This window comes from Dipodomys merriami, unplaced genomic scaffold (genome assembly GCF_024711535.1).
Source record: "Dipodomys merriami isolate MVZ:Mamm:240054 unplaced genomic scaffold, mDipMer1.0.p SCAF_4, whole genome shotgun sequence".
NCBI lineage: Eukaryota > Metazoa > Chordata > Mammalia > Rodentia > Heteromyidae > Dipodomys > Dipodomys merriami.
The window spans coordinates 45,678,247-45,750,335 of NW_027205603.1; the positions used below are offsets into that span (position 1 = coordinate 45,678,247).

A 72,089-nucleotide genomic window follows, 5' to 3' on the forward strand; every position below is an offset into this window, starting at 1 on the left:
CACTGAATAATTTATTGGAGTAATTCTGAGTAATGTCTAGTAATTTATTGGAAATAGGAATCTCACAGAACTTTCTGCCCAAGCTGGCTTCGAACCTTGATCCTCAGCTCTCAGCCTCTTGAGTAGGATTACAGGCGTGAAGTGGGGTCCTCATCTATCAGGCAATCTCAAATTCAATCTTGTCATCTAGGAAACCCCTTTCTTGGTTATCATCAAAGTTTAATGAGCCAAAGGAGCAAATTCTAGATACTACATCCTGGAAACTAATGGGGACTTCTGGAGAAAATAAAAAGAAAGGTCTTTCTTCATCCAGGCCAGAGTCGCCTTTTGTCTTTCCAAGACTGGGGATGAGGTGGTGCGCACCCCCACTCCCCCATTCCTCACCCCGAGCTCCCTGGCCCGCTCCTTTTCTGCAATAGTTTAACCCATTTAGCCCCATCCAATGGGGCTAGAAGGAACTTTGAAAACTCGAGGCCGAACGGGGAGAGAGGAGTTTGAGGGAACTCCCTCCGCACACCTCTCCCAGGTCTGCGAAGCTCCAAAGCCCGCCCACAAAGCCCAGCGCCCAGCCTAGGAGAAGCGGGGAAGCGGGGAAGCGGAGAAGCGGGGCGGGCTGCTCCAGGACTCGGGCTGGCTTGGGGCCAGTACTGGGTGGAGGTGGAGGTGGGGTGGGCGAGGAGGGGCGCTCGGGTCACGTGCGCCCAGGGACCGCAATAAATGGCAGCGCGCGCCGGGGAGCCGGGGAGGAAGCGCCCGGCGCCTGGCTCTGCGCGCGGAGACGGTACCCAGCAGGAGCGCGAGGTCGCCGCCGAGCCCAGCACGCGTCCCCGCCCCTCGCTCCAGCTCGTTCGGCTTGGAGACGTCCCGGCGCCCACCCCGGCAAACTAGCGAGGCAGGCCCCCTTTCCGCGCCTCCTCCACGATCGAAGTTGCCTGCCACTTCTGGCCGGTTTGAAAGGAGCCGAGGAGGCAGAGGATCGCCATCCTCTGCGATCTGCGTCCTCCTAGCTCAGGGACCACCGCGTGCCGAAAGCCTTCCGGATCCCGGCTGTGTGCGAGGGGTGTGTGTGTGTGTGTGTGTGGAGGCTGCGGGAGGCTGCAGGGGAGGCCGGCGGTCCCGCTGCGCAGCGCTCTCCGGGCGGAGCCCACGCTGGAGGAGGTAAGAGCATGCCTGGAACGCAGCGCCCGGTCAGGCTGCCACCCTCCCACGAGCTGGCTCACTGCTTTTTACAATTCTACGTAAAGGGGAAGGGGGGGGGGGATGCCGAGAATGGCTGGGATCTGGAGAGTGGGTGGGCTCCTAAAAGCTGCAGCCAGAGTTCCTGGCTTTGGTCTCCGCCCTAGGGCGCGAGCTCCCTCTCGTTTGGGGTAACTTGAAGGCGGTGCGCTGGCGGCGTCTGCGCGCTGGCAGGATGGGGAGGGGGGGCGAGAGGGGGTCCTCTGCTGTGACCTGGGGTTGCCTGGGGGGTGTAGCGGGGGAGTTGCGGGGGAGGAGAACTACTGGCCTTCTCGCGTGCTGGCCACAGGTTAGACACAAACTCACAGAAAAACGTTAGTTTTTGACCCAGACCTGGGCAAGAGGCGCTTCTCCTAGGGATCGAAAGGTTGACCTTTGCAGGATGCCTGGGCCCTCTTCCCGGTCCCCTGTGTGAAGAGAGTTTTGTACTTGGCAACATTCAACGCTCCCCATTCCCCCTCCCAACCACACACACACACACACACACACACACACACACACACACACACACACACACACACACACTTTCAGAATGCTGTGGACATTTTGAGCGTCTGTGAACCAGAAGTGAGACTCACACACACACACACACACACACACACACACACACACACACACACACACACACACACACACACACTCTTTCAGAATGCTGTGGACATTTTGAGCGTCTGTGAACCAGAAGTGAGACTCAAGGAAGAAATAAATGCTAGCAACAACAATACTTTTCAAACATTGTAGAGAACCACGGACCCCTGGATGGAAACAAAATATCAGAGGGGGACGAGATCCCTGGAGCAAACTGTAATTTATGGGTAGCCATTTATAATTTTTGTAATTCGACAGTTCACCTCTCTGGCTACTTTCGCCATTTATTTTTGACCTCAGGAGTATCTTGGAAAGTAGAGTTGTCTGTTTTGTGGGAAATACATTATGAATCCTCTGAAATTATTCTTATTTTTTAAAGTTCATGGGTTAGGGATCAGTTACTTGGAAACGTGGATTTTCATTTATTGGCGTTATGGGGAGTAATGCGGGCAAGCTTCTTTTGTAGCTCCCGTTTTGCTTCTGTTATTAGAGAATTCTGTCTGCTAATAGTTTCATCCTAATCACGTGACATGTCGTTGTAGCCAAAAAGAGTGGAAGAGCCTGTACTGGAGATTGTCCCAGGGAAATCCTGAGGTCATTCATTATGAAGTGTACCGCGCGGGAGTGGCTCAGAGTAACCACAGTGCTATTCATGGCTCGAGCAATTCCAGCCATGGTGCTTCCTAATGCCACTTTGTTGGAGCAACTTTTGGAAAAATACATGAATGAGGATGGTGAGTGGTGGACGGCCAAGCAAAGAGGGAAAAGGGCCATCACAGACAATGACATGCAGAGCATCTTGGATCTTCATAATAAATTACGGAGTCAGGTGTATCCAACAGCTTCTAATATGGAGTATATGGTAAGGATGGTTATCGAGTGGTATATACAAAAACAATTGTGTATGCTTTCAGCCGCCGTAATTACATTTCTGCATGCTGTTCTTTAATCCTTTACCATTTATCCTGTATGAAATTTAAAACAAAACGAAGATTTTCTTCCAGGGTATCTTTCTCCACACCTTCTTTTGTGTTCCTTTTGTTTCTAAGAGCTCTTGTTCCTCGAAAGTATTCTACACCCTGTCTTTATTGGCCTGGGTATATACTTCTGATTAGCTAGAGTGTTGGTTTTATTCTAAAAAAAATTACTTAGAACACTTATGTCCTAATACTTAAGTGACAAATGGTGGCTCTGGAAAATTCAGTGAATAGGAGTTTGGAGAAGCTTTTTGGATTTCTCTACTGAGCCTTTCTTACGAAGACATAAATGACATTGTGAAACATATGTTTCTGTGGTTGCTTTATATTATGTCTTGACAATGGATCCCTTTCACCCGTATTTATTACTTGTGAGTTTTAAAGTATAATGCTGGTCCTGGGGAAAAGATTGTATTTACAAAGCATTTGATTTATTCTTATTAATCTTCCATTTACTCAGCATGAATTAGTAAGTCTGAGAAACCGTATTACTTCCACTAATTAGGATTGTACTAGCTGACCCTGATAATAAATAGTAGCTGATGAAAGCAAAGCTTTTTTAATGAACATCACAAATGATATTTCTCCTCTGGATATGTTGCCAGGTACAATTTCTTTTAATGCATTTCACTTTTTTTTCCTTTCTGGCATTTACATTTATAAATATATTTCTATTTGTAAATGCAAAAATGTAATCATGCATTTAAGTAACTTTCAAGGAACATGGGATCATTCTAATTTTCTGTCGCTATTATAAAATACTTCATTTTATGAATTTTACCTCTAAGAAGACAGTAGCCAAGCGAACTCTTCAGAGAAATGGGGCCCCAGATTGTCTGGATTCAGATCTAGCACTTATTGGTCTATCTGTGTGAGGCTGGGCACTGATCTATTTCTATGTATTTCACATCCTTGCTTCCAGAGAGTTGTGAGGGTTAGATGAAGATGAAATAATCTGTATGAAGTTTAGCTTCTCAGCAGACAAATTCCAAGCCTCAATAAATGATAGCAAGATATATATATATATATATATATACATATGGCTATATGTATATATATATATAACATAACGATTTTGTCTCTTCATACTGTTTAATATTTAAAGAAATCACTAATTCTTTTCAAAATCCTATGCACATATCATATATTTCTCCTTATGTATCTTAAATGTTTGTCTAAAGTAAAAAAAATCAATAACTTCTTCATTTATGAATACACAGAGCTATTTTTGTCGATTTTACAAGCTAGTCTCATCCTAAGCTTAATCCATGTGGATAAGGTATTCAGTTGCTTTTTATTTAAAATAGGAAGAGCTTGAGAGGTCAAATCCATGAAAGGAAATCTGAGGATAGTTGTGTGTGAGTTAAGTAACATGTGATCTCTTTGCACATTTGACTTCAAAAAAATGAAATAAAATAATAACTGCCTATTGTATGATGTCTGGCCCAGGATGTTTATATGGGTTTCTTTTTAGTTTTATTGGCTTCTTTCTCTCCTTGAAATGTAGATTCAGAAACTAGCCAGAGTTTGTGTTGTGTTGCCTTTAGATACTATTAGCACTGGAACTTGGTCTTGGCTCCTAACAAGGCTTCAGATCAGCTTAGTAGCTCACTGTAATATTGGAAGTTTCTTTTAATGTTATTGTGTTTTATTGTGAGGGTGATGTACAGAGGGGTTACAGTTATATAAGTAAGGTAATGAGTACATTTCTTGTTGAACATTGTCACCCTCTTCTCATTTTCTCCCAGTTTCCCTCCCTTCCATTCCCCTCCCCTTCCCCAAGTTGTAAAGTTCATTCCAACATAGTGTCTTGTGAGTATCACTGTTACATTGGTTCACTTTTTGTCCTTTGTCTCACCATTCGTTATTCCACTGTTACATTGGTTCACTTTTTGTCCTTTGTCTCACCATTCGTTATTCCCTTTCCCCAAGATATGCAAGATATGTTTTTTTTTTTCCTTTGGTTTATCCCCTGTTGTCACTGTTTTTGATTTTGGTACTCTGTGTCTTGTATATATGTTTATCTAATTTGGGGAAGAGAAGTTTCTTTTTTAATGCTATCTATTGGAAATACTGTTGAGCTGTGTAGTTTACAGCAATGTAGGTACAGACAATCTACATGTTTTAAAATACAATTGAATTGGGGCTGGGAAGGTGGCTCAGTGGTAGAGTGCTTGCCTTGCATGCATGAGGCCCTGGGTTCAATTCCTCAGCACCACATAAGCAGAAAAGGCTAGAAGTAGTGCTGTGGCTCAAGTGGTAGAGCACTTGCCTTGAGCTGAAGAGCTGAGGGACAGCGCCTAGACACAGAGTTCAGACCCCACAACTAAAAAAAACAAAACAAAGCAAAACAAAAAACAACAATTGAATGAAAATTATTTAACCTATATATATTCTGAGAAAATAGAATTAAAAATGGGCTCGAGCTGATTTTTGTTTTTGTTTTTGTTTTTTTTGGTCTGGTCGTGGGGCCTGAACAGGGCCTGGGCCCTGTCCTTCAGCTCTTCAGCTCAAGCTCTACTACTTGAGCCACAGTGTCACTTCTGGCTTTTTTTGTTCTGCTTATGTGGTGCTAAGGAATTGAACTCAGGGCCTCATGCATGCTAGGCAAGCGCACTACCACTGAGCCACCTTCCCAGCCCGTTTTGTTGTTGTTGTTGTTGTTGCTCTTGATATATATTTTTTATTGTAAGGATACTGTACAGATGGGTTACAGTTACATGAACAAAGTAATAAGTCCATTTCCTATCGAGAATTGTTACCCCATCCTTTATTTTTTCCCTACCATCCCTTTCCTCCCTACTTCCCCAAATCTTCTCTGCCCCCCCAAAAAAGTTGTAAAGTTCATTTTCAACATAGTGTCTTGTACATCTCATTGTTACAATGGGTCATCCTGTATCCTTATTTCAGCATTTTATTATTTCCCTTCCCCTCCCCAAATTAGAAAAATGTATATGCAAGATACAGGACACCAGAATGACAACAAGGGTTGTATAAGCACATTAAAAAGAACAGCAACAAAGATAAAACCTCTTGTGTCCCTATCTTTAGGTTCATTTCTATATTTTTAAATTTGCAAGGTTCCTTGAAAAATGTCACCACTTGTGGCCACATATAGCTTATATGTCATTCCACATGATACATTTCAATAACTAATTACCTTATTTGCAATTGGTGCTCATTCCAGTTCAAAGACAGCCACATTACATTCACATTTATTCTTGCTACATCTCCATTCCTGCTTATTTGTAACTTGCAGGGTTAAAATTTGACTCTAGGTAGTTGTGTGTTTTCTTGAAGAGCTATGTCTATTCTTACTGAGAAGAATAGATATCCTTGAAGATTTTCTAGTAAGCAAGGACACTTTTTTTTTTTTTTTTTGAGTATGTCTCTGCCTAATGCCAAGGGAGTGGAGCCTAGTGGAGTTTTCCTGATTGTGAGAGTTCATCACTGAGGACAATGAGGTGTGTGCTGCTTTTCCAAGGTGCTCAGGGCCATGCACCGCAGGAAGGAGGAGGGCACACATCAGTTGGAGCAAGAGGAGCAGATGTGTGTGGTAGACATGACAAGAATCATTACAGAGAACTAAAGATATAGCAGGGTAATGAAAACATACAATTGTGGCAGAATCAGAAAAGAAAAAAGTGAGTTGTTGATGAGAGGACCCAGTCATCTTAAGAAGACATACTGCCTCCTTTTAACTTGAGGTAAATTGAAACACTAGAACCTTTGGGCCATGCAGGAAGCTGTTGCTGAAAGAGGTGGTGGCATTTAGAGGAAAACACAGACTTTACATCTAGGTAGCAGCAACTTCCTATCTTATCTCTACTGCTTACTGGAATGTGAACTCTTTATATTGTGCAGGTATTGGGAATTGAACTCAGGTCCTCACACTTTTGCTTAGGTTTTTCTCCCTAGGCCTGCACATGACCACTTGAGTCCCATCTCTACTTCCCATGTTTTTGCTAGTTAGTTGGAGATAAGTTTCTTGGATTTGTCTGCCCAGACTGCTTCAAACAGTGATTCTCAGATCTGATCCTCCTGAGTAGCTAGGATTATAGGCAACCCTGTTGGGAGTGTGAACTCTTGACAGTTTGCTGTTATTCTGAATATTGTTTCTTTCATTGGTAAAATTGGTGGAAAAAATATAAACCCAGAAGTTAAGATGAGATAAGTCATTAAATATTGTTGAATAAGTCTGCTTTCTTTGAGACCCATTGTTGGTTTTTTTCCCATCCGTATGTTTTTGTTTCTAGAACACTTCTTGTAAGATTTTTCCCTTTTGCTTTTGGCTTTCTTCCTCCCTCCAGGGCTTTATCACTCTGACTTGTATGTCCATTGAGCAACTCTTTCTCTTATTCTTTCTCTGATTTCCTCCTGTCTGTGGGATCATCTCCATGTGTTTTCATTGGACAATAACATCAAGCAGAAGATGTCTATAAAGAAAACTATAACTTTATTCTTTTTCTCCTTCCTCACCTGCCTGCCTACCTGCTTTACTTCCTGGATTTTTTTTTTTTATCAGCAACTCTCATTGACATCTAATCAGTTCTCTCCAAGAAAAAAACTAGTAGGTGGGTACATCCTCAGGTACTGCCACAGTTTTCTTTTTTTGGGGGGGGTCCGGTCCTGGTGCCTGAACTCTGGACTTGGGCGCTGTCCCTCAGCTCTTCAGCTCAAGGCTAGCGCTCTACCACTTGAGCCACAGTGCCACTTCCGGCTTTTTTCTTTTTGCTTATGTGGTGCTGAGGAATCGAACCCAGGGCCTCATGCATGCAAGGCAAGCGCTCTACCACTGAGCCACCTTTCCAGCCTCCTGCCACAGATTTCTACACTCACAAACATAAATGTTACCACTTGATCAATTCTGTAGAGTTTGTCTCAGGAAAGGCTTCAGAATTGATCTCTATTTCAACCTCATCTTTGCTTTTTGTCTCACATATGTAATTACTGCTATCACTTCCCACTGAGCAGACTGTAATAATGAAAGAAAGAGAAATTGAAATAAAAACTTGAGTATAGGATATCATCAAAACCAGAGATATTGCTGTGGGAATTGAAAATGCTTGAGAAACAGGCATAAATGCATCAAATAATTACAAAGTTTTTTTCTGTTTATGTAAAATATTCATAGAATGCTAAAATATGTCCTATATGAAACATGTGAATGTACATTCATATGTTCTGAAATTTAAATAATGAACTAAATTAATGGGTATTTACTTCTTGTTATAACTATTTTTGGGGTATGGTGTTTGAACTCAAGACTTGTGCTTGCTATACAGGTGTTGTACTACTAAATCATGCCTCCCATTTTGTACACTGGTTATTTTATTCCTTTTTGCCTGGGCTCTAAGTGAACTGCGTGCTAATTCTCAATCCGCATATGAGAGATGCTATAGGAAAGTATTGGCACAACACGTTTCTAGATGTAAAACAAAACACATTTGAATACCAGGGGTGATGTACCAGCCAAAGACTCAGAGAGACTGGTGGTGGTACTACCAGTTTGTGGTATATGTTGAGGCGAATGATGGCTTGGCTCCAGTGTGTCACCTCTTTCTGTGAAATTGGAAAAGGGGTGTTTTAGGTTTATTTCCTCTGTTTCAGTATTACACATCATTCCAGAAACTGGACTGAGAAGCTTAGATTCTTCAACAGAGTGATGCCAGTTCAGATTTGCAAGAAGTGATCTTTAGCTTGTGAGTTGTTCCATTTCCTAGCTGGAGTCTATAAGTATCCATCATTTTTCCCGCATTTGTCTTCAACAGCATATATCCAAATTGCAGATGAGAGATCTTGGCTCCATCGTGTTTGCACATACCTTAGTGTTTACACATTATTGAATCAAAATGGCCCAGAAATTTATCGCAATTAAGGTTTTATTATAGCTCTTGAGTAGCAGTAGTTTTCTCTGTATATTGGTACTTGTCTAGTAGTTTTCAAAAATCACATATTTTAGCTTGTAAGTACAGTATTTATATGCACTTAAAGATATATGACATTTCTCTATTTATGAAATACCATCATCTAAACTTGTTACAATTTTTTAATTCTAAAGTTAAATGGCTTATTTAATATTCTTTTTATTGGTAGTATTTTTATTGGTAATCTATTTAATCTTCATGAGTTTTGTTTATTACTTAGATTTTTTCAGTTTCTTACAGTGTTATTTTACTTTAATAATGTTTAGACATAATGAATTTACAAATTGTTATATATAAATATCTTTATCTACAAAACATTTAAGATTATCAAAACTTGTTTTTTTTTTGTTTTTTGTTTTGCCAGTCCTGGGCTTGAACACTGATCCTGGGTGCTATGCCTTAGATCCTTTTGCTCAAGGCTAGTGCTGTACCATTTGAACCATAGCTCTACTTCAGGCTTTTTCTGTGATTAGTTAGAGGTAAGAGTCTCATGAACTTTCCTGCCCAGCCTGGCTTTGAACAGTGATCCTCAGATCATAGTAGCTAGGGTCCTGAGTAGCTAGGATTACTGGTGTGAGCCAATGGCTCTTGGCTGAATTTTTTAATAGTAAAGACATTGTTGACACTTTCCTGCATTTTCCCTTTTGGAAATTCCATTGTGAATGGTAGTGTGGTAGGAAGAAAATGACACTGCAGTCCAGTTCTGTTGAATTTAGTAATTACCCTGGAATAACTACCTGGAATTCTGAGAGATTAAGAATCCCTCCTTAAATGTAGGCAATTTATCTAGGACTTTACAGAGTCCTAGAAAGAGATGTCAACACAGCTGTCATTCACTCTATCATTAAGACATACCTTGGGAGGTTATATGCCAGGCATTGTCTGGGGCTCATCAGAGACCATTACACACATTCTTTGTTGCACTGAAAATATGAAGACTAGAAATGCAAATCAGCAAATTAACCCAGATGGGTGAATGAGAATGTGCCAAGAAGTGTAGAAATTGAGGTCACAGATTTAATTAGGAAGAGGAGATATAAGTAATTGTAAGACTTTCATTTTTACTTAGTGATAAAAAATTTACTTGAGAAGTTGAACAGAGGAGATGAGGTTCTGCTAGCTCAGGATTATTGTTACTTTGTTGAAATGGACTTTGGCTGGTGAAAATCAAGGCATGTATGTGGGAAGAGAGACCAAAATTGCAAGTATCCAATCAGTGGTGGATAGTCTAGCAGCAGTCGTGAAGGTGAGGAGAAGTGGCAAGAGTTTTGAATGACCTATTTATAATCATGAAATTAACTTGAAAATTTCAAGGACGTTTTGTGGCAAGACTATAACATTGACTTGACTGGCCAGTCCACTTGTAGACTTGGATTTCCTGAAGCTGCTGCAAGATCTAAATCTAGCAAGCCTTAGCGGCAAGGTGACAGTTTCATTCTAGTTAAAGTATCAGTGGAGAAGATTCTAACTCTTTTTTTACCTCCAGAATGGTTGCAGAGATGCCAGAATTGACCAGTTATTTAATATTTAGTGAAATCCCAGGAGATTAAAGTTCAAACCCACACCTTGCATATCAGGGTGGAAATACCTAGTTTGTCCCCTGGATCTGTCCTTTGCTCTCCAAACCTATGTCATTCTCTTCTTCAATAGAAGCTGAGAGAGAACTTTAACATAAGCTATAGAGCACAACATCTAGTTTTTGTCAAGATGATTATTGTATTATCATGTAATGTATTATTTATTTTATTTTGAGGTAGTACAGATTTTGGATGCAAGATATGTCTGCATAATTTTTTTACACTGAGGAACCCATTTTTTTAGGATAGCAAAGGATACAAACAGACAAGTTTTTGATAGGGAAAGATAGAGCTCAATTTGGGCATATTAAACTTTCATACATATCCAAGTGATTTTTCAGGTATGTATGTGGCAATTAGATTTCTGTTGTTAGCTGGGAATATAAATTTAGGATTCATCTAAATTTAAATGGTGAAATCTTGAGGAGATATGAGATCTTCACAGGAATGAGTATAAATAGAGATGGTTAAGGAGTATGCCCTAGGCTTTTTTTTTTTTGTCGGTCATGGGGCTTGAACTCTGGGCCTGGGCGCTGTCCCTCAGCTCTTCAGCTCAAGACAAGCACTCTACCACTTGAGCTACAGCACCACTTCTGGTTTTCTAGTGGTTTATTGGCGATAGGAGTCTCACGGTCTTTCCTGCCCGGGCTGGCTTTGAACTGCGATCCTCAGATCTCAGCCTTCTGAGTAGCTAGGATTACAGGCGTGAGCCACTGGTGCTGGGCTAGGTATTTTTTTTTTTTTTAATGAGAAATGGGATGGAGAATTAGGAAGAAATTCAGGAGAGAATGGAATTCAAAAGAAGGAAAAATAATTAACTCCATTTATAAAACTGTGTATAAAACTTGAGTGAAATAAGACTGTGACAGTTAAATTACATATTTAAAAATAATGAAGTTTGTGGAGATTTGACAAAAAAACTTTGGACATAATTAAAGTAGTCTAAAACAGATTAAAGGAAGGAAAAGATTGGAGATCTTCACTGATTTATTCATTAAACATGCAACATCTTCTTGGGTGGGGCGGGTAGTATTCATGTTAAAAAGTTAGAAGCTAGCTTTTAAAGTTAGCTTTAAATGAGGGAGGAGATAACAATGATGGACGAGAAATGTTCTCATTAGGGCTGGGAAGGTGGCTCAGTGGTAGAGTGCTTGCCTTGCATGCATGAGGCCCTGGGTTTGATTCCTCAGCACCACATAAACAGAAAAAAAAAAAGAAAAGAAATGTTCTCATTACTTTACGTATGTAACTATAACCCCTCTGACAATGAAATTAAAATTTAAAAAGTTTAAGGAGTTTCATGGAGGCCAGGATGACTAAGTGTCCTTCAATGGTAAAAGAAGTAAAAATATAACCGACAAATAAGCACAAGCTAGAACCTTACAGTGAAAAGAAATTTGGATTCTTTTGAGTGAAATAAAAAGCCACTGGACAACTTTTGTATGCACTGATATGCCCTTGTTTGTGGTGCCTTTGAATTAGTTTGAGGGCTGTGGCTGACAGCAGGTTGCCGAGTTAGAAAGCTGTCACAATATTTTTTTTGAGAAATAATGTGAGAGATAATGGTAGCTTGGGACTAAGGGACTGGTAAAAATGAAGAGGTATGGGTAGTTTGGGTGACTTCTTTGATAATATTGCTGAATCCTTTTGTTGACAACGCTAAAGAATATGGTGAAGACTTAGGAAGAATCTAGAATGTCCTTGGGTGTTTATAATCCTCTTAGCAGAGAACCATATGCTAAGTCAGGAAGAGGAGCAGGAGAAAGAAAGGATGAAATCAGTGCTGTCTTTTGAGGCAGTCTTAGTTTGAAGTGGCTTCCAATCCTCAGTTGCATTTACTGGCCATTGAAGAGGTTGGACTTCAAATAAAAGTGTAGAAACCATATAGCTATTAATAGGAGCTCTGCTAAATAATCAGATGAACATCATTCAAGGAGAAGATTTTTATGGACAGAGGTTAAATATCTTAGATTGAGTGCAGCTCTGTGTAGAGAGGCTGGGCAGAAAGGAGTAGCCAGAGCAAGAGGTATTTGAGGTTGGAAGAGAAGATAGAAGTCTTGTGTCCCAAAGCAGGGAGAAGAAAGATCAACAAAGAACTCTTACTTTTATAGTATTGCTAAACAGCTGAGATGAGGAAGAAAAGTCAACAATGGTAACCCTCATAAGAGAAATAGCAGTAGTGAGGTATGCCAGGAGGGGATGAACAAATGGAGAAGCAACCTTAATCCTTTACAGTGTTTCTGTGAAGAGATCAAGAAATGAGAGTCTAGTTAGAGGGGAGTATGGACACTTTTTTTATTTTTAGATATATTTATATGTTAATGGGAATCAATTGGTTGAGAAAGCACTTGGATATAGGAGGGAGAAAGTCAGCTCATTTATCTTAGCAGGAAATCTCAGGCTATTGGTATGGAAGAGCAGTATATTTGATAAAGAAAAAAAACCTTTTATGTGAATGTTTCTACATTTTTGAGTGAGCTATGATGAAAAAGCATCAGCTGAGACTGGATGAGCAAGAAGGAAGAGGGTATGAGGATAAGACATTATGAAGATGATTTTGGTGATTATGTAAGGCTTTTTGCACTGAGATGTATGGGATTTTTAGGGTACTTCAGATTTATTTGCTCTAAGTTTAGATATGTAACATATGGGAAATCTTTAGTATATATTTTATACTATGTCAAATAATTGCCAGAGCCTCTGATTAAAAGAAATGATTCCTCCTTTAATTGGCCATTGATTGGTCTGACCACTCTATCCAACCATTTCATAAGGTATGAGTTATTTGATAATTAGAGACTTTGAACTAGGCAACTTCTGGAGGTAAGAGTGAGGCTCAGCTTTTAAAGTATTGAGATAATAGCTAACAGAGATCAGGCAGCAAACAAAATACAATATTTAAGGTTTACACTGTAAACTGAATGCTACATATATGTTGTATAGGAATACTACATATGATTTCATAGGAGCACTAAAAATTAAATTATGGAAGTATTGATCCCAATATGTAACTTGGAACAGTGCACTTCTGAACTGGCCAAAGAACCTAAATGTCTTATTTCAACTAGTTAACAAAATTAATAAAGTGCAATTAAGTGAATTACTTACAGATGTCTTATTGAGGGGATGAGAATAGAATCACCTAATTGTTTCAAATTGCATGTAAGTCATGAAGAATTTCTGAACAAAGTGCGTAAACATACTAAAATGCATTTGAATATTACTTATATACATCTTTGGTTTAAGGAAAAGGTCTGATGTTAAATTGTAGGTGGTAGTTTCTCCATGTTGGATAAACTTTCTCTTTTACTAATTTGTTTGAGAGGTATTTTTAAAAATTTGTTAATCCATCTTTTTAGTTGCAAGACTAGAAATAACCAAAATGAGTATATTTTGGTGATTTGTTCTAAGGAGAAGCTAAATTGTGTATCTCTTATGAATACAATGGGACCAGAGATATGAATAGACAGTGTTAGAACTTGCTAATGGAAATGTGGTCAATTAGGGAAGACACTCCTACCTGGGTTAGTCATGTCATTAAGGTGTATTTCTCTCCTGAACAACTGAATAAAAATCTAAAACTTAACAGGATTCGCTATTAGAAGACTAACAAAGTTTGCTAGTGGACCATGTTGAAAGGTAGGATATAAATGCCTTAAGGTGAGAATGTAATATTAATTAGAAATCTTGTAGAAAAAGTGGTTATGTCAAAAACGAACTTTACAACTTTCGTGCGGGGGCGGGGAGGATTGGGTGGGGAGGGGGAGGATGGGAAGGGGAAACAAAGGAGGAGGCTACAATGCTTGATAAGAAATGTACTCAACTACAATGCTTGATAAGAAATTATCTTGCCCATGTAATTGTAACCCCTCTGTACAGTATTTTCACAAGAAAAAAAGAAAAAAAAGAAATCTTGTAGAAAATGTAAAGGTTGTGCCATTAATGATTACTACCTTAAAATGACAATCTCCATAGATCATGCTTCAGTTATCATTTTGCATAATACTACTTATGTAATATTGAAACAATGAGTTTAGTTGAAATCATCTTATGAGTGCATTTGCATATTAAATTTCCATTTCAGAAATTAATTTAGGATACTGCCAGATTGTACAGCTCAGTTTGAAAGTAGATGTTAAGTGAAGCTTGCCTTGCAGGCTTCACTTCTATGATTTCCAGAAGACCTTAATATGTGCATTGCCTTGAGGTACTGCTGCTTTCTTAGAAGTTGCCAGGGCCTGTGTGTCTGGTAACATAAAGTATTTCCTTTGAAATTTGAGCCTTATGCCTTTTCCCTCTAACTAAAAAGTCTTTGTTAGCATAGGTGAAGCACAGTGGTTAAATACCCCCAAAGTAATCCCCAGGCCTTCAGGAATGCTTTACAAGTCTTTTCCACAGTGCCTTTTCATACCTGGAGACTTAGTCACCAGAACAGTAGACACCTTTTACAATTTGCTTATTTAGTTCATTGGTGTATGTTTGGGTGACAAGAAAGTGGCTTAAATGATTGGAAAATGAGGAATTATATTTGGAATCGAGATTGGATATCTTCTAAACTGTCCAAGAGTGTTACTTACAGAGATTAATAAATTATTGGGATATTTTAGGGAGAAAAATCACTTGAATGACTCACTTCATCAGATTTATGATTACAGTTTTTTATTTAAATGGGAGACCACAAGTGATTGGGAGGGATTTAAACTTGAAATAAGATGCACAATTAATAAACCTGTCTTTTCTAAAGTTGTAGCCTACCAAGAATAAATTTATAAAGAAATTTCTCAAGAAAAAGGTAACTGCAAGGATTTGGCTTCTATAACCCCTGCTGTGTTCATGAGCTAGCTGAAAGATGCTGGTGTTTCTGTTATCTGTTCAGAGGAGTTACATGTAGAAATCTCTGCCTTCATGTTTCCATGACTAATCTGAACCTGGTTTGATTTAATGTTTTTAAGCTCTTCTTCCTTTTAATCAAACTGGGAAGTTTTAGTGCTTTATGTTGTATTTATTAATGTTGTAGAACATTAAAACTAATGATTAATCTTTAATCTAATAATTAGACTTAAAACCAGAACAAATGTACTTGAATATGTGATCTTGTACATCACAAAATAGCTTTTGTTTCCTAGTTAACTCGTGAGTGTGTGTGTGTGTGTGTGTGTGTGTTTGTGTGTGTGTGGTGTGTGCTTGTGCATGTGTTCATTTGGTGGTACTGGAACTTGAAGTCAGAGCCTGTCTCTGTCCCTTAGCTTTTGTGCTCAAAGCTGATGTGCTGCCATTTGAGTCACAGCTCCACCTCCAGCTTTCTGTTTGGTAAATGGATATAAGAGTCTCTGAGATTTTCCTGCCTGGCTCTGAACCATGGTCCTCAGATCTCAGCCTCCTGAATACTTAGGAAATGCTTATTTCCATATTCTTTGTGACTAACACTGGACTTTATTCTTGTTTAATATATTATAGTAATGATCTTGAATACATAAAGAGTAACAATATGAATTTGGGAATCATGAAAAATATAGAAAGGGTATAAATTTAGTAAAGTGAAAAAGACAGGCCTGAAAATATTTAATCCTCTTCAAGATACAAAATGATTTTTAGCATCCAAATATAGACAAAATGATATTACTAAAAACTACTCCTTTTCCTGACAAATAGAAGTTACTGATAGAAGTTACTGATGATCTAGCATTATTAACTCTCCTAAAAACTACATTTTTGGAATGACTTCCAACTGTTTATTTTACTTAACTAGGACAACAGATATTCTGATAGGATAGAAATTATATATTAATGAATTCACATTTCATAGCCAGTTACATTTTCATGGATGTTTTGAACTCTAGAAATACAGTGTTTTAGTACTGGAAACCTCATGGGTTTCAAGCCTGTTTTTGCCCTTTGTCAACATTTAAATACATACATGCATACACCCACATACAGGAAATGAGAAAGGCTTTATGTTGGATGGCTTAAGATAAGATAATCTTTGGAAACAAAGACTGTTGATAGTTTTTCCAGTGTTTGTTTTAGTCATCTAACTTTGCTGAGGACAGTACTGTGTTCTAAGGAAAACCAACTTACAGATTTAGTTGAAAGTAGAGATGCTTTCATTTCTGTATACTCCAACTATTCATTTTTATGAAGAAATGGTAATTTTACTGTAGGTTGTCTTTAAATTAGCGCTGGCTGAATAGTTCAGAGTGGAGGAGGAAAGCCTCTGAGACCATCTTGATTTAATTTACAAACCTGAATTTAAGAAGAAATGTATAGAAACCAACCAGCATTTAAATAGGTAGTGTTTGAATTCTTGATGGTCCCAAAATATCATGGTTTAGAATAAAAATATACCCAGGCTATGCTGTTTTCAGATTTTAATAGTATTTCTTACAGGACAGTTATACTTTTACTACTTTTTATTTTATTGTGTATGTGATGTGTGTGTGTGTGTGTGTGTGTGTGTGTGTGTGTGAGAGAGAGAGAGAGAGAGAGAGAGAGAGAGAGAGAGAGAGAGAAAGAGAGAGAGAGAGAAAGACACACACACACACACACACACACAGAGTGAGTGTGAGTTGGAACCATGATTTGAACGTAAGCCCTTTAATTCTTGGCTTGCTTTCTTCCTCACTATTTGAGTCATGCCTCTGACCCTGCTTTCTTTTTATTATTTGGTGTTTGCATAAGAGCATGAATTCAGGGCTGGGTGCTGTTTCTAAGCTTTCTTGCTCAAGGCTGGCATTCTACCACTTGAGCCACATTTCTACTTGTGGTGTTTTGCTGATTAATTCGAGATGAGAGACTCATGGACTTTCTTGCCTGTGCTGACTTTGAACTGAGATCTTCAGATTTAGCCTCTTAAGTCACTAGGAGTACAGGCATGAACCACCGGTGCTCTGCTTTCCAGCATGCTTTTTACTGATTGATTGGAGATGCAGTCTCACTGACTTCTCTGCCCTGACTGGTTTTTAACCATGATCATCCACGTCTTAGCCTCCTGAGAAGCTAGGATTCTAAATTATTATACCACTGCCTGGCTGTATGTTTTAAACAATCTTTTTAATCTACGTTATTGATCAACTTAAACACTGATGCTTGATTGGATTCCTTAAATTATTATTTTAAATTGTCACAGATTAATATTAGATATTGATAGAGATTTGGATTTAGTTTCATAATACTCCATTACCTCAGTTCTTATATTAAAATAATATATGCTCTTAGACTATCATTTAGTTTAGACTATCATATAGTTTAACCATGCTTTCTTTTCTGCTTAAAATAGCATACACAAAAATATTTGTCATATCTTAAGAGCAGTTTACCTATAGTATGTACTAAATAAAGTCTAGTTCTCAAAGTGATCTTTCTGAGTTACCTTGTATCCAAATCACAAATGCTAAGTCATTTGAATATATTTTATGTTTTATTTCAATTTCTGTATGGCAAAAACATGCATATTTGTGAGTTTGGAGCTAGTTACATATCCTCTTTTCTAAAAAGGCCCAGCTTCAATTTGTATGGAAAACTGACATCTAAAACTAAAGACTTATATGAAAACAAGAATGAGTTGACCTTCAGCAGGGTCTTCAGGACTTCTCTCTGGGTTCCTCTGGGTAGTCTTAACTCAAGATACCTTACATGTTTTGGGACCTGAACTGTGGCTACTTGGGGGTTTATCCATAAACAGGTCTTCTCCTTGACTTGGAGATTCTCACACATCTGGAGCAGTTCCTGATCATCTGTGTGGTCTCTCTGCATAGTCTGTCCCTCCATCTCTGTGATTGGACAGTTGGTTCAGGTTAGTCAAGATGTGTCTTTAGGAGAACCAAAGAGCCTAACCTAGCCTGAGGAGTCTGCCTCCTGTTTATTAGAGCTGAGAAGCTATCTGCTTCAGAGTGAAAGGCGAATTCACCTACCCCTTGTGTAGGAAATGTATTTGAAAGCAAATATAATGTTTGCAAGCCATTCTTTTTTCTGCCATCTAGGATCAGTATGTAATTTTCCTCCATGTTGTGGCTTCCCTTTGAACCTGAGCTTATAGATTGGAAGCCTGTGGATAAGGATAGTTTTGCTGTATGACTTAAAACACCACACACACACACACACACACACACACACACACACACACACACACACACACACACACACACACACACACACACACACACACACACACACACACACACACACACACACACACACACACACACACACACACACACACACACACACACACACACACACACACACCCCCACCTAACTTCCAAGAATGAAGACAGAATTTTGTCTTTTAAGAACACCTACTTTCCAGGCAACCTGCCTGAAAACTTGTTTACTTTGGAGGAATGATTATTTCTTTAGCTTCCTGGAAACAAAAGAAAAATCAGCCCTTTGCCTATTTTCTGGGACAAGAGCCAACTCATTATTACCTAACTAAATTTGTTGGAAAAATGACAACAACTTAAAGTATACATCTGTATAATAAGTATATATCTGTATAATAAGTAAAATGCATAATTATAAAATAGCATGAAAACAGTAAAATTAATTAATGGAAGGCTCATGTTGATGAATGGAGTGCTTGCCTGGTGATTATTTGTTTATGTTAATGGTATGCGTGTCATGAAAAAACTGGTCTGAACACTGGACATGACTGCAAAATAAAAATAAAACTAAAAGATGAGTTTTTGCTAGATAATAGATCCATTATCATTAAGAGTATGCTTTACATTTTGGCATAAATTTTACTCTGTAACTTTGAAAACCTTTTGCACCCTGCAAGGGAGAGAAGTGTTCATTTATGAATAATTGTGTAGGTAAAGAAACTTCTTCACCCATGTTCATGTAGATGCATGCATGCTTCTCTATTCATTTCTTCCTGGTATTTTTCCTTCCAGTCTATGATCATGATTAAGTTCTTCTAAGATCCAAAATCAAAGCAAGCAAACAAGTTTTCTATAAACTCTGACTCAACCTTTCTTAACTTCTGTCCCATCTCTTTTCTCTAAAACAATGAAAAAGTGGCCCATACTGTGTTCTCTGATTTTCTAGCTCTGTGTTCAGATTTGCCTCTCTATTGTTGATCTGAATTTACATGTAATAATAAATCATTACTTAACAAGCCTTCTATATTTTGACTGTTCAGCTGCAAAATTTGACCTTACTGCCTATTTCTATTCCTGAATCTCTAGTCTCATCATTTCTATATAATTAAATATCTTTTCTTTAAAATTTTTAATCTTTCTGCTCTCATTCTTTGGTCATTTTTCATTTTTTCCCACTCACAGTTGATAATTTTAGAACTCTTTCCCCCATTACTCTTCTTATTCTCTATTACTTTCTGTAACAATTAATCTCGGAGCAAATAATTGTAGAATTAACAATTTCAGAGTACATATTTTTTCTTCTAAATTGTATATTCTCACTCATTTGCATGTCTATCAGTTATATATCCTCCCTGAAATTCTGCCAGAGAAACACACAGATACACTTCCATTATAAGTCTCTTCCCTATGTTCTTTCACTCCATTTGATCAACAAAGCAGTCTTCACCTTTCTTTTCCCCTCATCATTTGCCTTCAGTCATTCATCAACCTAGAGGAAGTGTATAAATATCATTTATCTGCTGTCTCATAACTTTATTTGCTAACTCTTGTCTTCAAACTGTTTCTTATTGTCTTAACATGCCCAGAGTTCTGTAACAGATGTTCCAAGACTGAGCCTAGTTCTACCTGAATCTGTGATTTCATTACCATACTTAGTATACTGATTGTTTCAAATTAATAAGAACTACTAGACATAGGACTTATGAATAACCGTTAACCATTTTGTATATTTTTTCCTTTAAACCCCTGCTTTCATTGTATTTGATGTTGGTATAATTTTTGTAGGGGAAGGGCAAAAACAAACTGTTTAAATAGGGATACAGGTGGACCCATTGCAACAATGAGATGTACAAGTCGTTATGTCAAAATACGAACTTTACAACTTTGGCGGGGGTGGGGGTGTGGGGGTGTGGGGAGGGGAGAAGATCGGAAAGGATGGGAAGGGAAAACAAAGAGGAGGCAATGCTTGATAAGAAATGTACTCATTACTTTGCCCATGTAATTGTAACCCCTCTGTACGGTATTTTCATTAATCTCCTTATTTATATGATGAACACAGAACATTAGTCAAAGATACTAGCATGAGTTACATGACTACCACAGTCTAGTCAGAGTAGACATGCGAATAAATCTTGACCCATCTGTGAGACTGGCGGGTGTTAAGAGTATAACAAACTTTTGAGAGGATGTAAAGAGATTGGACTATGTAAAAGTGGATTTTGAAGAAAGAGTTGGAGTCTGCATGATAATTAGCTGGGCAGGGATGTTCATGCAGAGGAAATAATCTCAGCAAGGAATAGCATGTTTAATAATAAGCAACTGACACTTTGTGTATAGGGATTTACTGGATTCCTTAGAGGAACAACAAAAATATATTAGTGATAATTCTGGTAATTTTTTGTTTGTTTTTACTTCTTTCTTTCTTTTCTTTTTTCTTCTTATTTTTTCTTCGTGCTGGTCCTGGGGCTTGAACTCAGGGTTTGGGTTCTGTCCTTGAGCTTTTTTTGCTCAGGGCTTGTGTTTTATCACTTCAGCCATAACTCTACTTCCAATTCTTTTGGTGATTTATTGCAGACAAGTGTCTCAAGTCTTTTCTGCCCTGGCTTGTTTCAAACCACGACCCTCAGATCTCAACTTCCTGAGTGGCTAGGATTATAGGCATGAGCCACCAGCTCCCAGATCACTTTGGTAATTCTAAACACCTGTATGCATACAGTTGGGAAAAAGATGTAAAGGAGGTAAATCAGGAGGATTAAAATTTAAAAGTTGAGATAATAGTTAATAAGAACCCAGATCATCTTGTTGACTATGCAAAGAAGAGAGAAACTCCAGTAATCATATTCTGAAGACATGTCCAGATTCTTCATTTGCACATAAAATGTTTATACTTTGCTTCGTTTTGCCCTGTAGACATGGGATGTTGAGCTGGAAAGATCTGCAGAATCCTGGGCAGAGACTTGTTTGTGGGAGCATGGACCCTCAAGCCTGCTGCCATCCATTGGACAGAATTTAGGGGCACACTGGGGAAGGTAGCTAAAAATATATCTTTTTCTTCCTGCTGAAAATAAAGTTTGCAACTAAGCGTTTATCAGTTCATTGTTGCAAGTATTTGATGACTTGGTTTATACATGAAAAACAACTAATCACAAAACAAACAACACAATCTCAAATATTGATTAGAATAAAATAATCACTTATTTGACTTATTTTTAAGTCAGTGAGATATTAACAATAGTAATATAGTGTACCTAGATATTCAAAATTTGTCAATATCTTTCTCTCAAATTTCTTCATTTTGGGGGGGTTTGGTTTTAGATTTTTCTCCAATTTTTTTTCTGTGTTTATCTTCCTCTTATAGATATAGGCCCCCAACATTTCACGTGCAAGCATGGTATGATGAAGTGAGAGACTTTAGCTACCCCTATGAACATGAATGCAACCCATACTGTCCATTCAGATGCTCTGGTCCTGTATGTACTCACTATACACAGGTATGTGTTGTGCAGATTTCATTTCATTTCTTTGTCCTGTATAGTGTAATTACAGAATAATGTAGTTCCTGAATGTAGGTCATTCTTATGTGTTATTTAATATGCTTATTAGAAGGAACTGTAAAAGTATTGATCACTTGTAATAGGTTTGTCCATTTTTATAAATAATGTAAGCAGTTAACACAAATGTATGTGAAAAGATAATATTGGAATAATTTTATGAAAAATGTTTTAATATGACCCTGTACATGAATTTGAAAGAGTTCATCTTCAAAATTTCATTTTAATATTATAAGTATGTCCTGATTTTCCAATTACTGAATATTTACATGTTTTTTATGTTTAGTATTCACATTTGTATGCATTAGATATGTTCTGAACTTCCAAGCAAACAATGGAAGGAGGATTTAATTTAATTTAAGCTCATCAGTGATGAGTTTTTGGAGCTTTTATGGCTATTATTAGTGAGTTTGTGGAAGATGATGATTCTGTACACCTTTACCTGTGACAAGATTAAAGTTAGCTTCAAATGACAATGTGAAAAAAATTCACAAACTTAAAAAAATGTTCCAGTGTCTTCTTTTTTTTTTTTTTTTTTTTTTGTCGGCCGTGGGGCTTGAACTCTGGGCCTGGGCGCTGTCCCTCAGCTCTTCAGCTCAAGGCGAGCGCTCTACCACTTGAGCTACAGCGCCACTTCCGGTTTTCTGGTGGTTTATTGGAGATAGGAGTCTCACGGTCTCTCCTGCCCGGGCTGGCTTTGAACCGTGATCCTCAGAGTAGCTAGGATTACAGGCGTGAGCCACCAGCGCCCGGCTTCCAGTGTCTTCTTTTAAGATGCAAAATTATTCTTTGTTAGTTTATTCTTCATAGAAATAAGACATAGAACTTTGAATTTTTTTAGTAAGTTTGTAATTTGAAATTTTCAATTGTGTGTGTGTGTGTGTGTGTGTGCTTGTGTGTGTGCTGGTCCTGAGGCTTGAACTTGGGGCCTGTTCACTGTCCTTGACTTTTTTTGCTCAAGCCTAGTTCTTAGCTACTTGAGCTACAGCTCCACTTCCAGCTTTTTGGTGGTTTATTAGGGATAGGAGTCTCAAGAACTTTACTGCTTCGGCTGGCTTTGAAACATGATCCTCAGATCTCAACCTTCTGAGTAGTTAGGATTACACATGTGAGCCACTAGCACCCAGCTGAAAATGTTGATATTTTTATTTCAGATTAAGCTATTTGCCTGCAGATTTTTTAGAAAAAAATTGAATTAAGTACAATTCAAAATCTCAGAAAAAAGTGCCCCCTTTAAATATTGCCTTTTTTCATTTTGAATGGTAAGTATTGGTCTCTCAGTTTTGGTATTTTATTCATTTTCTTCCCAGATATGTTGTTCTCTTATTTCATCTCAGCCTGTTTTCTCTGATTCTTTCTTTTCTGTAATGTAGGTGGTATGGGCAACAAGTAGCAGAATAGGATGTGCCATTAATTTGTGCCACAACATGAATATCTGGGGACAGATATGGCCCAAAGCTGTCTACCTGGTGTGCAATTATTCCCCAAAGTGAGTAGACCATGAGATGTAAATTTACCCTCACAACATGTACTTACATCATTTTCAGTGTATGTTGAATAATACTTTTACTTAATATATCTAATATAGCAGTGCCTAATTGCATAGAGCATAAAATCAGTGAGTACTTAGAAGAAATATAAAAACTGGCACAATCTTTGTGAAGAATCTGTTTTCAGTTTAACTCATTGAGATATTCTATCCTATAAATAGTAATTTTGATGAGAGATGACCCAGTATAAATTAATTGAGAAATGTACTTTCATCTGTGCAAAGCCTATTAGAGTAAAATATTCTATATTCATCTGGGTTTTAGTGGCTCATACTTTCAATCCTTGCTACTCAGGAGAATGAGATCTGGAGGATCCCAGTTCAAAGCCAGCCTGAGCAGGAAAGTCCACCAAAATAACTATCAAAAAGCAGAACTGGGAAGGTGGCTCAGTGATAGAGCACTGCTTTGCATGCCTGAGGCCCTGGGTTCGATTCCTCAGCACCACATAAGCAAAAAGAAAAAAACCGGAAGCGGTGCTGTGGCTCAGGTGGTAGAGCGCTAGCTTTGAACTAAAGAGCTGAGGGACAGCGCCCAGGCCCAGAGTTCAGGCCCCATGACCGGACCCCAAAAAAAAGCAAGGCTGGAGATATGGTTCATATAGTAGAGCTCCAGCTGAGTAAGCAAGCTAAGGAAACAGTAGGCCCTGAGTTCAAACACTGATACATCTAAAATTTTTTAGGTTCAAATTTAAATTTATGGTCTATTTTTAATAAATTATGGAATATAAGTAAATATCCCATTATAGAATTTAATTTTCTAGGAAAGTTTGATTTAAAATTTTTCAGCTGTATATATAGCAAATTTCTGGAATATTTTCAAAAGCATAACAATCTGTTATAGTGCAAAATTCTCTGTATTACCCAACATAGTAATACACAAAGATCTGATTGAGAAGAATCTCTTATGGTGATGCTTTTTAACATCTGATAATTCGTGCACTTTATAATAGAGCATACCATCTTTTTAGGGGAAACTGGTGGGGTCATGCCCCTTATAAACATGGAAGACCCTGTTCTGCTTGTCCACCTAGTTTTGGAGGAGGCTGTAGAGAAAACCTGTGCTACAAAGGTGAGTATTGTTCTGTTAGAATATTCACTTTGCTCTGTGTTTTTAATGTAGCTGTGTACTAATTTTTCTTGGAAAAAAAAGTAAAAGCAGGCTTCGGGGACACAGCTCAGATATAGACTGCTAATCCTGCTTGAAGCCCTCATTCTATCCACTTGGCACTACAAAAGAGATGAACAGGTGAAAAAACCAAAGCATATTTGATTATTGAATGGTTCCTAAAACTGTATTTCACATCTTTTGAAGCTGTCATGTGAAAACATATATTATTTTAAAGTTTAAATGATAATGAGTATAATAGCATTTATTATACTAACGTATAAGAAGGAATGTTTCATGATTATTTCAGATAACCATTTTTATCCATTTTCTTCTTTCAATTTCCTCCAAAAATGACAACATATTGTCTAAATAACCCTTTGATATATTGTTGAGTAGTTAGTCCCATAACTTGTCAAAAGTTTGTTAGTATGGCAAATTAGCACAAATCATTTTAAAAGTTAAAAAAAACCCAACTTTTTATGTGTCATTCTGTCCTAGGTGTATTGAATTATATACTGAGTCTTAGTTTCTCACTGCAAACTATATAATTTTTCATGCTATCATGTAACAAAAATATATAATGGTATCATTAAGTCATTGAAATTAGTGCTCTCAACTGCTTTACATTTGCAAAAAGCATATAAGAATATCATTTCCCATTATAGTGAATAAAGATAAAATACAAATGACACAGCTTTGGGAGAAGTCACATGTGGTTGTTCAAGTGAGTTCTCTGTTGCTTTGTACTTTCTGCTTAATGATGACTAAATGAGGATTCATGTGGATCATGTTACAAAGTGGTTGAATCTATGGCAGCCTTTTTGCAGTGCTTGTGAAGAGATATTCATTATCTATAAAGAGCAGGCAAGAAGCACTCATTTATGTCAGCCTGGGCTGTATGTCATTTTTCAACTTTTGCAAGTATTCGTTACATCTTTTCAGTGATAGTGCTTTTCTCTCTATGCCTGAACCAGCCACTTTCCAGCCCTTCATCAGTGATCACTATGTCTTACGTTAAGCAGACTTTTCTCTGAATTCACACTTCCTTTTTTCTCTAGGTTTTGAGTTCTTGGACATGAAAATACACCCTCTTCAAGATGTGCCACTGACAAGCCCTTGATATGGGCCAGTCTGGAAAGAACAAATCTCAAGCTTGAAATTATTCTGTATTTCATATTGTACAGAATTGAGAGAGACAGAGAGAGAGGTAGAGAGACACAGAGAGACACACAGAGAAAGAGAAAGTGACAGAGAGAAGAACTTTTTCATGGAAATAGATATAAATATCCAGGGTAGGGCATATCAATCCTTCTTTCAACTACATTTCCATTATGCAGAGTTCTAAATGTGATTTTTTTTCCTGAAGATGCTAGAAATAGAATTCCATTGGAGAAATCAAGTTCAAATTTCCTAGGCTCTGACTTTATTAGATCACAGTGTCAATTTCAGTTGAATATCAGCCAGATATATTTCATTTACCTTAGTGCAGTGCAGATAGATCAGCCAGCACCTGGGCTCTCACTCACTCCAAAAAGTACTGGTTTTCTTGTTTTAAATATTAAACAGATAAAGAAAAATCAATCCACTTTTTAATGCTCAGATAAAATGAAATTCATGTCTTAAATCCTTTCTCTCTAACAGAAGGGTCAGATGGGTATTATCCAGCCAGAGAAGAGGAAACAAATGAAATTGAACGGCAGCAGGCACAAGTACATGACTCCCACGTCCGGACAAGATCAGATGATAGTAACAGGAATGAAGTCATAAGCACCCAGCAAATGTGTAAGACCCCTGCACATTTATATAGAGGACATATCCACCTATATTGTTATTGCATGTTTTTAGAATGGAAAGAAGTATGCCAATATAATGTACATAATAAATCATAGGTGAATTTATGGGAGGTAAGAAGAATTTTACCTTATCAAAATTGTTTTTGTTTTTTCCTGTTAGCCCAAATCGTTTCTTGTGAAGTAAGGCTACGAGACCAGTGCAAAGGGACCACCTGCAACAGGTAATAGCTACTATGATTACTATGGTCAGCTGATGAAATAGAAAACACATTTGAATTAAATCCTGAAGTGGAGCTAAATTTGTTCTCAATTATTTTCACTTAGATATGAATGCCCTGCCGGCTGTTTGGACAGCAAAGCCAAAGTAATTGGCAGTGTACATTATGAAATGGTAAGCAACACAAGTGTAATTATTTGGGAACAGTAACCCCAGATTTTTATTGTGTATTATACAACTTATGCCAAATGCATGTGTGTATATACACATTATTTTTCTCAGAAATATTTATTTAAGTTAAAAGTTATTTAAATAGTTATCTTTTGTAGAACTTTAATATTCTATTATCTTTGTATCTCTTTCCTTTTTTTCAGCAATCCAGCATCTGCAGAGCTGCAATTCACTATGGTATAATAGATAATGAAGGTGGCTGGGTAGATATCACTAGACAAGGAAGGAAACATTATTTCATCAAATCCAATAGAAATGGTGTTCAAACAATTGGGTAAGTGTAAAAATGATCATTTGGGTCAGATGAATTTTAAATGGTAAAAACGAGTAACTTAATTTTAGAACAAAGTCTAGAATAATTTATATATGAAGAACAGAAGTAACTTCATTTTAGCCACATATTTTCTATGGATAAAAAGAAGAGAAAGGATCTAAATTTAAAATCAAATCCCTTTGCTTATAAAATGCATGGCAAAACTTTGAGTTTTCAAATGTGATAAAGAATGTATGAATTTATAGCTAACTCAATGTAAAACAACACATTTTTCGAATATGTTAGAAGATACCCCAGAAAAGATAATTTGCATATTCTCTACCCTGGTTAGGAAAAATGCTTACTTCATGTCACAGCAATTTTGTTAACAGGATAAATTGTGTAAAAGATTATTTTTTGACAGTCTCTAATCTATAGTATTATATGTATGTAGTTTAACATAACATAAAAAAGCATTTACTAATTTTAAAAAATCTTCTCATACAAAGTATATTTTGATTCTAAAACCCCGTGGATTTTTACTTTTAAAAAGCAGAATAATATAGACTTTTGTAATATCTTTGTTTATTGTATTTTTTCTCAAAGTTAGGAATTAAACATATTGAACTCAATACTCCACAATAGGATTAAGTTGGAATTCACAATTAAAAACAAATAATTTTTTAAAGAAATGTACTTATGGCACTGGGAAGGTGGCTCAGTGGTAGAGCTCTTCCCTTGCATGCCTGAGTTCCTGGGTTTGATTCCTCAGCACCACATAAGCAGACAGAAAAAAGCCGGAAGTGGCACTGTGGCTCAAGTGGTAGAGCGCTAGCCTTGAGCTGAAGAGCTGAGGGACAGCGCCCAGGCCCAGAGTTCAGGCCCCGCGACTAGACCTAAAAAAAAAAAAAGAAATGTACTTATTACTTTACTGACTTTACTTTACTTTGACTGTAACTCTGTACGCCACCTGTACAACAAAATAAAATATAAAAATTTATTAAAAACCTCAAATTTTATTTTATTTTATTTTTTAAATTTAATTTTATTATCAAGGTGATATACAGAGAGGTTACAGTTACATGACCTTTTATATATACAATTTTGCTGAAAAGCTTGATGTGTAATTCTACCCATTAGTAATAATTCTCTTTAATAAAATGTTCATTAGTTTATCCATTCAGAAAATTTTTTATTGCCACTAAGGAATAATAATTATTGGCTCTGGACAACTGAACATTGAGTGCTGTATTAAAATTTTCTTCTATTATTTACTATTTTCCCCTCTTAAACTTAATTTTGGATTGTCTCTTGTAAAAATGCTAATGTGGCATGCATTATGTTTAATAAGTCATATATTTTGCACTTCAGACTATTATTTGGAGGGGCCATATTACAGATAATAAATAGTAAATGAATTTGAAGATGTATAAATAAAAGATTGTTGAGGTCGTAGACTTTGAATCCTATGCAAATGTATTCAGTGGGCATACCATGTTAAGTAACATTCCTTTGCCACCTTACTAACTCTGCTATACGTGTTTTTTCTTAAAATTTGGGTGTAAATAAGCCAGTTATAATTTTGATATATGATAATGTACCTAATTTTGCATTCCTGTTTTTTTATAATGCATGTATTTAGAAGTTCTTTCATTTGCAATAGACCTGTGACAGATAATAGAGTGAGCAAAAAGTATTCCCAAGATACTTTTGTTTTGTAGTCTTTTAATAATATGACTTCATATTTGCTGTACTAAAAGATTCACTAGCTTGGTTCTATGGAGACAGTTTTAATTTTGGTATAACACAAATATGTACTTATATGTGCCTTGTTTTATGCTATTGGTCAATAACTTTTTGAGATTGTAGTGAAAATAAACCACTCTTCAATGTGAATAATGATATTGATCTGATGAGGGGAATATGAATTTAGGATGAAATAGATATATTCTTGTATCACTACCTATGTAACTATTTAAATATAAATGAGTAATAACCAAAGTACACATAGACATGGAAGTTCCAAAAATGGTCCTGTTGATGGTACTTGTAAGCAAGTGATTGACATTTCTATTTTTTTTATCCTCAGCAAATATCAGTCTGCTAATTCCTTCACAGTCTCTAAAGTAACAGGTTAGCATTTTTTCATCATTTTCTAATTGCTGTATAGTATGTTTTTGATTAGTCACTTACTGTTCTGTGTTTTAATTCTTTAGTTCAGGCTATAACTTGTGAAACTACTGTGGAACAGCTCTGCCCATTTCATAAGCCTACTTCACACTGCCCAAGGTAGGTGTGAATGCACGTGTGTGTGTGCGTGCGTGTGTGTGTGCATGCATGTGCTTTTGTGTGATGCTTTTTCTGGTGATACACTTTTTTACCTGAAATTCTGGCATTTATAGGATTCAAAGTTCTGAATGTTCTTAAACTGGGATGCAAGATGGAGCAGTGACATCTCTTTGATCATGTATACTCCAGGTGCTCCTACTGTGTCTTCTCCAGATACAGAGGGCTTGCTGCCATCCCATTATAGCAGAGACTAATCATGTGACCTCTATGTTCCTATGTGCTATAAGGAGTTTTTAATTAGCCTGGTTGGGGTATTACAAAAAAAATGCCACAGATTGGATGACATAGACAACAGAATTTTGTTTCTCACAGTTCTGGACTATGGGAAGTACAAAATTCAGTTGTTAACTGATATGCTCTTGCTAGGGTCTGTCTTCCTAGCTTTCAGAGAGTCACCTCCTTCCCTTTGTGTCATCACAGGGGTTGGCACAGAGTGTGCTCCCTTGTATCTATTGTAAAAGTGATGTACAGAGTGGTTACAGTTACGTAAGTCAAGTAATGAGTACATTGTCTTTTGAAGTGTCACCCCTCTCCCTCATTCTCTTCCAGTTTTTCCCATCCTGTCTGCCCTTTCCCTCAAGTTGTATAGTTCATTTCCAACGTAGTGTCTCCTTCCCCATCCCAAATCAGTAAACAAAGAGGTAGAGAAATCAAATACAGCAATAAAAGGGAATAAACCAAAGAAAAAAGGGAAGGAAAGAAAAAAAGAACTGACAACAGTACAATAAAAAGAACTTCTTGTTTCTATTTCTTGGAGTTCTTTTCAATAAGCATCATTTTATATGGTCATATGCACATAGTTATTGAGCCCTTGTGATCCTCTTCTAAGAATATCCTCCTTTGTTCTTACTGTGAATGTTTAGGCTACTGTTTAACTATTCATGCCCAAGTGTAATTATTTGTCTTTTACTATCTATTGGGTTTATTTGTAGATTTACAGGCACATACAGCTTATGTTTCTTTGGGTCTGGTTTATTTCACTTGGTGCAATTTTTTTCCAAGACTCCCCTCAGTGGATGAATGGACCAAGAAAATGTGGTATATATACACAGTGGGATTCTATGCTTCCATCAGAAAGAATGGCAATGTATCTCTTCTTAAAATGACAAGCATTAACCTTATTGCATAAGGGTTCCACTCTTAGGCTCTCATTTGACCCTAATTACCCCCATAAAGGTCCTACTTCCAAATCCAGTCATATTCAACCAATGAATTTTGGAGTGATATAAATATGGAATTCCTCCAACAGAAACTAAAATGGTAGAATTCTTATATTCTAACATTGTTATCCAGTTTCTAAGTTAGATTAATCTAATTGCAGTTGGTAAGTTAAAATACTCATTTATTCATTTTAAAGAATTATAATGAAGTTTACCTACTATAAAATAATGAAAGAAAGGCTACATTTTTGTCTTAGCCAAGCTGACATGAAACTGTTATGTTATGGTACTACACCCTAATCTGTACACAGGAAGGGTGTTATGTTCCTAAATATCCAGTCCTAATTCTCTCCCACTGCTTTCATTAATGCAAGCATCCACATGACTTCTAGAAACCATTAATAATATTTATAATTATAATTTTAGCCTGATGTACTGGCTTTACTTAAAATATTTAAGGATCCTATTTTTGTGGGACTTAATTTACTTTGGAAAGCCTTCATTACTTACCTTTTAAAATAAAATCAGAGCAGGGCATGAGTGATTCACACTGGTCATCCTAGCTACTCAGTAGGCTGAGATCTGAGGATAGCAGTTTGAACATAACCCATTCAAGAAAGCTCCAATTAACCACCGGGAAGTCAGAAGTGGAGCTTTGGCTCAGGTGGTAGAGAGTTAGCCTTGAGCAAAAAGAAGCTCAGAGACAGTGCCCAGACCCTGAATTCAAGCCCCAATATCAACATAAAAACACACAAATAAAAAGAATCAGTATTTCATTTAGAAGAATAAGACGGTGTTCACAAGAAAACAGAAGATATTAATATAAAAGTGATTATTTCTTTTCTGCCAGTAGGAACTTTCTCAGTGATAAGCACGAAATCAGTTTCTCCATGTAGGAAATACTAACCTGCTTCCCATTAGAAACCCAGTTCTTTTTTGTCTGCATGACAAGTAATGATGTTACTTATGTGACAATTGATAACTAGGGAGCCATCTGTCTTAGCATTTCATCTTTCTTCTATAGCTTAGGCAGTCTATTCGAGAGAGAATGACTAGAGCAAATAAACTTTAAAATTTTAATTGTGGAAGAACATGAACTGACTAGATTTACCTGCACAGTGACATCCTTGGGATGCTCCATTGCTGTCAGGACAACCCAAAACAAACTGCCTCAGTTACCTAGTACCTAACCTTGTAGAAAATGTAGTGTGTATGTGTGTGTGTGAAAGTGTGTGTCTGTGTGTTTAGTATAATTGTATGGTTTTGCATGCATGTGTGTTTATGTCTGTTCGTATATGTTAATGGAAATAGTTTACATATATGTATAGGCAATTAAGCCTTTAAAATCTATTGAATGTTTAATGTAAAAATAGTTGTCATTAATATGCCTCAGTATTTTCATTCAAAGCTTACAGGCAAAGTATAGATCAAAGAGTATTTCCTAAATCACTACCTATCTTTTCAATAGTATGTGACAAGTGTTAAAAACAGAGATCAAACATAAACAAAAAGAATTTCCTCAAGTCTTTCTTTTAAATAAACTCAACTTAGAATTGCTAATGGTGACCATCTGTAAGTTAAATGCCAGGAATAGTGAGGCATTAGAAAGCATGATCCCAAGGCAGAACAGGTGGTTTTCTACCATAAGATGGGTGGTGTGTATGGTTCTCACCATGAAATCATTTTCCAATCAAGGGAGGCCTCCCTCCTATGGATACTCTAGGCAGTGTTTTTTTTTTTTAATAGCATTAACCCTTTAACTCATTTATTCTAATTCATATTCACTTACTACACATATTTAAGTGGCTCTGGCTAAACTATACACCCTGGAATATACAGAAATATATGAATTTTTAGAGATTTAGAGCTCTGGCTATTTCTTCAAAACTACTTAAAGAACATTTGACTGCATTGGCAAAGCAATATTTTGGCCTACTTTTAGAGAAAAAAAAACACTATTCTATCATGTGCTGTCAGTAATTTTCATGTGGTTAATATTGAGAATTTCATTCAGTATATAAAATAAATTGTTTTCTACTTTATTTCCTTTTAGTGTGTGTGTGTGTGTGTATGTTTGTATGCATGAGAAATGGGGGAGAAAGAGAGGAGAGAAAGAATTAAGAAGAGGCAATTGATTTTTAACTGGCAAGTTAACATTTCTTGAGCTCTCAGAATGGATTGACTTTTTTTGCTCCACAGTGATAAATTCACTGTATATTTAAATAAGAAGCCTTTAAAAAATGTCTTTAAATGAACTAAGTTAATCAAATATCACTAAGTCAACAAGAGACCTAGAAAAAGTGTATTTCATGTAGGAAGAAGTGCAAAGGGCCAGAAGTAGGAACTTGAGGAATGACCTTTGGGCCATGTACTTGAAGCATGGTGAGAAAATAAAAAGGAGTAGGATATAAAGTTAGGTAACACTGATGCCAAATATGCAGGGCTTATTCTGAATGGCATTGCTAACCACTGGAGTATTTGGACCAGAGAAATGACATGCTTGCATTTGTCTGTCTCAATACAAGTGTGTGGGAAAAACTGGAGAAGGCCAAATCAAGCAAGGAATATAAGTTTGACATTAGATGATGATTCAGTGTTGCTGTGGCCAAAGAACTTAGGAATGCCCCGATCTTAGACATAATACAATTGATAATGGATAAAGTTACTGCTGGTTGGATGTAAGGTGTGAGATAAAGAGAAGGAACAAGGAGAGAAGAAAGCTTTGGGGGTGTGGCTCCTGTAATAATGGTGGTTCCTCTGTATTAGGAATGAGAGCCAATGGATGAAACAGATTTGGGATCAGAAGAAATTAGGAATTTGGTTGTGGACCATTTAAGAATGAGATTTCTATTAGAACTCGGTGCAGATGCTGGGAAACTGGGAGGGTATACAAGTTTGGAAAAAGAAAAGTCCCTACTGGAGATGCTAACTTGGAATTTAACTCATTATGCCTGATCATGACCACCATGAAATTGGATAAAATACACCAAAGTGTGAAAGTAGAGAAGAAAAACTGAGGTGAAACAGATTTCACTAGTTGTTTACTAAACTACACACATTGAGTGCTGACATCTCAGATACATGGAGATACCTCCTTTGAATCCCCAGTTTAGAAGGCTTCTTGGCTAAATCAGAATGAAAGAAAACCAGCCTGGAAATATACAAAGTAAAATGAAGCAATTGTATCAAGGGCCTACCTTGTGTAATTGACCTATTTCAGGAGAGAAAATGTGAGAAAAGGTATAGCAGTGTTGACTTTGCTTCTCTGTATGAAGGTTTTCAAAGTAAGAATGATTGGTGTTATAACTTTATACATAATTTTTTTCAGAGTATATTGTCCTCGAAACTGTATGCAGGCAAACCCGCATTATGCTCGTGTGATAGGATCACGAATCTATTCTGATGTAAGTATCTTACCCTATACAGCTCTCCATATTAACATAGATAAAAATATATGCAAGATGGTGAATCATGTCTATAATCCTAGCTACTTCGGAGACTGAGATCTGAGCATTGTAGTTCAATGCCAGTCCAGACAAAAAATAAGTCTGTGAGACTTTTATCTCCAAATAAACAGTAAAAGCAGGAAGTACATGTGCCAATCAGTAGGGTGCCAATATTGAGAAAAACAACCTCAACACTTGAAGCCCAGCTTTCAAACCCCAGTACCCCCACACACATACATATACATACGAATATCTATGTATGTGCCTCTGTATATACAGAGCAAGGGAACAATTTCTGAAGTGTCCTATATGGTCTCAGAAGAGCTACTCATCCATTTCTGAGGATGTATATGGGTGTACAAGTATTTATTGTGACTAAACTTTTCTGCTTACCTTCCCTACATATCAGACATTTAAAACAAAGAGCTTGGGGACATTTTTTTCTCAAAAAGAAGATGTAGTGTGCTTTCCTTTATTCCTTTGTTTCTTCAGTATCTGAAGCATGAATGAGACAATTGCGAATTTCTCAAATGTATAAACAATAACGTCACTTCCAAGGGAGCATATGATAAATAGTATGGAATCAAAACCAGATAATTCTGTAAATATATACTAAGGAAATTGTTTATGGGTATGTTGTTACAGATGACTTTCGTGGGCTTGGATGAGGAATATTAGTGGGAATGGTTTCAGTATGGATGAATGTATTCTGAGCTGGGTTTGACGTGTTGATTGGCAAAGAGCATGAGAGAACATATTCTACGTGGGCCAATGGCATTTGCAAAGAAATGAATGTGAGAGTTGCACAGATTGCTTGATTAGCTAGTTTTCTGCCCCATGAATCAGGCCTCCAGATCTTCTTTTTGCTGGTAATTTGGAAGTGGAGTCTCTGGGTCTTTTCTGTCTGGTCTAGCTTTGAGCCACAATCCTGCCAATCTTAAGCTTTCAGAGTAGCAAGAATTAGAGGAGTGAGCCGCCAGCGCCAGGTTAGGTAGGAGTCCACTCCAGACATGAGAGTATTCTGTGTGTGCAAGCCAGTGTTTTTACATTTCATGCCACAGACGTGTAGAAACCTTTACCACTCTATAAGCCAGAGAGGTAAAAAAGCAAGCAGGAATATTCTCTTAAATATGATAGGAAATAGATGGAGTTAAGAACAGACTCACCTTATTTCTCTTGACAAGTTCATTTGGGTCTGGGGTTTGTTTGTTTTTTGTTTTTTGTTTTTTCAATTCAGCTTCACCTTTGAATTCTTCCTCAGTTATAAGTCTCTTCTGCTGCAGATTTGCTTTATTGTCTTCGGCAACTTCCATGTCTTGCTGGTAACTTGAATTTACTAGTGCTCACATTTGGGCTGGTAGCCTTGTTTCAAACATATCTTTAAAAAAAAAAATCTGTCAAAGTCATAGTCTTTCTTTTTATCTTCATTATGGTTACTTCCCTGGGAGGGATATTACTGGCTCTCCTAATGCCAGGATAAAGTCATCCTTTCTTTCAAACCTTATTGTGTTTTCCTCTTTGCACTAAGTGTGTTATTAGGTATTTTGATTGTTGTCTGTCTCTTTTATTGTTAGTTTTTAAGGTTCTTGAGGGTAACAGGTGGGCAATTCATTCATCACCTTTCCATTACTTACTTTGTCTGCCAACCTGTGAAGAAGATGGGTTTATTTCTGCCTTAACAGAACTTGGAACTCACAATGGCCCCCAAGCCATTATCATCTACACCAATATGTATTAAAATAAAGAAATGGAAATATGCATATCTGGACTCACCCAGGATTTCCAACGAGTCATTCTTTCCAGGTTTTTCTCTTTTTTATTGTAAAGATGCTGTACAGAGGGGTTACAGTTATATGAGTAAGGTAATGAGTACATTTCTTGTCAAGCATTGTTACCCCTCCTTTGTTGTTTTCCCACTACCCCTTCCCTTTCCCACTACCCCTTCCCTCTCCCACTACCCCTTCCCTCCCCCACCTCCCTCACTCCTCCCTCCACCCGAAGTTGTAAAGTTCATTTCCAATATAGTGTTCTTGTGGGTATCACTGTTGCAATGGGTCCAGGTTTTCCTTTTACCCACTGGAACTTTTCATCTTAGTCACATCTGGCAAGAGCCTTTCAAAGTATCCTGTACACTTCTTTTCAGTCATCTCTTGCTAGAGTTAGGGGTTTGCTGGAATTTGTTTCCAAAGATCACTGTATCTTTGCATTTAAATGAAGTGGGTAGGTAATAGAAAGCATTTTGTGGGTCTTTGAGAATTCAGTTGGAAATATGAAGATTCCTGTCACTTGGCAATGCAGACTTAGAGATGAAACCTTTAGCAGCCTTTTTTTTGGTGTGTTTTTACAAAGTAGATTATCTCTTCAGTGACAGTTGAGATGGGAAAGTGGGATTGAATCCATCAATTTCCATTCCTCTCTTATTTCCACTTATGCTGTCTGTTTCATTCCATATACAGAGTTAGAATCAATTGTGTCCATTTTTGCATGTGTCCAAAAATTCCACTATATTCCCAGGTACATTCTACTTTGTTTGCAATAAAGTATGGGCACAAAAAAAATTCTGACCTTTGAATTTGGTAGGAATGCAGGCTGACTGCATAGCTGTAAGCAAATTCCCAGTGCTCTCAAAACAGTGTAAGTGTTGGGACTTAGTGAATGTTATATCTAAGCACTTTTGTTGTCTAGGGGAGAAATACTGATGATACCTTTTTAACAGAACAGGATAAATACTAAAATCTGTACAAAATGATTTTTTTAATTCCATCTGCTAGGAATAATATTGAATATAATTATGAATTCAGTTTGGAACTTTAATAGTGAATTAAATGCCTCCTCCAGGGCTTTAGATAGATGGTATGTTGTAGCAAAGAAACAGAATTGAAAAGGATTAAGCAGCTTGGCCTTCAGGCTCTGTGAACTAATAAATACTGACTGATGGCATAGAGTTCAGAGCACATTGAGAAAGCAAGGTCATATAAGACACACTCACTTATGCAGACTTTCAAAGCACAGTAAATCCCCACATGAGCATAGAGATAAGAACAGAACTCAGCAAAGGCATTGGGAAAGGCCAGACCAATGCAGGTAGACAGGAGGTGAATTGCTTCTCTGTCATACAGTTCAAGTATTTCCTGTATGGGATTTCCTCAGGCTTCAGACTTCAGTAGAACACTTAGATTAAAGGCAAAATTAAGGTCTAGGGAAGACTTTGGTAGCCAAAAGAAGTTATTTGACTTTTGGAAGCCAGTAGTTTAAAAAAAAATGGAAAGTGTTAGACCTAAACATCAAATTTTATCAACAGAAAGTTATATATATATATATATATATATATATATATATATATATAACACAGAAGATTTCTATCTAGTATTTCTGTCAGAACTTTCAAATATAGGCTGATAGGTAGAAAATGTTCATTATTCTTTAGAATTTCTTCTTAAAGCTTTTTCTGGCAAGCGCTCAACAATTTGAGACACTTTTTGTTTTGGTTATTTTTGAGATAGAGTCTTATATTTACATACAGTTGAGTCTGAACCATGATATTTCTTCTTTGCTTCCCACATACTGCCATAGCTGTGAAAACAGGCACACCCCACCACATGCAGTTTTTGTTTTTGTCTTTTTTTGTTTCCTTATTGAGTGAGATGGCATCTCTCAAATGTTTGCCTGGTCTAGTTTTGAACCTTATCTCTACCTCCCAAGAGGTTGTAAGCATATATAGCACGTTACCCAGCCTTCCTGGGGTTATTGCTTCGCACAAATACCTCTGCATAGATTATATTATTTAAAAGGAAAAGGAAAACTCCCCACTTAAACTATTTTACAATGGAGCCCTAGAAATGTATAGAATTATGGTTGAGTCATATATAATAAGCCAAAACTGAGCATAAATGGGGTACATGCCATCTAATCTGTGAACATATCTTCTACACTAACTGAAACATTGTATGTTAAAATTTGAGGGTGACAAATAAGCTCTTGAAAAGTTAAAAGGAGTAAATACATTTTGTATTGCTTTGACTACAAAAGTCTGCTGTTGGGATAGAAGACCTATTTTCTAGATTGGATGGTGGAGGAGTCTAACCAGGACAGTCATCCTTAAGATCTGCCTTTAGACTGGCTCAGAAATGACTTTGATTTTGGAAACATTAAATATTGTATGATGCCAGCTGCTCGCTGTCCGTGTAGACAGATGTCAGCACCTTCTGTCCAGGAGAAGAGTAGGCTGGACCAGTTCAGCTGGCATTTCCTAATAGGGATACCTGTTTCCCTTGCCTCCCCAGCTGTCCAGCATCTGCAGAGCAGCCGTTCATGCTGGAGTGGTTCGAAATCATGGTGGTTATGTTGATGTTATGCCTGTGGACAAAAGGAAGATGTACACTGCTTCTTTTCAGAATGGAATCTTCTCAGAAAGGTAAAGCGAAAGTAAACATGCCTCCATATCATCTGCCATCTGCCTCATTATTTATGATTGCTTTGCAGCATCCCTCCGTAGGGAGGTTGTAAATGAAGTGGCTGAGCCAGTTTGTTGCCTCTGCATTCTTGCCTAATGAGCAACCAGTCTTCCAGGGATGGGAGAAGCTGCAGTACCAGAGGGGACTGTCTCCTGCAGGCTTATAAAAATCAACATGAAAAATCGGATTAGGAGTCAGAACCACTCTTTTGTTAATAGATCTTGTAATTAGGAAATTTCCTTTATCCTCTTGGATTTTCTAGATTAGTTTTGATAGTTAATTCTTTCTAGATGAGTTAGGCTCTGAATATTTCTCTAATCCAGTGATCTGACAAAGAATTCAACAGAAATAATGAGTTTGATTTTGCCTACAACCAGATTTCGTGTGCAATTGGAAGTTCGTATTATGTCAATGAACTCTTTTGAGTCATTCAGTTTGTTCCCTAGTGCTATTTTGGTGATTTGAGAATATTCATATGATTCAATTTATGAACTATTGATAAACACAGATAAATAAACCATTAGTGATTTTTTTGCCATTGGCATTTATGAAAGCAATACTGTTTCATTTTTCACTTGTGTATATTCAAGGAAATAAATGCTTAACTTTTAGATATGGCCAGAGTCCTTCAAATTTGCTATTGGAGAATTCATATGGCTAATAGTTTCCCTAAAGAACTGCAATCCCTAAAAACTATGCCATATTAGGTGTCCAGGTTGTCTCCCATATAACTATCTGGATGCCATTTTTACATAATGGTCTGCATTTAACATCTGCTTTCAGATGGGATTATATAAAAAGTAAGCCATCATGGAGAAGGTGACTTCTCGACAATCTTACTCATTGCCCTGCTCAGCAAATATGACAACAAGGGACTGACAGTTAAAGAATCCAGTATGCCCTTTTATAATCTAAGTGCTGTGGTTTCATTTACCTGTCATACGTTTAAGTGTATTTTAAAACCATAAAGCGATATCCACTAAGATAGAATAAAAATTACTTTTATTGTTTTTGAAATAGTTGTACAAAAGGGTTGCAATTTAATATGCTGAGTTGAGTGTAAAATGCATCTTGGTCACAGTTATCCTTTTCCTCATTTCCTCCCCCACTTCTATCCCACCCCGGTTTCCAAGTTCTATTTCACATATGTACATTGAGTATTATGGCCGTATTGGCTCACCATTTCATTTCCCTTCATCCACCCCCACTTCTTTTAGTCTCTTAATTTTTCCCCAAGTCAATAGATGTTGCAACTTCCTGGTACTTAATGGGTTGAGTTGCTTGTTACATTCATTGTTCATAGAGTTTAAACCATGGGCTCTCACTTCTATGTATTCTTGAGTATCCACTAGACAGTGGCACTACTAGATTCTTTAAGAATATTAAATCAATCCGTACAAAAGCTTTATAATGTTATTCCTCTAACTAATTCATATGTGTGTTAACTGAGGCCAAAATGGATTAAATCATTAGTGTCTCCAAATAAATCAGAGTCCAGCTTTAGCAGCAGATCAGGGGGCTGAGAGATACACATTTTTTCCAGTATGTCATTTTGTGCAAAAGAAGAAACACACCAGACACTGCTACTACAGACGAACCCCCAGTTTGTCAGTTAACGTTCACTATGTGTGCATGATGTGTGTGTCATGTATAGACATTGGTGATTTCTTCATCCTCTCCTCACTTGAAAATTTTCTCCCTTCTTTGATTGTTCAAGAAAAGAAAAGGAAACATGAAAAGGAATTACACTTTGTTTTTTTCTTAAGACTCATTGTGTTAATCTATAAAGGTAATTTTTAATTAAAATAAAATGATACCAAAGTGTAATTAATTGAAAGAAATAATGATAAATGGCATTATCTGTCGTCTGCCTTAACTTTTGACATTTAAACAAAATGTTGATCAATAGGCACATAAAAAATGAGCAGTTTAAATAATAAAGTGCATAGCTCTGAATTATTTTTGAAGATGCGTTAAGAATTTATATGAATGGAACTATAAAATCTTCTAACTGTACAAAGAAACTTAACATATACAAAAAGCTATTATGTTCTGCACAAGAAGATTATATTCTTAGATATCAGTTTTTTCCAAAATTTATAAGTTTAATATGACCCAATGAATGTATCATCAGATTTTTCCTCTTAAAGGTAGAGCAGATTACAAGACTAAGTTGTACAGAGAAAATAAGAAATGCTGCAAGTAAACAATAACTAGGATTTTCAGCCCGGCTACATTTTTCCATTATTATTTGTAAGTAGTTGTACAAAGGAGTTGCCATTTAACAAAGCAGTTTATTAATACAATCTATCCTGATCAATGTCACCCCTTTCAACATTCTCATATATCCCTCCCTTACCCACCTCACTATTCTTAATTTTGTGGGATATACATTACATTCTTGTCTGCATTTTCCCTCTCTTCTCTTCATTCATCTACCTCTCTTCCCTTGACCCACCCTACCTTTCCAATCATCTGCTTTATGGTATTTTATTTTGTGGAACCTTCATTTTGGTTCTCTAAGTAATTACACTATTTGAGATCTCCCTTGAATCTACTGTATTTCAGTTAAAACATTGTATATACTTGCTTATTATCCAATTCCCTTATATGTGGCAGTGCATTATTTTTAACCTGTTTTAGAAGTACCTCCAAATAGCATTGAGTTGTATTCCTTTTCATCTCCTTCCTCTCTACTCTCCATATTTTTCAATTTTAGTAAATAAATGCTTAGGTACTTCTAGATTTGACAATTAAATTTCCTCATTAACATTTTTCTTGAAAGAAACAGTGTCTATTCAGAATTGATTTGTATGATAGCAATATAATTTAAGTTTGGTCAGACCTAGAAAAAAAACATAATAAGTTACAGCATTGTGTAAATATGAACCATTTTATTAGTTTCAGTGAACTTTTAAGTATGTAAATCCACTGTTCACCAGAGTCTTAGAATTCTCTTAGAAAACAACAGCTAACTCTCCTGAAGTATATTTCATTAGAGTCAAAGCAGAAAATGCATGAAAATATGACTAGAATCTGTGAAATACTAGACAGACTTTTCCTTTCATACATTTTAAATTTCTTTAGTAAACTTAGAGTCCAGCTTATACCAACATCTTAAGAATGATGTCATCCGTGCAAGAGCTTTCCAACAACTATAAATTATAGTAGTTTGAAAGTTGACCATCTGGATTCACAGAACTGCTTTTTTGACTGTCATAAGAAAGCATGATTTATTAGAAGGATTATATGTACAGATGACATCAATGTATTTTTTTTGTATTTTTGCAGTTTACAGAATCCTCCAGGAGGAAAAGCATTCAGAGTATTCGCTGTTGTGTGAAATGGAGCACTTGGAAGGGGATCATTAATGACTGTTCCAAATGCCATATTTCTCAAGTTTGTATAAAACTGTAACATTACTGTACAAAAGATAGCAACTATGTTCAGCCTCCTACAAGTGCCAAATGCATATAAGTCTTGATAAACAACGTCTATAAAATAAAACATGGGACATTAGCTTTGGGAAAAAAATAATGACTATGTAATGGTTTTAGAAATCCTGTGTTAAATATTGCTATATTTTCTTAGCAGTTATTTCTATAGTTAATTACAGTCATGATTGTTCTACATTTCATATATTACATCACATGGTGCTTTGTATATGCCACTAATAAAAATGGATCTAAACAGTGAATGTGAATGTCCTTCAGAAAATTATCTGGTGCACTAAAAGCAATAGTTTTTAAACTGAAATAAGCCTTTTATCACATTTTTCCCAGTCCAATTCCATGGTGTTACCTACTCTAAAATCTCAAGTTGTTTTCTACTTAGTACCTGTACAGTGTTCCTCTTTTGTTTAGTTTAGATATATACAATACTAAGTCCTGATATTGCACTTACTATTTTGTATAAAATAATATTTTAATATTCTAATGAACCTGTTAAAAATTTTGGCTCCTTTGGAATGGTTTTAATTGTAAGTGGAATAAAGTCAAAGTTGTGGTATAGGATATGAGTAGTGATTATGTCATAAACATAGGGCTAAGCATGGCAGCCTATGTACTGTTAATGTTGGAGTCACACATTTTGTCTTGTATCCTGGCACATACTCCTGCAGGCCAGGAAGTATAATAGCAAGAATAAAGATGGACCAATGTCTTGTCTCACCATTGCCACTGATTTTCATAATGGCAAATGGCCTTGTGTATAAATGTTGCTATATTATGGTATCTAAAGTGGTGATGTATTTGTTTCTATGGAAAATGTATTGTGCTTTGAGACTATAATTCTGTAAAATGTTACTTTGAGTACTTTTTTTTCTGTTGGTGAATTTATTCATTTCCTGTAAACTTATTAAAATTAATCATATTTCAAAGGAGTATTTTCAGTTCCTTTTGCATACATGCCTTCGTTTAGAAACCATTTTAAGATTAATGAGCACTATTGATATAAATAAGTCTTCTAAATTTGGATTCTTGACTTTACCATAAACAACATATTTCATGTCATAAGTCTAGTCAGCTTAGTTATTTAGGTACTCTTACATGGAAGAATAAGAATCACATATTTAGAAGATTTTTTTCAGCAAGAGAAATAAAATAAGAAGTGATTTTATAAAGAAAGTGAATCTGATTGTAATTTTAAAAGGATCAACAAGATAATACATACTTGATGTATTTTAGAAAGTAAATGAGCAGGTGTTTAGGAACAGAAGAAAGGAGTTAAAGTACATACTGGAATTGGGAAATACAAGAAAGCTCGCTAGCTCAAACTAAAAAGAAAAAAAAAATCATACATGGTTGAAAGAAAGCAACTTATGAATAAACCAAATATCTCATAATGTTTTGGAAAGAATGGGCAAGGAATTAAAAAGTTATATACTAAAAAGTGCATAGCCGGGTCCGGTATCTTACTCCTACAATCCTAGCTACTTGGGAGGCTGAGATCAGAGGATTGTGGTTCAAAGCCAGGTTGGGCAGAAAAGTCCATGAGACTCATTTCTCCAAACAATCACCAAAAGAAGTGGAAATGGAGCTGTGGTTCAAGTGGTGGAGCTGTAATCTTAAGCATAAAAGCTCAAGGACAACACCTAGGCCCTGAGTTCAAGCCCTAGGACTGGCACAATAAAAAGAAAAAGTGCAAATAGTGAAGCAGATTTTTCCAAAATACATAGAGTAAGTGACTTTGTTTTTTATTCCTCCCACCATCAATTCTGACAGTTAAAAGATTTCTCAAATGGGTCGCTACATTGGATCTCCACTGCTAGCCTCTTGTACTATCATAGCATCTCTAGATGGAGCATCTCTATTCCTTGTCCGAGCATCTTTAGTCTTGCCTTTGGTTTTGGTCTCTTCCTTGAGTTTCCATTGCTTAAGAAAACAGGATCCACCATGAAAGCAGTTAAGAACCTCCATAGTCTTGATTATTTTGTTTATTTATTTATATTCTACAAGAGACAACCTTGGGTAAATTATTTCACTTTCTCTCTTATTGCCTTACCTGCAGAAGGAGACATGGGATCTTACAGAGATTGCACTAAGACCATATTCTGCACTGATCCTTTCATTATTCACTAAACACAAAGTTCTCCAGGAATTTTACTATAATCCTAATAAGAATTAAATACTGTCTACTCTATGCACATTATGTTAATGATTTTCCCTATTATATTTAGTTCCCTGAATTTAAGACTAAGTTCTTTGGGAATTGTATCACTTTTACTCACTTCTTTACCTAAAAACATATTTATCTGAGTGATTTTTTTTCTCCTAATTGGGTTGGACTATACTATTGAATGGAAATTTTAACAAATGCTATCCTTGAGGATATAGATGAATAATTCTGTACTTAGCATAGTGGAAGATGAACATCGAGATATAATGTTACAAGTAATAAAATGGTGGGCATGCTGTGTGTGGATTTAAAGCTTGTCAAAATTAATCTAATAGTATTAACATCATTATTTTAGTTTTTCAGTTTTATTAGACCACAGATGAATTCCTTTAGTGTTCATCTATTAAAGCAATAAGCTTCACAAAGGAGAGCAACATAAAAATGCATTTCTTTTGTAGTCTTTTAAAAAATTTGCATATTCTCCTGTCCACTTTTCTATTCAATATTGTATTTAAAAACCTCCTGTCCACTTTTCTATTCAATATTGTATTTAAAAACCTTTATTGATTTTTATTATTTATAAATTGTTTTCCAAAGAAACTTCAGTTCTTCTAAATAATGTGGAGAGCTAAACAACAAAGTAAAGCAAGCTGTCATTTTTGCAAGCATACTAAACTTCAGATTTGTAGTTTAAGCGAATTTTGATTCCACAAAGAATTGCATTGTTTAAGCTGTTTTTAAAAGGTATCTGAAGTGATATTTCTACCCTGGTACCATAATATTCATGAACTACAGAAATAGTTTAGTGAAATAATCTGACCCTCTTTTACTAATTTATTGGAATTAAGACTAAGTTATATCATTTTTGAGATTTTTTTAAAAGCCACACTCTAGAACTCTGCTATTAGAGCTGAACAATTAGATATTCTTTATCCCTCTCTCTCCCCCAGTTCTTAGGTCACATTGCACAAATCAGTCAGTGTGTAAAATGAGTATGATAATTAAGTGTCCTTACACTAGACCATTACGTTTTGTAAACTAAAACTTCTAATGATACCTAAAAATACTTCCTAATTAAATCCACAATAGTTGTTTTTTACATTTAAGATTTCAGTCATAAGGATGGAAAGCAGCGGCCTATATAAGACCAATAGAGAAGTTCAGTCTATATTGAAAGTCTATATAGAAGAAGAAATCAAAGCCGGGCGCTGGTGGCTCACGCCTGTAATCCTAGCTACTCAGGAGGCTGAGATCTGAGGATCGCGGTTCAAAGCCAGCCCGGGCAAGGAGAGACCGTGAGACTCCTATCTCCAATAAATCACCAGAAAACCGGAAGTGGCGCTGTAGCTCAAGTGCTAGAGCGCTCGCCTTGAGCTGAAGAGCTGAGGGACAGCGCCCAGGCCCAGAGTTCAAACCCCACGACCGACAAAAAAAAAAAAAAAAAAAAGAAGAAGAAATCAAGAATGTATATTTAACATGACTGAATTGATTTAAAACAACTTCATAAAGCAAATACTTAATCTGGTTTAGTCCTAAAGGTAAAAAATAAATAAAATTTAAAAAATCTATATAAGAACATCATAGCTAGGGACAAAATAAAAAAAAAATTATGAACAAATACTGGCCCCTTCTGTAACTTACAGCTTTAATTCATTCAGAAAATATTGAGTTTCTTCAATGCACTGTGGACTGTGCTAAGCACTGTAGATGTAAGCAAAACTCCCAGCAATTTAGAGAATATTGGATAACATCCAGACAAATATATGATCACAAGCTATAGTGATAATAGGACTATATAATTACAAAGAGAATGCACTACTATTAGAATACAGAAAAGTGGGGCTTTACTTGGTTTGGGAGGAGGTCAGAGTGAAGAAAGTTTCCTGATATTAAATTAATTAAATTAAATTAATTAAATTAAATTAATTGATATTAAACATTAAATCTTAAGGATAAGTAGGAATCATAAGGTAAGGAAAAATCTGTGCAATGCAATATAAAAACCAAGAATGTACAAATATTTTATCGAAGTAACATTGTAGGAATAACAGCACAAACACAAAAAAAAATTCCAAATATGTGTTGGGGGCAGAGAACAGAACAGAGATATATCTAATGAGTCTGGACCAATTGGTGGGGTAGGAACCCAGAAGGCTCCTCAGGATCTCAAAGATACAGTGCACACTTGGAGCCCTTGGATGTGCTCATTTGTCATCGGCATAAGGTGACAAGTATTAATCTGCTCAAAAGACAGACATCAGAGTTTGAGCGGAGAAGGAGAAGTATTAAGTAAATCCTGTACGAAATTTAATGTCAAGTACTCTAATACTCCAGGTCAGTAGAGTCGGACTCTTAAATGATTGATATGAATACAAGAACTAGATGGAAGAGATTGTATGTGAGGGAGGACAGATGGCTCATGTTGAGAAACATGCTTGAAACACCCTACACGTTCCATACCTTATTTGATCTTTCATAGCAAAATCCAAACCCAGATTACTTTTCATTCTTATGTGTTAGAATACAGATTCCAAAAGGTTTAGGAACATTAAGGTCTTGAATTTGAAAACTAAAATTTACATCTCTGTTTTACTAAATCTAAAAGCCCTGGCTCTTCCCACTAGGTCTTTCTCCTGTTATTTTTTATAAGGACTTGGAATAACTGCATTAGTTTCCCCCCCCCCAAAAGAAATCTTTTGAAATACTTTCATACAAAATTTTACAATCCTGGCATATGCCATTAATTTGCAAAATGCAGGAAAATTGTAGAAAAATAATAGAAGTTTTACTTTATTTGATTAAAGGAACAATTGTTTTTCAGAGAATATCAGAAAAGGATGAAGTTTGTATGCTATAGATGTTATTGGACTGTTCTTAAAAAAAAAAAAAATAGACTGAGTTACGTTTCCTTCCCCACCTGAAGAAAAAGGAAATAAGAGAAAGACAAACTTTCTCATAAAAGAATGATGGCTGGAATCCTACTGCTGACTAACTCACTGCATATAGAGCTTCTGTTCAGCCCCCACACCCCAAAAGGCAGCAGGAAGGAAGAGGGCTTTATACCTTGTAGAAGTGATGGGAACTCTGCTTTCTTACTTCCAGTCAAGTGGACTCCTTGTCTTCATTCTTTTTTTTTTTTTTTTTTACTTGTGAAAATACCATACAGAGGGGTTACAATTCCATGAGCAAAGTAATGAGTACATTTCTTATCAAGCATTGTTGCCTCCTCCTTTGTTTCCCCTTCCCATCCCTTCCCATCTCCCCCATCTTCATTCTTTACATATCATCTTCCTTTATCCTCCTAGGAGCCAATGGTCGACATCTCACCACACCCAACAAAGCCTTTCAGATTTTAAGCTCATCTAGATAAACAATAAGAGATTCCTGAGTTTAAAAACATCCAATTCTTTGAAATACATATGTGAAGGCATGAAGAATCTTCCAACAAAAAGCACAGGTAAGTGGACATCCCATCAGCTTGCCAAGAAGCGGTAGATGTTTTAGAAAAGAGCACCTGTAAAAATATTTTCATTAGTGTCTTTTAGAGGGATCTGAGGAAGTGGTGGTATGGCTCAAGTGGTAGAGCGCTAGTCTTGAGCTGAAGAGCTGAGAGACAGCACCCAGGCCGAGTTCAAGCCCCACGACCGACAAAAAACAAAAAACACACACATACACAAAAACAAACCTTCTGCCCTAGAGGGATCTGAATAGATTTTTTATGGAGAAGTAATAATCATAGAACAGAGGAAGTGCCAGGTTTTGGAACAGATTAAGAGAGTTAAATTTTAGCTATTCCAGTTTAGGAAGTAAAAAGCTGCAAGGTGAAAAAAGAAATTATTTGAGAGATACAGAAGATGAAACAGAAAATTCCTTGTTGAAGACAAAAATATGAAATGTGTATAGCTATGTGAACACATAATAATATTGGATATTCACAGAATACCATACTATCCAAATAAGGATCAATGAATACAACATTGAATTGCTAGTGAGAATTTTGTATTTCACATCAACTTTGCCTTTTTCTATGTGGATAATCTGTATAGGATTCATTGAAATTCTCTTAGTCTTAGCTAATATACCTAAAATTCTATATAATAAATTCCTCACAGCATTGAGAGAAAAATTAAAGAATATAGCTGAAATTGCCTAGCACTTGTAAATACTATTCAAGTGATAGTTATATGCATCTTAAGTATCTACAGGGAGAGAAACAGATTTCATTTCAGATTTTTTATGAACTGTATCTATTTTATTGAAGTAGAATTTAGATTTTAAAAGTGTGCTTTCAGTTGTTTCATGAGTTATATTATTTTCCTAGGGTTTCTGTAATGAAGTACCACTGGCTGAATACCTTCAACAACAGAAATAATATTTATTCTGTGGATCCATAAATATGGGAGTTTTATTCCATCTTCTAGTATGTTCTACAATTTCTTTCTTTAGACCTCTGTAGAGGTGTTAAATATCTTGCCTAGATTAAAAAAAAAATTGAGGCTATTGGGAATGGGGTTGTTTTTCCTGATTATCTTTTTCAGCAAATTCATTGTTGGTGTATAGAAAGACTACTGAATTCTGTATGTGAATTTCGTATCTTGCTACCTTGATGAAAATGTGTTCAGGGTCACATATGACTACCTCATATCAAAATAGGAATAGGTAGCAGCTACATGAAAAGTGTATAGCACAAGAAATACTGCTGTAGTAATCAAGTGAAACAAGACTAATAAATTTTAAAACCCTTCCTTTTGCATATGTATAGTCATGTGAAGCTTAACAAAAGGGACAGGGATTAAAACATACATCCTTTGGGAATTCCCTCAGGTGAGAATGTCATAAAGTGTACTTGTATAATCCTAGATAGTCCATGTCAGTCAGCATGGCCTTTGGTAAACACTAGAGATATCATTCTGTTATGGTATGATGCATCATTCTGTTGTATGGTAATAAAAGTTTTTTAAATAAAGTTTTTAAATGGGAGTACACAATAAAATACTGGCAAAAGCATAGCATAATGAAGTGAATAAGATAGTAACATAAACTTTTCTTCTTACTAACAGTACCAAGGTTTGAACACAAAATAAATATCTGAGACACTTGTTTCCTAGGTGGTGGTACTATTTTGGTTATGGTGGAAATATTAGGAGGTGGGTCCTGCCTGTTAGAAGTAGGTCACTGCAATGTATTCTTGCAAGCTATACTTTTCACTACAATTTCCAATATTACCCTCATTAGGAACCTCATCAGCATAAGCCTTCACTATGCACATTCCTACCTATGTTCTGGTCTTAGGAGCACTTTTCCAGAATATATTGTTAAGCAAGCTCGACTTATAATATTGTAGATTTTCTGTAGGCTATTTTTCCAAACTTCTCCAAAATCCTCCTGCAAAGCACTGACAAAGCCTTCTTCAAATCATTTTAGGTATATGATCAACCATTCCATTTCTTGGTATCTATTTTTTTTCTTTCCTCCTTTCTTTTTCTTTCTTTCTCTTTCCCTCTTTTCCTCTTTTTCTTTTTCTTCCTTCTTTCCTTCTTTTCTTTCTTGCCTTTCTTTTCATTTCTCTTCTTTTCTTTCTGTGCCTGTGCTGGGGCATTAATCGAAGGCCTTGTGTTCTCATCTAGTTCTTTCCCTTAAGGCTGATGTTCTTACTTGACCCTTACCTCCACTGTCAGCTTTTTAGACTCTCAGATTTGTCTGCCTGGGCTGGCTTCAAACTTCAATCCTTAGATTTCAATTTCCTAAATAGCTAATATTACAGAGGTAAGCCATCAGCTCTGGGTCTTGGAGTGAATTTTCTATGTTAACTTTCTATAGCTGTAACAAACATTAGATAATAAACCTGTGAAGAGAAGGAAGTTTGTTTAGGCTCATGGTTCCGGAGTGAACAGGCACATCCATTAGGCCTCAGTGGGTTTGCCTGATGGTAACAACAGGGAATGTGTGGCAGAAAAAAAAGCTACTGACCTCTTGGCCAGGAACCAAAAAAGAGGAAGAGAAAGAGGCCAAGGTCTTATAATCCTCTGTGAGGGTTTGCCATGCCTGTAATGCCCTGAAAACAGCTCATTTGGCCCCACCTCTTCAAGGATCAACTACTTTCAGATGGTGTCACTGTGAGGCACAGCCTTTAATACATTGACTGTTAGCAAAAACTGAAAATATCATGGACAACAATGTGCTAAGATAGGATTTGAGATGAAATAAATGAGAGGATTTTATAAAAATTTAAATATATAAATTAAGACATGCTCATTTTATACAGGAATCAATAAACATGTTTTATTACATCTATTGCATTATCTTTCTTTTTTTAATACAAGTTATCTTGTTTAAGCATTTACCTATGTCCATGGGAGAAATATAACAATCCTGAAAGGAAAGGAGTATTTTTTCACAGTGAAAAAAAAAATCCAACCCACAGATAATTTCCACTGGTTCTAATGGCTCTTCCCCAGCTCTTTTGGTCAATATGGTGTTCTGCTCAACAGTAGCGTTCAGTGTAGCACTGCCAGAGAAAGCCAGGCTGTGCACGCAGAGCCAAAGACTCCTTCACGTCCTCACACACTGAGTAAATCTTTGCTTACTGGCAGAGGTGCCCACAGGTTGGAGCACTTGACTGGAAAGGAGAAACAGATATAGATGTGAAAACCTGAACTTGGGTGAAAGAGAAATGGAAAAGTCCAGGGGAAAAAAAATAAGAGCAAAGGAATCAAGTATTCTTTTCCTTAGACATAATTTTTAAAGACTTTTAGAATGATAAATTGAAATGAGAAATGTTCATATATAATTTACCATCACCCAGTTATTTCTTCTAATGATTTTTAGGTCAAGAAAATACAATTTTAAAAGCACTTAGATAAAAGTACCCATAGTGTTGATTTTTAAAAAAATATTATTGTAATGGTGATATACAGAGGAGTTAGAGTTACATAAGTAATGAGTACATTTCTTTTTGAACAGTGTTAACTCCTCTCCTTTTCTCACATTTTCCTCCCTGACTTTCTCTCCACCCCGCCCCCAAGTTGTAAAGTTCATTTCCAACATAGTGTCTAGTGAGTATCACTATTGCATTGATTCACCCTTTGTCCCACCATTTCTGTACTTTACATTCCCTTCCCCAAATCAGATAAACTTATATGCATATCCAGGACAAAGGGTACAGAAATAAAAAACAGTGACAACAGAGAATAAAACAGGAAAAAAATGAAAGAAAAAAAGAATAACTGCAAATAGTACACTTAGAGAAACCTCTTGTTTCCATTTTTTGGAATTCATTTCAATAAGCATCATTTTATGTGGTCATATGCATATAGCTTTTGAGCTATGTGGTCCTCTGCAAAGAAAATCCTAGACATATTCTAGTTATTACAAATGAGGGAAACCATGCAGCCTATGTTTCTTATGAGAGCTTTATTTACACTTAGAAGAAACACAGGTAGCTTTTAATGGAAGAATGGATGAAAATTGACTTTCAAGAAACAATCATACCATAAGATGTAAAAATATGCTATCTGACTTCTCATTGTGACTGTTCAGAGCTTTGAAAATATGCTTTTGTTCAAGCCCCACAACCGACAAAAAAAAAAAAAAAAAGAAAATATGCTTTTGTCCTTTTGAGTCTTCCTCAGATGTCTGCAGTGGAAACTGGCTATCTATTCCATTTATTCTGATGTAAGAACCAAGTTAATTGTTTAATTTTGTTAAAAAGTGATTAACAAGACATTATAGTTGAAGAGATGTTGGAGAATATATTTTTCTATTTCTAAAATCCTATTTCAGAAAAATTAAAGAAAAACATATAAATTGAAAACTAAGAATATAAATTTGTCTGTTGAGAATAATATGGATAATAATGTAAAGTATAACTGAATTCCTAAGATTAATACAACTTTGCCTAACATAATAAGATATTTTAATAAAAGTAAAATTTATGGAATATATAGTATGTTCTACATACAATAGCTAATTCTAGACCTTTTATTTTATATATATGTAAGCTATAGAATGTGAGCTCAGAAGAGGATAAGAGTATTAGAAACAAGTACGTCATCGCAAGTAAACTAATTCCAGGAACATCACAGAAAATAACTAAATTTAAAATTATGCACATGTCTTTTAGAGAAAGTCATTTTAGGGAAACCTATTGCTAAAATGTGTACAGATAATTGAATTTATTTAAGTGTAGAACAACTATTCACAATGTCTTACAATAGTTAAAGATAAATAGTTACAATTAGAGAAATAATTTCCATCCAAAATTTTCAATAATGGTGGTAACAAAAAAGAATAAAAAGTAAATCTTCATAAACATCAATTGTTAAAAAAGATTTCAATGATTATAATAGTTGGATTTTTTTTTTCATGGGAAGGAGCAAGCCAAGGATGATGTAAGAATAATAATTCAGAACAGTAAGGTATAAAATAAAAGTAGCCATGATTTAGGTGACATAGAAAGCAAATAAGAATAATAGACCAGCCAGGTGCCAGTGGCTCATGCCTGTAATCCTAGCTACTCAGGAGGCTGAGATATAAGGGTTTTGGTTCAAATCCAGCTGGGGCAGGAAAGTCCTTGAGACTCTTATCTCCAATAAAATCACCAGAAAACTAGAAGTGGCACTGTGGCTCAAGTGGTAGAGCACTCACCTTGAACTGAAGAGCTGAGGGACAGTGCCCAGGCCCAGAGTTCAAGCCTCATGACAGACCAAAATAATAATAATAGACCAGTTATTAGGGAGCTGAGCATTATAGTTTGATACAGAGCAACCAAGAAATAAGTGTGTCTCTGCATTCGAATTGTAGAAAAATGGAACTTGACAATAAATAAAGGAACCCAACTAAGGAATTTCCCCAGAAAACAGATAATATAAATGTACAGAAAGTGTGAAAAAATGCTTAGGTCTTTAAATCTATAAGATTTAGCCCTATAAGAACCTTCAGAAACAGAAAAAAATAAAAGTAAAGGACAAATTTATAAAATAAAAATAAAATTTCTCACAATTGAAGAAGAGATAACAGGCAATTGCAAGTGTATAGGAAGTAGGAAACAAGAGAGGCAAATTCATACATACTATAGTGAATTTTAAGACTATCAGTCAAAGAGAAATTTTTAAGTATTGCTAGTGGCCCAGAGAAGACTTAAGAAAGAATGAGTTTCTGACGGACATCAGACATTTCATCAGTGCCTCTGGTTGCAAATATCAAAGAAGTCCATATATCAAAGGGTCCTTCTTAAATGTTGAAAATAAAGAACTTAGTTTTTTTAGTATTTTCAATCATGCAATTTAAAACCAAATGTGGGACTATTGTAAAAATATCCTCAAATACTGATGACCTCCATGTTTTTAATTCAGTGAAGCTGATATTGGAAACATCCTTAGTTGTAGTACTTAAATGGGAGGAAAAGTACTGAAGACAATTCTGAAAGAAATAAAGTAAGGTCAGCACATTAGGTTCATATTGCTGGGGTTAGATAATATGGTTACAAGTTCTAGAAATTAAAGATTGCAAGAGACATATCTTATGGGGGGGATTATTCAGTACTAAATGAAAGGAAGTATTGGAATGTTTTGTTAATAAGGTTTGTTCTTAAGGGGAGGAAGGTTCTAGCTCTGCCAAGATGAAATAGACTCATCTTTGGATCCAATGTGACTATGAAGTACAGAGAATATCTGACAAGTAGACAAAACCAGGTAGGTTGTATATGATCTCAACACTCAAGAGAATGAGTTCTTGGGATTCCTTATCATCTCATACAGTTTAGACCAGAGGTGCAGAAGCCACTAATCTGAAATCACTCTGTTCCAAGAAAACTCTCTTCTCCTAACCAAAAGACCAGCAAAAGAGGAGCATAACAATAGAAATATTTTGGAGGGGATGGGGGGTGGAGCGGGGAGGATTGGGTGAGAGGGCTGGGGTAGGATGGGAAGGGATGGGAAGGGGAAACAAAGGAGGAGGCTACAATGGTTGATAAGAAATGTACTCATTATCTTGCCCATGTAATTGTAACCCCTCTGTACAGTATTTTCACAATGAAAAAAAAAAGAAAAAGAAAATATTTTGGAGACTAGCTCCCCTATTCCAGCTACATACCAACAGTTTAACATCTCCCAAAGTTGGTATTCCACCCATCTGTCTTAAAGAAATATGCAAGATTCTGATTCCCTGACTTGAATCTTGTCAGGACAATGGTGGAAACTGACCTCCCATTCTTGGTCTCCACTGGTAGAAATAGGCAATTTTTATATTCCCTTGCTGGGATAACAGCAACAGAACTGAACAGGGACCTGATTGCCGTTCCCCTCCTACCAAATATGCAGCATTCATTTTCCTCCCTACGACTCCTTCTCTGCCCAAGTAGGTGAGCTTACTCCCTACGTGACTTCAAGGAGACTTCATAATGGAGAGCTGAGTCTTTACACCAACCTGACATCAATGAGATAGAACAAGGTGTCTTCCCCTAGCCCCAGGGGAAACTATTATTTTTATCTAGATGGCCACAGCCCTGACGGAATCTCTCTAATAGTATATGTGGGAGAGTCTGACTAGCTGGTCAGCAAGTCAATTTTGCAACACTTAGTAATTTACTAGGAAAAGGGAGAAAATGTGGAAGTGGGACTGAGATGCTTCACGTATGCTATCTCTTGTTGAACTGGAAAAAAGCAAATTGTGTCTGTAAGAAACTCCCTTTACTATCACTACTCAGGAATATCGAAGGTCAGAAAATGGAAAATGTCATGGCAAACATTCATTAAAATAGAGCTGTAATGGTCACATTAGTATCAAATAAATGCGTGAACAGTAATATTAGTATTTTTTATAGCAAGAGAGAGAGAGAAAGAGCAAGAGAGATTTTTATATCAATAAAAGGGTCATTTTGTGAGGAAAATATATTAGTTGTAATGTGTATTCACCTAATATAAAGCTTCTGAATACACAAAGCAAAACCTGATTTAATCATAAAGAAAAACATACAAATCCAAAATGGTGTTTGGCAGAGAAATGCATTCTTTCTCCATGGTTAGAAACTAAAGGAATGACATCACTTATCTGCCCATTAATTATCAGAAGATAGCTTCTAGAATAAGGAATGGAAGAAATCTGGAATATCTCATATGTAGGAAGAATAAGTAAAATAAGACTTTTTATTTACAGGAGTAAACATCTTCTATGTAAAAAATGAGAATGCTATAAAACGAGTGCATATTACTGAGAGACTTTGAAGACCTAAGTAAACTTAGAGAACCAGCCAGTACCCCACATCGCTGTGGTCCTGGTTCTGGCAGAGTCCCATCTAGAACACAAGAGGAAAAAGGATACAGTTACATACTTTGGTTCGTCGCATTTTACCAGACAAATGACTCCTGCTACTTCTGCTCCCATTTCATCAGCCAATTCCACTGGCCAAGCTTGTTTTTAAGAGTGTAAGGCAATAGAATTATTTCTCAGGAAGAGCATTAGGAACTGATCAATATTAACATAGTCTACCTCCCTATTTAAATTATTGATTAAAATTTCTCCATTGTATAAAGGGAAGAAATTGCTCTGGGATTTGAATTGAGAGTTTGGGTACAGGAAGCTAGTAAGCCCGATTATTTATTTATTTATTTATTTATTTATTTATTTATTTATTTATTATTTAGGGCAGGAGAGGGCATACTTTAAGTACAGTATGCTCAAGCAAAGCCCTTCTAATTATGTTCAGAAAACATTTCACTGATTATATCTAGTAATCATTTTTGGCTGGTATAATTATACAAATATCACCGATGGTGGTACTGTGACCTCTTAGAAATATTTCATCCATTTCATGAAATCTAATCTTTATTTGTGAGGTTAATTTAAAATGGCTAGGTCCTTTTAACATTTGTTCACCTATCTTGGGCTTCAATGAAAAAGGAAATTAGGACTTGCTCAAATCTGGCTTCGTACTGGTTTTCAACCAATGTAGAATTCCTTTTCTTGTTTCTTTTACTTCTTAAAATGAGCTTTAAAAAAATTCTGTAGAGGGCTGGGAAGGTGGCTCAGTGGTAGAGCACTTGCCTTGCATGCATGAGGCCCTGGGTTCGATTCCTCAGCACCACATAAGCAAAAAGAAAAAAAAGCCGGAAGTGGCGCTGTGGCTCAAGTGGTAGAGTGCTAGCCTTGAGCTGAAGAGCTGAGGGACAGCGCCCAGGCCCAGAGTTCAGGCCCCACGACCGGACCCAAAAAATAAAAATTAAAAAAAAAAAAATTCTGTAGAGAACATTTAAAAAATCAATCTTAGTTGTTTATCTGTTTTAAATACTATTCTAATATTCTAATTTGTTAATCATTTCTTTTGTTTGCATTTTACCAGTGCTTATAAAGATTCTTTTTTCTCTCTCTTGAATATATTAAACCATATTCATTTCCCATTTTATTTTCTGACTTCATTATTAACCTATAACCTTTACTTTTTACAAAGAAAATTCACATCTCCAATTTTAGAAGACTTAAAAGGAGTAATTATTTAAATACTGAATGTGTGGAGTTATGGGGCTCCCCAAAGACTCTCTTTTAAGAAGTGGAGGTGGGGAGAAAACTTTGGCAAGAAATCGCCATGCAAAGCAATTTTTGCTTCCTGAAAAACTGTGGGTATTTGCAATTTCTGATGTTTTCCCTAGTTAAAAGAAAATACCAAAGTCATCCTCCTGTGGTTTTGTCTTTTCAACTTGAGTCCGAGTTTCCATTTTTCTAGGCAGCAGTTTCTTGTTCTTTGGTACTTGACACTGGCAGGGATGCTAGCTCTACAGAAAGTTTTGAATGAAACTGCTGGAGTATTAGATAACAAGAGGTTGCTAATCCAGTTACTAAATGGATTCATGAGTTGGCGGTTTAACTATTTACCTGATCCCCCTCATACCTATGCTATCCACAACTGCAAGTGTTTTTCATAAGCCATAAATCTGTTCTACACTTCCTTGTTAAAAAAAAATCTGTGGCTCCTCTTTCTTCTAGAAGATGTGAAACATCTTACTGAAATGGATTTTCCTCTCCATCATATCTCCTCAGGATTTTAGTTATGGCCAAATTCTGGACCCATACATCTGCGTGAAGTCTCTTCATTTAAAAAAAAATTAATCAAAGTCATCCTTTAAAAATTATATGCATCTTGAATAAGCAATTCAAAGTTACAGTTCCAAATTTTGTTTCTTCATGTCTGAAGTATAAAGCAATGTTTTAGAGTTTGGGGCTAAATAAATGCATATTCCAAGAATCTAATTTTTTTAATGATAACCTGTACATCAGTTTGGAGTTCTACTGAATGTTCCATCTCTTTTGTTGAGGCCGTGTTCTTGTTGCATCACACCAAGACAGCTATTCAATAAAATCACTTTCCTTGAGTTTCTAACAGGCAATATTCTAACATGATAGCTATTATGCTAACATGCTATGTCTGCTTTATTGAGATGTCTGATTTTTGTTTTTAAATTGCTCAGGTCAGTGAAAAAATTATCATCAACACAGGTGCTGTTTTGTAAAACCTCACATAAAGAAAGGATCTTTCCAATGAATATTATAAAAAATTCTTTTTAAAGAGTTTTAAAATTTTAAGTGAAAGCCATCTATCTAATTAGAAAGTAGCCATTTCAAAATGAACAGGGCAGTGAGCATCTGTGCTTTCAGATGGTGTGTCCTTGTGTGTGTCTTTCCTCTCCTTATAAAAGTGTAGGTTATGCTGTTGACATGTGTTGGCTGTGTTGGAATCCCTGTAAATACATTAGAGTTCCTACCCATTTTATGCTTTTATTCTAATGACAGAAGGTAAATAATAAATAAATTAACAAGGTACCTAAACTAATTAAGAAAACAATACTTAGTATTGTATCCTGTAAGTGTTCAGAAACTCAATCTATCTATCTATCTATCTATATCTATCTATCTATCTATCTATCTATCTATCTATCTATCTATCTATCTATCTATCTATCTATCTATCTATCTATATTTCAGTACTCAGGTCTGAATTCAAGCTTTAGCTTACTAGACAAGTTATGTAGCACTTAAGCCACACTTACAGCCCTTTTTGCATCATGCTACTTTTCAGATAAGGACTTGTAGTTTCTTCCTCCCCCAGCCTGCCTACACAGGAATCCTATACTTAACCTGGGAAGACAGATATGCACCATCATACCCAGATCTTTGTAGTCTTGTAGGGGGTTTTACTAACTTTTTGTCAGGGCTGGCCTTGACCCAGGTTGTTCTTAATCTTTGTGTCTAAAGAAACTGAGATTACAGGTTTGAGTCATCCCTTTGGCCTTAAAATAATTCTTAACATGAAAATTCAACTGATTACATTTTGAGCGAAAGCTTTAGTTCCAGCAATTCAAGCCAAAGTGTAGATAAGTTGATAGCTAATGACACTTCAACACAACTTGGCTTGGGCCTAAATATCCTAATACTGAATCTATACTTAGTGCCCAACTGAGCTTATCAAGAACATGAAGGGAACAGCCTTGACTTTGTGTTTCACAGCAGTGCCTAGAAGTGGAGGACAAGGGAGGGGCATGCACCCAAGGAGAACTGAATCCTCTTTTGTCAGGTTGGGAAGGGAAGCCCAGGAGCCGCCAGGAGTTCCTCAGGGCAGACGTCATCTGGGTTCTCTAATTTAATAGGGTGCAAATAGATCCTAAAATTAAAAACCCAGTCCTCTGTTTATTTCTTCTGTTTAGGAGGCAGTCAATAAGCTAAGTTTCCAATGTCAGCTGCCCCTGTGGCCAGCTTTTGCTGGCTATGAAAGGGTTCTATTGACTTTCACCAACCAAAAACACAGGAGGCTGACTATCCAGGAACCCCACTTTATTTTCAGTTATGGCTTCTTCTGTTTCCATATTTAAAAACAAAAAGTCTTTCTTCCTTCTGGTTTTCCCGTTGAAGGAGGTGTTCAGGTTTGCTAACAATTGTAGGTCTATACAGTGTTTCAACCCAAAAAGAAGCTCCCAACTTCTCAAATGAAAGTAGACATCTTTTCTCTCTTATTCTTACCTTCCCAGCCCCCATTTCTATGCACAGAAATCATGTCATTCCTGAAATATGACCTCTCGAGCGTTTGCTTAAGTCTGAAATAGCATATAGCAATGGGGAATATGACAGACTTCTTATGGGTTGTTCTAAAACCAGCAGGTGAGGGGGAAACATGAAAAAAGAGAAAGAGAGACAGCAAGTGAGCAAGCAAAGCAAAAAGAGAAAGAGTGAAAAAATGAGGATGAGAAATATGTATGTTTCCCATATTAGGATTCAAAGGGAGAAATTCTAATCATTGAAAAAATAAGAAACAATCATCTCATTAATTGGTAGCATAAACAGTATAAAATGTTTACTTTTAAATTATGGTGGAGAACATTAACCATATACATATGTATATGTATATATACATAAAGTAATACATAGAATAATGCTTTGACAGTGTATCTTGTTATTACAGTAGTTAAATTGAATTCTAATTATTTTTTTAATATGAAGCCAGATGCTCATGGTTCATGCCTATAATCCTACCCAAGAGTCTCTTAGATCTGAAAAATGAATTTCAAAGCCATCCTAGGAAGATAAATCCACAAGACTCTTATCTGCAAATTTTAATGCTGAAATAGAATTGTACTAGAATCCTAATTATAATACTGATCTCAGAAGGTATTAAAATAAGCACAGGCTGTGCTCTTAAGCTTAAGAATCGAAGTTGCTAGGGCTTCATTCAATCCTTTTCTTTTTTAGACAACTGTATTTTCTATATTTTCTCTCACAGTCCATTATTTTTATTAAATGTTTTTCTATAATATTGGATAAATAGCTAACAAGGATATCCTATTTAGTGATGAAAAGCAATGATTCATTTTACATTTATGTTTGGATTTAGTTTAAAATCTGTGTTCTTGTAGGCCAACAAAAATACAAGAAAGAACCTTTTGTTTTAATATGGAAGAATTTTTTTTTGCAAGTTGTGAAGCTTGAACTCAGGGCCTGGTCCCTGAGTCTTTGTTTTTTTTTGTTTTTTTTTGCAAGTTGTGAAGTTTGAACTCAGGGCCTGGTCACTGTCCCTGAGCCTCTTTGTGCTCCAGGCTACTGCTCTACCACTTGAACCACAGCACTACTTTCAGTTTTTGAGTGGCTAATTGGAGATAAGAGTCTCATGGGGACTTTTCTGCCTGGGCTGGCTTTGAACCGTGAGCTTTACATCTCAGCCTCCTCAGTAGATATGATTATAGGCTCGAGCCACCGGTGCCTGGCTAAGGAAGAAACTTTATATAGTGTAAGTTTGACTTCCATCAAAATGGTCAGGTCTCTATCATAATTTGTACAAGACATTATCAAATTCCCATTTCAACAGAGGTGTTGGTTCCTGATCTTGTTTAGGGTAGCAGGTATTCTGAGCTGGGATGATCATATAATTAATGCAGTCCTCATTTCAGACACTATTCCTAGGTTAAAGCAGGACTATTCCTGGGTTAAAGCAGGAACCACAAAGGAGGGGAAATTGAGGAAAGGAAGCCAAATAACATACATCTTAGAAAAGGAAGAGGACAGGAAGAATGACTGATGATGAGGAGATGACTAGTACTTCCCTTCCCCTAACCCAACCCTCCTATCAGCTCCAGTTATAGATGCCAAGCAAACCTACAACTGGAGAGCAGAGACCAGTCCAATGGGTCAGAACATGTTGTGAAATATGGGGAAGTGTGTGAGCTAGAAAAGTTTGGAAGGGAGAGAATATAGAAGTTACATTCAATTAGGGGCCTCTTACTTAGTTGGTAGAATTCAGCACCAGATGTCATTTGCCTAAGAGCATGAAGGTTGTTCTGTAGGTTGGACTGCTCTAGTTATGTCCTAAACAGATCTTTGCCTGTAAGTTGACAATTTTTAGCTGTAGTAATCTAACAAAAAAGAAAAGATAGAATTACAGTAATAATGTGATTGTTTCTTCAAATAAAAAAATCATTTTATTTTTGAGTTAAAATTTGTAATATGATTCTCAAATGGGCAAAGTGCAAAATATATTATTTATTTATTGACTTATAGTTGTACAAAGAGGTTACAATTCCATGTCAAGTCATCCCTTTTTTCTTTCCCCTCCTCCCCTGCATTCCTACCCTCAATTTACATGGTTCATTTCTTTTTACATAATATATAGTGACTACCATGACTGCATTTGCTCACTCTTAAAGATGCTGTTTTAAAGATCTCTAATAGAGTGATCCAGGCTGAAATGATTTGTCCTGATAATGGTGAGGAAGAATGAACACTAACCACTTCTCTTTCTGTCCATAATACCCATAGGTTTTTGCTGAATAGAGAAAAGAACAAATATGCAGCCTTTGTTAGCCAAGATGTTTGAGGGACATCTCAGAACTGTGAGTCTTGGTCTACTGAGGCGTTAAGGACTTATTGTCCTTTCTGACTGATGTCATTTAGCATCGATGTACCAAACCTCTGTTTAGGTCCTCATTCACTGGGCAGTGATGCGAGTCGTGAAAGGACAAGGATGAAAAGCATGGTGCTCATCAACTCAGAGCTTGAGAAAAAGGGCTGAAACAGTGGGATACCTTGAAATGAGAGATAGGCAAAGATAGAAATAACCTTGCAGTCAGCATTATATTGATGGCGGTTAAGGATATGAGGTAGGCTGTAGCATGCCTTCCAAAGAAGCCAGTGTGCCAAGCGAATGCTAAATGATGATAAACTGTAAACTGGTGAGTCAAAGATGACAAGAAAGAGCATGCCTATGCAATTTAAGCTCATAGACCATCTTACCTTCTTTGCTACATATGTTAGCCTTCTCTTTTCCATTTTAATATGAATTTATTAATAATTACTTTTTATAATTTGTCTATAATCTTGGCAATGTTTATGCAGTGTTACTTTACTAACGCTTGCTGGCTAGTGTGTCTCAGGTGAATGATTGTTTAATTAACTAAGTATCTGTTCTAATTTTTTTTTGAGACAGGGTCTTACTATAGACGTCAGCCTGGGCTTAAAGTTGCAATCTTGCTTCTCCAACCTCCAGAGTTACTAGGATTACATGTACACCATAATATTGGTTTTATTTTCACCACTGACCACTTAGAGCAGTTCTTTTCTCTTTTGGAAATGGTGATAAGAATGTCTTAGGAAGCAAGTGTCAGTTTTCCTATGGGGCTTTTCAGATTTCATTTTCTGCCACTCAAGAAATCCTGATACTACTCATACAAGTGCCATTGTAGCCCACTCCGCATTTATAGCCAATGGTTATTGGTAGCTTGCACCTGTAATCCTAGTTACCTACTCAAGAGGCTGAAATCTGAGAATCTAAGTTAGAAGCTAGCTTGGGGCAAGAAAGTCCTTGAGACTTATATCTCTAAGTAACCACCAGAAAATTGGAGGTAGTGCTGTGGTTCATAGTGGTAGAGCACTAGCCTTGAATGAAAAAGCTCAGGGATAACACCCAGGCCCTGAATTCAAGCCCCATGACCCATAAAAAAAAAAAATAAAAGAACGTATAGCCATTCACACATGACCTCTTTTAAGCTTCCTCCCCACTTACATGTAAAATCAGACTTTTACCAACGGCTCTGGTCAAATTTTTGCTCAGAAAAAGAAAAATATATTAACTAAGGAAAATAACATCATACAAATATGCTATGCCAGTAAAAATATCATCGTGTCCAGAAAATACTTTTGTGGGTGGCTTGATTTGCCTAGAACACCTAATTAAACTTTTTCCTCCCTCTCCCAGTGACATATCCACATTACTGATTGCTTGCTGTTTATATACATTTTTCCAAAACTACTAATCTTCAGTTTAATATGCAAGACTTAGAGGCAAGAAATTTGGTATGGTCAAATTCCTTTGTGTGTGTGTGTGTGTGTGTGTGTGTGTGTGTATATATATATATATATGTGTGTGTGTGTGTGTGTGTGTGTGTGTGTATATACATATATGTATGTATGTATACATACGTACATCTCTATTTATGTACATATATGTGTATATATGTATACAGGTATAAAATGTGTACATACATTTAGTGAACATAGTATTTACTTTTAGCATTTTGGTTATTAGGAATATTCTTATATTTAAATATATTGGTTGACCCAAACATCCATATGATTGATAGAATACATGTATTTTCTCTTTGAGGGTGAGGTATTCTCACTTTGGGGGTTTTCGGATATGAGGAAGGACTGAGCAATAATGACATGACACCTCAGGAAACTGTCTGACAACATTTGTATTTTACAGGCCTGCTTTACCAATTTGTGCCTAATCCTGTGAAATTTATTTATGTATTTATCTTTCATTCAAAGTTTATGGACACAGTCATAGTCCTTGACTCCAAGAAATCTAAAATTATTATTCAGTTTAATCACTTTCATGATACTTTTGGAGATGTTAAATATTTTTTTAACTTATGTATTCCCCTTCTTTGGGGTGGTCAACTTGCCTAGCAGTATTTTCTTAGCTAGAGTGTGGGAATAGTGAGATGGGCCTATTTGCTACAAGTAAAAGGGAGCTGAAAAACAGAAAAGGATGTATCCTTCATAAGAAAAGATGCAGTATCTCTATCCTAACTTCCAAACAGGACAAGCAGAAAGACAAGCTCCAAGACAAGGGGGACAGATTCCATTTGAGGCCAGGACCTAGTGAGATATTCTAACTTACTAAGGAGAATGAACACTAGGAAGAAATGTTTAGGTCACCTGGATTACATCTCTGACTTGTTAAGAACACTGGCAGTAATGGGCATGCTTCAAGAGTTGAGTGGAGTCATGATTCCTCAGATCAAGAAAATTTTCTCAGATCAGTAAGTTCCTCAACCTTTTCAAGACAGAGACTTGTTACCTTGACTGCTTTCCTGAGGCACAGTCTTCTCAGTGGGAAAGGCAACTGATTCACAGAATTGGAATATGCTTACTAGAGCTTCCCTTGATTGGACCTCCATGATGGGTTACTGTCAGAAAAGGTATGTATGGGAAGCAAACATCAAACAAACAAAAAAAGAATTCAAGTCTTGGATGAAGGCTTAAGAAATTAAAAACTATTGGGAAATGACTACTGTAATGAAAAAGTTCCTTGAACCATTCTCCAGCCTCTCACTGGAAAATGGTCAGATCATACCTTCCACTTAGATGTCTTCCTATGGCACTTAATGCCAGTAAGTATGCTTATTACTTGATATTGTCTTCCTTTGTCATACATTTTCCAGAATTAATCTGAATAATTTCTCTTTTGCTTGGGTTTTGACTAGCTCCCTACTAAATGGTCATATATCTTATGAAGGTAACATGACAAGGAAAGAAGAACAAGTCGTACCATTTAGAGGAAGATTTCTTTCTGTGCAATGATGGGGTTCTCTGTTTAGAAATTTCTGTGGAGTATGAGAAGTGAAATATGGATTGGAGCATCTGAACTCCATCCAAATCCAGGAGCCTACTGGAATCGTGGCTGGAGAAATTAATGAACATAGGAGTGTTTAGTGTCCCAAATGGAAACTGTGTGAATAGTCTTCTTGAAGGAGTAGCTCAGGAACTTACACTTAAGTTTGGGCCTTGGCTTGAAGCTTGGAAAGGAAATGTGCCTATTTGAGAGTGTACAGGCACCAGACTGTTGGAATAAACTTAATTGCTATCTTTCTCATACAAATATATAACAGTTCTTGGCACATTGATATTGATTGGATTCTGTTAAATGAACTTGAAACCAAGACATTTCACTATAATTCAGATGTTTATTCCAGCACCCAATGATGCTTTCATTATTCTTTCCATCTATGTCTCATAACTACTTGTCTGTGAAGCTCTTTGGAACTATCTCTAATTTGCTCTTATAGCTTAAAGCTTACATTAGGCAACTCCAGGTTCTGCCCTTCCACAATATTGACTTCAAGAGAAAGAGAATATTAGAATCTACTAGAAAAGTTCTCAGAACATCACTACTTGGATATACTTGAGTTAATGCCACTTCTAAACTGTGATCTTTGGTCCATTCCTAGGTGATCTGTTTGTTCCCCTGGGTGCTAATAGGTGTGACACTTGTGACTGACAGTTCCATTTGAACTATATGGATTATGTAGGAAAAACAAAACTTCAAATTACAAGACATTTGTTCTCTTTGTATTTAATAAATAATGGAGAGATTCTGTAAAAGGTTATTTTTCCATAGAATTAAAAGTGTAGAGAATCCCACATCAACATCAGCAAAACTTGTTATAATCCACTACATATATGTTATCTTTAAAAATTGGAAAATTGTATTTAGAACAAATAATGGAAGCTTAGAAGTTGTCTTTGTGTAAAATTCAAAAACTAATGTATCATTTTATGCATTCTAGGTAGTTGGTAATCAGAAACTTTCAAGAATTTTTAAATTGGATTATATAGAAAGAAAATAAAGCCATTATAAAAGGAAAACTGTGAGAAGACTGAGAAAGTTAATGAAGTGACAAAAAGTAAACTTGGGTTTCATATTTTTATATCATTATTAGCCAGAACCATGCAGGTTAAAAGGCACAAAAACCAGGCCAGGTTAGCAACATATACCTATAAACTCAGCTACTCAAGGGCTAGAGATAGAAAGATAACAGTTCAAGTCCAGTTGAGGGGGAAAATGTTGTAAGAGATTGTATCACATATCTCAAGAAACAGGCATGGTGGTTCACACCTTTAATCCCAGCTACTAGGTAATAGGTTGTAGGGTGATCATAGTCTATGGTGGGCCCAGGGAAAAGCACTATGCATTGTCTGAAAAACAAAGCAAAAGTAAAAGGACTAGAATTGTGGAATAGGAGCAAGTGGCATGGAAAGAGTCAACAGCTGTGAATCCAAAATTGATCTAGTTCATGCTTTTATAATCTTTCAATTCGATAATGGAAATGGGTCTTCTTTGTTTCTGTTTGTCCCCTTCCCAGTGTACTTGACACTGACTGGTCCTATTGCATCCTTCCATTTGTAACCATTTATAACCATTTTATATGCACATTTATAACCATCATCACCTCTTGAAAGACTGCAGGTGTAGAATTATTCCTCCTGGTGGGAAATACATGGTGGTTTGGCCTAGAAGCTGACTCTCAGTTACCTAAGGACTGTACAAGAGATCTCTAAGACCAAAGAACATGATGCTGACATACCAGAGTGAGACAGGAGTCTTCTTAAGGTAAGCAGGTGATTTTGTCAGAGCCCTCATTATGAATGTCCCAGTCATGAACATCAAAGACACTGAATGAAGAGGCTGAAATGAGAATATTGAAAAAGTTTGTTAGCTGTGATCACACGGCAGTGGTGAGGGTTTTGGTGTTAATAACTGAAGCAGTGTTCCTATTTGCTAGAGGTTATAGGACAGTATGGAAGAGTCCCAAATAGTATGAAGAATTAAATATATCTAGGGTCCATGATTTTCACCAGATTTTTAATGTGCTACATAATTTTATCTCTTCCAAATGGTCATATTAAAAAATAAATTTCCTAGCAGGGCACATAGTGGCTCATACCTGTAATCCTAGGGATTGAAGAGGCTGAGATTAGAGGATCAAGGTTCAAAGCAAGCTCGGAAGGTAAAGTCCACGAGACTCTTATCTCCAGTGAGATAAGAGAGGGCTAGAAGTAAAGCCTAGGAACTGCGTTCAAACTCCATAACACACACACACACACACACACACACACACACACACACACACACACACACACACATGCACGCACACACACACAAATATAGTTTTTATTTTATTTCCTTTAATATAATGTAAGAATTAGCTAATGGAATATTTAGAAAAAAGAAGTCATTCAAATTATTGACATAACATTCATTCTCTATATATAACTTTAAACTAGCATAAACTATGGAGGCTTTACATTTCAGTTTGAGTGACAATAATGATTTAATAATCACACTTCACTTTGATTATCTAATTTGGGATTGTTTGGTAAAGCAACAATGTTTTACAAAATTCATAATCATTAATTCCATTTGAAAGATTAGATGTTTAATGATTTTTTGCTCTTCATGCACCTTAAAAGCAAGCATTGTGAAGGCATATTTTTTGTTAATGTAGGAAGATAGAATGCAGAAATTTGTAAATGTTTTTAACTGTAAATTTACTCCTACTGCTAGTCATTTTTTAGATTCATCTTTATGATTTTATGCATGAATGATTAGTACAATAGTTCATATATAACAGCTACCCAGGAAAATCTTGTTGAACTGAATCAAAATAAATGCAGTTGTAAATATTTTCAGATCACATGAAAGACATTTAGTAATATACAATTTTCCTTGGCTGAGTTTAGACGTTATACTAACACCAATAGTTAAACATTTTCTTTGGAACCCAATATTGAAATCTGAGGTAAGGTCACCAACCACATATAACCTGTTTCTTTCTAGAATAGATGATAAAAAGAAATTTCAACTTCTTGTCAATGTACTTTTGGAAAGAAATTATATGTATATAATAAGTAGAGAGAAAACTATATTCTGTCCAGTTCGAAACTTCAATTAATAAAGTGTTAGAAATTCAAAATCATCACCATTTCTTTTTTCTATACAATGCAACAATGTGAGTCATTATCTGTAAAACACAAATTCTTAAACATAAAATGTTGAGCAGGGTGCTTATGGCTGGCACCTGTAATCCTATCTACTCAGGAAGATGAGATTTGGAGTATCATACACTCTGAAGCAAGCCCAGGCAGGAAAGTCCACTATACTGGTATCAGCTCTGAACAAATAAACTGAGTTTAGAACACAAGACTTTGAATTCAAGCTCCAATACTAGAGGAAGATTGTTCTATAGACTTCACCCTAATGAAGGAAAATACTCCTTATTTTAATAATCATTTTATTTTAATCCATATTCAACAAGAGCTTTACGTTTACTTATTTGTTTCTTAGACCATAAATTGGAGGGGCTCTCCTTCATTAAAAATAGAAGAGGCAACAATTCTCAAAAGGAAATGTACTCATTACCTTGTTCATGTAACTGTAACCCCTCTGTACAACATTTTTACAATAAAAAAATGTACAAAAATAAATATAATACAGCGGTAGCAAAAATAGATATCTGGATTATTAGTATGAAAATATAAATGAAGAAAATAAAATTAAAGGAATTTTAAAAGAAATTAGGATGCTGTTAAGATAGAATTGTGCACTAATATTTTTGAGACAACACTGATGAGGAAAGGATTTCAAGAAGCTGAGATATTATCTTAATGTTCCTTTTATAGTATCTGTCTTATAGGATGATTTCTGCCAAACATTGAGACCAGTTCTGAGAGTCCAATCCTTTCTGTACTTGCACTGATGAATTTGAAATGAGGCTTTCTCTTGTGAGCTCCTGAAGTCAAGCTCAAAAACTTCGTCTATATTGTGGTCAATTGAGCATTTTTAGGTGAAAACTTTAATCTCAGTCTATCAAAAGAGCAGTCATGACTTTCACTTGTCTATATCCTGAACATAAACAGTCATACAATCTAAGCCCACTGCTTATCCAATTTCATCACTAACCTTAATATACCTCCTATGTGAAAAAGTTCATTTGTTTATGTGAGGAAAAAGCAAAGCAACCTAATACGACATTATAGAATGGAAAGCTTGTAATAGCCTCAGCTTTATACTCCAGCATCTTGGCATAAGGTAAGCTTTGCTTATTATGATTGGCCCACACCATAGACTGGCAAGTTAGCTTAGGGAAGCTGGAGTAAATCTAGCTGTTTACATCACTCAATTTTGAGTGATGGTATATTTTTATCTTTTTTCCTGCCAACTGTACCCTTGATAAATAATTCTCAGGATCAATACTTTGCTAGTTGTGACAATCAGGAATGAATCCAGAGAAATAAATTCCATATTATTTATTTTACACCATGTTTGTTAAGTTCTCCGAGGGGGAATCTGAGTTATTAGTGTGTATTAAAAGCAAAAACTAAATACAGTAGATTTCCAGTGAGCATTGACTTCCCTCCAAAACCTTATATAAATGTTCTCATTAGCTTGCAGCTCTACAGCTCTATTAGAGAGCTGTTTTACTTCAAGGCAACCTTCTCAAAGGTTGGCATCTCTGTCCCCAGGCTGAGGCCTTAAGGTCAAATTTACACTTTAAAAACATAATTAAAATATAAAATGATCCACAATTCCCCCCAAATCATTAAATAAAAAGCAATCAGTTTCGTAAAAATTACAGATTGAATTATATCCCAAGGGGAGTTTTACAACAGAAAAAAAGACCTGATTAGTGGCTTAATAAACACAAGTCTAACTGGAAAATTCTGTTGGCTTCAAAATCAGATAAATAAATGTGAGTCCTAGCCCTTCTATGCCTTGGCTGTGTGATTTTGGACAAATTACTTATCCATCATGAGCCTCAGTTTCCACTCCCAAATATTATTCTGAGTATAGCAAAATAGAGTATGAAATTGTTTAATAAAGAGCATGGCATAGTAAAGGTATTTTATTTTGTTTACTATCTCTCCCTTACCATAATAATGTGATTTACTTAAGGACAGGGAGTGTGGTCTTTTGGTTAAATGCTATACCAGAATGTAATGGATATCCTGCTACAGAGAAATGCTCAGGAAACATTATTGAGCAAAGCAAGTTTCTTTCTTCATTAAACTGGAAATATCCATGCATACATTCTAATTTAAACGTATATCATAATTATTTTTTCCTTATTGTACCTTGCTTAAACTATTTATAAAATTTTAGGATATGCACAACTTCTGGCATGAGTTTTTAAATTTTCTATCAGAGGTTTACTTTTTGATTGGTAGCAATTGGTTGTACAAGACTGTTTCATTTTAACATGCCCATTTATTATTTTTAATATATATTTTTATTGTAATATATATTTTACTGTACAGAGGTGTTACAGTTACATGAGCAAAGTAATGAGTCCATTTCCTATGGAGCATTGTTACACCCTCCTTTCTTTGTCTCCTATCATCCCTTTTCTCCCCACGTCCCCAACTCCTCCCTCCCATCTCCCACTCCCCCCCACACCACCGACAAAGTTGTAAAGTTCGTTTTCAACATACTGTCTTGTACATCTCATTGTTAGAATGGGTCAACCAGTATCCTTATTTCAGCATTTTGTTATTTCCTTTCCCCTCCCCAAATTAGAAAAATGTGTATACAAGGGCTGAACTGGGTGAATAAAGTATGAAAGTATAGTACCCCAGGATGATCTTCTTTAATGCATTGCATCTCTCAAACATAACTTTTCCCAATTACACAGTTGTTTTCCATGCAGTCACTCTCACACCACACACGCACGCGCGCACACACACACACACACACACACACCAATAGCTCAGAAAGGTAGGTTAAGGTAAGTATTCTACTAGGAATATAAACAATATTCTATGGGAGAAAGCATACGACAATGAGAAAATATGTTTTAATTTGGATCTTGAAACAAGAGCACAGTGGTAAAAAATATTCATAAGTATGTTTCATAAAAGAAAGCTAAGATACCAATTTGTGAAAGGTTTAACTAATAGATAGGTATTGCTTTTTTGAGCAATGAATAAGAATCAAAATTACCTCATTACACTGGAAACTTAACTATTTATAGTTTTCTAAAGCTAACCTTGGCAAAGGTATATGGAAAGATGCCAGTCTAATGACTGCTCAGGAGGGAGGTGGCAACTTCTGATGCAGTAGGTGTGATGGACTTAAGCAGACTACCTAAGAAAGACTTCTCTATTTAATACACCGCTCCCTTGTTCAATATCCTCCCCCACCTATGTCTTTATTTCTGCCATCCTTTCACAGTCAAACGCGTTGGAGGATTTGCTGATATTCTGTGTCTTAATTTCTTTATTCTCATCTTTAAATCTATGCTGATTCTCACTAGTCTGCCAATTCATCCACGAAAATGTTACTCTCCAATGATCTCCAAGTCCTAACAAATTTAGGAGAATGTTTTCGTTCCTTTTTTATCAGCTCAATGTTAGATGTTACTCTTCCTTCTTGAAATGGTTTCTTTCTTTGATTTCTATGATTTGCTAGTTCTCTTTCATCATTTTGACTGTACTTCCTTCATCTTTATCTGGATTTATTACTCTTAAATGTGGATTGAATTTGGAGGTCCTCATGTCTCACTACTGCCTCTTTTCTTCTTTCCTTTCCTTTGGCATTTATACGGTTATATATTTAATTATGCAATTAGTTACACATATGACACTCACATTAGAACTTTCACTTTTAGCATTTCTGCAAGTTTCAAATCTGTATTTTCAACCACTATCCTGACCCTGACAAAGGTTTCTGAATATCTGAAGATGCAGGCTCCAACCTGACTTTGTCTTCCTTCTCCTTTTCTAACCAACTCTTGTCCTTTTTTAAAAAAAAAAATTTATTGTGAAAATACCGTGTAGAGGGGTTACAATTATATGGGCAAGATAATGAGTACATTTCTTATCAAGCATTGTTGCCTCCTCCTTTGTTTCCCCTTCCCATCCCTTCCTATCTTCCACGCCCCCCCCCCACCGCCAAAGTTGTAAAGTTCGTTTTTCAACATAACAACTTGTACATCTCATTGTTGCAATGGGTCCTCTTGTACTTTTTGTTATTTATATCTTTTATTATGTTCCTTCCCTAATTCATGTGCCACCAGTGATCCAGGTGCTCCTGATTCACTTGAAGTCTAGAAGTCATTCTTCTAACTTCCTTCTCCATTAACAATCATGTAGAATCTCTAATCAAGCAATACCTTGACAGTTTACTTTTACAATACTGCCATATTGTCTATTTCTTTTCATTTACAAATCCTACTGTATGGCAGGATGTTGATTGTTTAGGTTCTTGTGGGTTTTTTTTTCTCTCTCTCCCTCTCCCTCATTTTAGTGACAACCCAAGCATCTACATCTTGCAGCATTCAAAGTTCTAAGCATCAGAGTTAGGTATTCCTCTTGAGTAGGTAAGACAACACTGAGCATATGGAGAGAAAGAAGGAAAATTGGT

General features: G+C 36.2%; 1 protein-coding gene across 1 annotated transcript; it reads left to right on the forward strand.

Moving 5' to 3' along the window:
• The first annotated feature begins 1,032 nt into the window (after positions 1-1,032).
• Crispld1 (cysteine rich secretory protein LCCL domain containing 1) lies at positions 1,033-42,791 on the forward strand. The gene is made up of 15 exons (XM_069991797.1): positions 1,033-1,158; positions 2,367-2,686; positions 21,315-21,433; positions 21,763-21,895; positions 23,329-23,444; positions 24,473-24,573; positions 26,254-26,394; positions 26,566-26,626; positions 26,730-26,796; positions 26,997-27,127; positions 29,196-29,239; positions 29,323-29,395; positions 33,944-34,019; positions 38,345-38,475; positions 41,807-42,791. The coding sequence occupies exons 2-15, from the start codon at positions 2,429-2,431 to the stop codon at positions 41,856-41,858; spliced, it is 1,503 nt and encodes a 500-aa protein (XP_069847898.1). The 5' UTR covers positions 1,033-1,158; positions 2,367-2,428; the 3' UTR covers positions 41,859-42,791.
• Positions 42,792-72,089: the final 29,298 nt, after the last annotated feature.

What these genes read in the sequence shown, in the direction of transcription:
- Crispld1 (XM_069991797.1), top strand. Translation starts at nt 2,429, where the DNA reads ATGAAGTGTACCGCGCGGGAGTGGCTCAGAGTAACCACAGTGCTATTC. An exon ending in TTAGGGGCACACTGGGGAAG is followed by an intron (nt 21,434 to 21,762) that starts GTAGCTAAAAAT and finishes TTCCTCTTATAG; the next exon opens with ATATAGGCCCCCAACATTTC. An exon ending in TATGTACTCACTATACACAG is followed by an intron (nt 21,896 to 23,328) that starts GTATGTGTTGTG and finishes TCTGTAATGTAG; the next exon opens with GTGGTATGGGCAACAAGTAG.